The 72,089-nt window shown below is 37.7% G+C and overlaps 3 protein-coding genes and 1 non-coding gene across 5 annotated transcripts; 3 read left to right on the top strand and 1 right to left on the bottom strand.

The window, feature by feature from the left end:
* Positions 1-28,730: 28,730 nt before the first annotated feature.
* Positions 28,731-35,058, top strand: MOS14 (ARM repeat superfamily protein). The gene is made up of 27 exons (XM_079040615.1): positions 28,731-29,105; positions 29,627-29,704; positions 29,846-29,908; positions 30,001-30,048; positions 30,139-30,285; positions 30,383-30,514; positions 30,651-30,691; positions 30,783-30,874; positions 30,976-31,103; positions 31,208-31,283; positions 31,361-31,481; positions 31,558-31,657; positions 31,742-31,823; positions 31,994-32,076; positions 32,179-32,298; positions 32,370-32,421; positions 32,496-32,651; positions 32,738-32,861; positions 32,938-33,019; positions 33,113-33,201; positions 33,288-33,362; positions 33,495-33,549; positions 33,648-33,767; positions 33,852-33,944; positions 34,039-34,184; positions 34,266-34,443; positions 34,523-35,058. The coding sequence occupies exons 1-27, from the start codon at positions 28,983-28,985 to the stop codon at positions 34,802-34,804; spliced, it is 2,886 nt and encodes a 961-aa protein (XP_078896741.1). The 5' UTR covers positions 28,731-28,982; the 3' UTR covers positions 34,805-35,058.
* Positions 35,059-38,979: 3,921 nt separating this feature from the next.
* On the top strand, positions 38,980-48,250 carry LOC145103074 (P-loop containing nucleoside triphosphate hydrolases superfamily protein). Of its 2 annotated transcripts, none has more exons than XM_079040614.1 (19): positions 38,980-39,278; positions 39,810-40,194; positions 40,270-40,386; positions 40,463-40,545; positions 40,612-40,758; positions 40,888-41,036; positions 41,122-41,252; positions 41,334-41,456; positions 41,528-41,601; positions 41,690-42,274; positions 42,349-42,460; positions 42,566-42,703; positions 42,789-43,100; positions 43,206-43,476; positions 43,577-46,113; positions 46,198-46,389; positions 46,472-46,710; positions 46,782-47,662; positions 47,816-48,250. In XM_079040614.1, exons 1-19 carry the CDS (start codon positions 39,151-39,153, stop codon positions 47,818-47,820), a joined length of 6,609 nt encoding a protein of 2,202 aa, XP_078896740.1. In that variant the 5' UTR covers positions 38,980-39,150; the 3' UTR covers positions 47,821-48,250. The 2 variants fall into 2 exon arrangements, with proteins under 2 accessions (XP_078896740.1, XP_078896739.1); XM_079040613.1 differs by having other exon boundaries at positions 38,981-39,278; positions 43,574-46,113.
* A 3,993-nt stretch (positions 48,251-52,243) lies between these two features.
* On the top strand, positions 52,244-53,259 carry LOC145100482 (SAUR-like auxin-responsive protein family). Its single transcript, XM_079037742.1, has one exon. It carries the CDS (start codon positions 52,448-52,450, stop codon positions 53,141-53,143), a length of 696 nt encoding a protein of 231 aa, XP_078893868.1. The 5' UTR covers positions 52,244-52,447; the 3' UTR covers positions 53,144-53,259.
* A 4,581-nt stretch (positions 53,260-57,840) lies between these two features.
* LOC145103543 (small nucleolar RNA R71) lies at positions 57,841-57,947 on the bottom strand. Its single transcript, XR_013706628.1, has one exon. It is a non-coding gene; the product is annotated as a small nucleolar RNA R71 (small nucleolar RNA).
* Between the last annotated feature and the right edge of the window lie 14,142 nt (positions 57,948-72,089).

Raw genomic sequence — 72,089 nt, 5'->3', positions numbered from 1 at the left:
GTAAGCACAAAGCTTAGTGAGTTCCCCCATCGTACCACATACCATAAAAACACATAACATACATACTGTCAGGCTATTATGGGGTGCCTGACTACCCGGTACGGCCATTCTGGGGTACCGACTACCCGTGCGACCATTCTGGGGTGCCGTCTACCCGTGTCAAGCTATTATGGGGTGCTGACTACCCATCGATCCTGACAATCGATCCTCGGGGACCATTTCACCCCCTACTGCTACTTAAACATATATCATAACATAACAAATTATCAGACATATTTGGGGTGTCTGAACTACCCTTCGGTCCTAACAACCGAACACATCATGCTAGCATATAAAATATAGTGTAGTAGCAAATCTAGATGATATCACAAAGACATTCATCTAATATACAACTCCTACTGGTGGGCCGGCATTATGGCCGTAGACCCACCGCTACTGGAAGCTAACTCACCTCAAAGTAGCTGTTGATCTGATCGGGAACTGACTGTCTACTGCTGCTGCTGCTGCTCTGGATGTCCTCCGGCTATAATTCCCACAAAACGATCAGTCAAACACTACTAGATGTACTTAGGGTAAAATGACCCTTTTACCCTTGACCAAATCGAAATCCAAGTCAAAGTCAACTTCCAGTTGACTGGACTCGCCGAGTCCTTCCCTTACTAATCCGGTCCTACTCGCCAAGTCCCTCTCCCCACTCACTGAGTCACCCTTGACTCACCACTCGAGACTATGGGGCCGACTCGAGTCCCGACTCGCCAAGTCCGCGAGCAACTCACTGAGTTCCTCGAGTGGATCCCCTACTCGCTTCCAATCCACACCAGAACACCCCATACGAGGGTTTGGGGTTTTGGGACTACGTTACACGGTTAATTCCGCGTGCAGGTACGAAGCGTTGAACCTTCAACGCTAAAACCCCTCTTGCTCTGTGAAAGTTCATATGACTCGCCGAGTTTGAAGAACAACTCGGTGAGCTCCAGGCAATCTTCATAGGACTCGCCGAGTTGTTCATCCAACTCGCCGAGTCTAGGACCATCTTCATAGAACTCGCCGAGTTCCCCTTTGGGACTCGCCGAGTCCCTCGACCCATTCCCGAGTAGGCCAGATCTGAGACATGCAACGCTTCAAAACCATAGATCTATGGTCCTAGGGCATGTTTACCACGTAAAGTTGCAAACTTTACGTGCATGCATGGCCCTATGAGCTCAAACATGCAATTCCAAGCTCTTTAAGAGGTCCTACACTCAATAGGGACATCAATCACCTCAACCACAAAGACTTTATGCTACTAGGATGTCCAAAAGGTCCAAATCCGAAGTCCTTGCAGAACATTAACGATAAACACATAGAGATTTAGGTTCTTAGGGCTTAAAACCACTTTTTAGGGACAAAAAGGGGATTTAATGAACTAAAGATCAAGGTAGGAACTTTTCTACCTGAATAGAAGCCCTTCACAGAGTAGATTCTGGATCTTCTTCCCTTCTTGCACTCTTCAACCTTCTCCTTCTTCTCCTAAGCTCCAAACCACCTTCACAAAGCTAAAAATCACCCACAAGGACACAAAGGGGGCTAGGGTTTCGTTCTACAGATCTCTGGGAGTGCTAGGGGAAATGGAGGTTGGGTTAGATCGTTTAAATAGGGTGCAAACACCCGGGTTAGGGTTTTAGTCCAGACAGGGTCTACTCGTCGAGTCCCACGAGCCTACTCGCCGAGTAGACAGAGTAGATCCCGCGTCTAGTCCCGCTTCTACTCGGCGAGTTAATCCTTCAACTCGCCGAGTCCAAGGTTAAAATGCAATATATAGGGAAAGTTAATAACCAAGAATACATACCAGGAACCAGGTGCTACAAATCTCCCCCACTTATTTTAGACTTCGTCCTCGAAGTCTGTTGCTTGATCCAAAAATAGCTCGGGGTAATGCTCCATCATCTCTTCCACCGGCTCCCAAGTCCACTCTGATCCCTTCCGGTGCTGCCATTGCACCTTCACGAGTTCCACTCGCTTGTTCCTCAAATCCTTTGACTTCCGGTCGATTATTGCTACTGGTCTCTCAACATAATTCAGGCCGCCATCGACCTGAATGTCCTCTAACGGAACCACTGCAGAGTCGTCTACCATGCACTTCCGCAGCTGAGAAACATGGAAAGTGTTGTGTATCTGACTGAGTTCGGCTGGAAAATCTAGCCTATACGCCACCTTGCCCACCCGGGCTACAACCCTGAACGGCCCAATATACCTCGGGCCCAACTTGCCCAGCTTCCTGAATCGAATGACGCCCTTCCAAGGCGACACCTTCAGAAGAACCATATCCCCAACCTGGAACTCCAGGTCGGATCGGCGCTTGTCGGCGTAGCTTTTTTGCCGACTCTGCGCGGTCTGAAGCCTGATCCGAACCTGCTGAATCCTCTCGGTAGTCTTGATCACCACTTCGGTGCTCCCCATGACCCTCTGACCAACCTCTCCCTAGCATATCGGGGTCCTGCACCTCCATCCGTACAACATCTCAAATGGAGGGCGGTCGATACTCGCGTGGTAGCTGTTGTTGTACGAGAACTCAGCCAAGGGAAGATAAGTATCCCAGCTACCACCGAAGTCTAGCACGCACGCCCGCAACATATCCTCCAGAGTCTGGATGGTCCGTTCGCTCTGACCATCTGTCTGCGGGTGAAAGGCGGTGCTAAAATGCAAACGAGTGTCCAACTCGTCATGAAACCTCTTCCAAAACCTGGAAGTAAAACGCACATCCCTGTCCGAGATAACCGATACCGGCACCCCGTGCCTCGCCACAATCTCCCTAATATAGATGTCGGCCAATTTCTCGGCCGATATGCTCTCCTGAATCGGAATAAAATGAGCACTCTTGGTCAATCGATCCACAATGACCCAAATCGAATCTACTCCACGCGCGGTCCTGGGAAGCTTCGTGATAAAATCCATCGTGATATCTTCCCATTTCCACAAAGGGATGTCCAACGGCTGCATCTTGCCATGCGGTCTCTGATGTTCTGCCTTGACCTTCCTGCAGGTTAAGCACCGCTCGACGTACCAAGCCACATCCCGCTTCATGCAGGGCCACTAATAATCTAGACGAAGATCCCTATACATCTTCGTAGCCCTGGATGAATAGAGAATCGGGATTTATGCGCCTCCTCCATCAAGATTTGGTGCACGCCTCCGTGATACGACACCCACACCCTACGGTGTAGTGTCAATAGTCCTCGGCTATCATAATCGAAGGAGGAAACCTGACCCACCACACGCTCGCTCTTCTGATGCTCCTCCTTGATAGCCTCTTGTTGAGCCTCCCGAATTTGCTCCAACAGGGGAGTCACTACGGTCATCCTCATGCAAATATCCCTGTTCGGCGCCGCCTTGCGGCTAAGCGCATCGGCCACCACATTGGCCTTCCCCGGTGGTAGAGGATCTCGCAATCATAATCCTTCACCACGTCCAACCACCGACACTGCCTCATGTTCAGATTCGGCTGATCCATGAGGTACCTCAAACTCTTGTGGTCCGTGTAGATGGTACATCGAACCCCGTAGAGGTAATTCCGCCAAATCTTGAGGGCAAAAACCACCGCCCCCAACTCCAAATCATGCGTCGGGTAGTTCGCCTCGTAGGGCTTGAGCTGCCTCGAAGCGTAGGCAATGACATGGCCCCTCTGCATCAGTACCGCGCCCAACCCTGAAATGGACGCATCACAGTAAACCACAAAATCCTCTACGCCCTCTGGCAGGGCTAAGATTGGCGCCTCGCACAATCTCTGTCTCAGTGTCTCAAACGCAGCCTGTTGCTCGGGTCCCCACCGAAAGACTACGACTTTCTTCGTCAGCCGCGTCAGGGGTACGACTATCTTGGAGAAATCCTGAATGAATCTCCGATAGTAGCCTGCTAATCCCAGGAAGCTCCGAATCTCGGATGGAGACTTAGGAACCTCCCATCTCATCACGGCCTCGACCTTGGCCGGGTCGACTAGAATCCCGTTCTGGTTGACAAGGTGTCCGAGAAATTGCACCTCACGCAACCAAAACTCGCACTTGGAGAACTTGGCATACAAGCTCTCCCTCCTCAGGGTCTCCAAAACCTCTCTCAGATGCTCCTCATGCTCCTCCCGTGTCTTGGAATAAACCAAGATGTCGTCAATGAAAACTATCACAGACCGATCTAGCATCGGTCTGCATACGCGGTTCATGAGGTCCATGAACGCGGCAGGAGCATTGGTGAGCCCAAACGGCATCACCACGAACTCATAATGGCCATAGCGCGTCCGAAACGCGGTCTTCTGCGCATCCTCCTCTCTGAACCTCATCTGATGATAACCCGAACGCAAATCGATCTTGGAAAACCGAGACGCTCCCTGAAGCTGGTCAAAGAGATCATCAATCCTCGGGAGTGGGTAACGGTTCTTCACCGTTACCTTCTTTAGCTCCCGGTAATCTATACACATCCGATGCGACTTGTCCTTCTTTCTCACGAACAGAATCGGGGCTCCCTAGGGTGAACTACTCGGTCGAATGAATCCCTTGTCTAACAGCTCCTGCAGCTGTGTAGACAACTCCTGCATCTCTGGAGGAGCCAACCGATACGGTGCCTTGGCTATCGGAGCCGCACCAGGAACGAGGTCAATCCTGAACTCCACCTGTCGCTCCAGAGGTATCCCAGGAAGCTCCTCTAGAAAAACATCTGGAAAATCCCGCACCACCGGAACCTCGCTCACCGTCGCCTTACCTGCCTCCCGGGTATCCATCACGTACGCGACATAACCTGTGCATCCCTGCTGAAGGTATCGTCTAGCCCTCACTGCTGAACAGACTGTGGGTCCACACTGTGGCCTCTCGCCATGAATCACTAACTCTCCCCCACCTGGGGTCCTAAATCGCACTAGTTGTTGCGCACAATCTATCACCGCCCCATTAGGGCTCAACCAATCCATGCCTATAATCACCTTGTTCCCACGCAACGGAATGGGAACCAAGTCTACCAGGTAGCGCTCCTCAAACAAATGCAATACGCAATCTCGAAACACCATCGATGCTCGCACCGATTGATCATCAGCAATTTTTACCTCTAAAGGGCAATCTAACACGCCCGAAGACTCAGGAAACTTCTTGCTAAGCGCAAGGGAAACAAATGATCGGGAGGCACCCGAGTCGAACAACACCTGAACTGGGATGCCGTTCACATGGAATGATCTTAATGCATACACATACACACATAGCACATATCAATATCATAACATCATAAAAATAAAATAGAGGGAAAGAATCATACCCGTCACCACATCGGGTACGGCGCGTGCCTCCTCGGTAGTCAGCTGAAATGCCCGACTCCTTACCACTGGAGCCTCTACCTTGCCCTGCCGGCCATCAGTAATCCGCAGGGTCGTTGGTGTTGGCGCCTTCACTGACGCTGTAACTGTCAACTGGGGACAATTTGATGGGTTTTGGTCCTAAGAACATCCTATGTGCTCATACAAACCCTAATGCTTGGATCTAGGTTTCTCTATTGTACATGCAAGTTATCCAAGACTATAAACACTAATTCTAGCATTCAAGTAATCATATTAACATGAGAATAGGTTTAAGATGTTACCTTGATTGTTATGTAGCAATAACAATCCCAAATCTCCTTGTATTGACTTTGGAAGGCTTAGAGTCACAAGTGTCACTCCTTTAATGGTTCACAAACACCATAAGCAAGAGGATGAAGATGAGAGAGGATGGAGGCTGCCCTAAAACGTGTGAAACCCTAGGAGAAGTCTTGTCCACGTTTTTGAGGCATAAGGGATCTATATATAGTGAGGCTATTAGGGTTATCTAACAAGGAAACCCTAATTTGGATGCTTAAGCCCTAAGCAACCCATGGAGCCCTTTCCTTAAGGCCTTGGACGATTTCATATGGGCTTCCCCCATAGAATTCGTCCACCTTATAATAAAAGGCAATCCATGGCCCAAATTGCAATTATCTTATAATTACAATTCCAGTCCCTTAAGTTTAATTAATCTCTTTTAGTCACAAAACTAATTACCAATTAATTATTGACTAATATTAATTAAACAATATGATTTCTCCTTTAATATATTATTCCCATAATATATTAATAAATCATATTTAATCCTTTCTCTCCATAAATCATCCTATCAAGTTGCTTTGGTGAAGGCAACCCAAAAGGACCATGCACCATCGGGTCAAGTACATACCAAAATAGTTATGGACTTAGACACTAATCCAACAGTCTCCCACTTGGATAAGTCTAATAACTATTCTGCGTATGACTTCAGATCCTGATCTGCAATCGTAGCTTTCCAAAGCCGCTGTCAACTCTGATCCTATCAGATACGTGTGTCCTTAGATAAGGGATCATATATTCCTCCATTCTAGATATCTTATGAGATATGATTTCAAATCATTCTCTTTGTACTATTTCTCGACTTCCGATTCATGACGACTGACTAATTGAACAAATCAAATTAGCTCTAGCCCGGCCGAGCATTTACGTTTGTCATCACTAAATCATCGAGAGGCCCAAAGATATCGCTTTTATCCTACTTTGGATAAAAGGAACGGATAAACTTTGATACAATGCTCGCTTGCACTTACTAACCGAATCACACACAATAATATGTTTTATAACACCAAGTTACTAGTGCGTTTACATATTATCAATGTGCAACCGATTCGCAAGATACAACTCACACATCTCGGTTTCAAGAATATAAGATGTTATCGTCTCACTAATCACTTGTGATACAATTCGTGGAGCGATCCAAGTGAGTGTGGGTTTAATCTAATGCTCAAATCATATTCATAAGCACTCAAGAACATTGCAGCAAACATTTGCTTATGTCTAATACTCCTCTAGACAATCCACACACCAATTCACGACAATCTTCATTCATATCTACTTCCAACATATGAATGACTGTGGCCCGTTTGAATAATTCGATTATTCTTAATAAACTCAATTATTCTGGAAGTCAAAACATGCAAAGTGAAACACAAGAATAATATTAATCCCATATGGCCTCAAACATTTGAGTATAAATAAAACTCCTTTTATTTATCACCATACCGATTACTCATTATTTGTCGTTTCGAGTAATCAACTTCTTACTTGAATTATTACACTTGTCCCATGCTCTTAGCATGCACACAATGTTTACCTATGGTTCTTACTTTTGTGAAATAGATCAAATTGAACACATTTCCAACCATTCTCATTTCACAACTCCAAATCCTTTTTCATAAGTGTAAGAATATCAAATACTTGCCACTTATAGAATATGCTAGATTCTAACACTTTATGCAATGATCCTTTTTGTAATGTCACTGCACCAACGTCACAAAGACTATTGCCAATGATATTACAAAGTTCTCTATCAGAGATTGTTACAAGACAATTCCTTAGATATTATGTCTCTCACTCAAAGTACATTCCTTTGAACATCCTTTTGCATAAAAGTTTCTAACTAGACGTAGATTTTTCAATATTCAATTCCCAATATGGATACACTTCCATATTTTCCATATGACAACTTATTCTTAATAGAATCTTATCTATTCGTAATAATGTCGATATTGTCCATCCAATATGGAAACATTTCCATATTTTCCATATGACAACTTATTCTTAATAGAATCTTTTCTTTTCATAATAATGTCGATATGGTCCATCCAATATCATGCTTCCAACTACTCACAAGCGACCAATCCTCGTCGAACTTTGGATTGTCCTTTGATAGTTGTTTAATTATTTTAGTCAAAACCGATTCTAGTCCCTTTTCCCTCTAAATGCGCTAGACATTTGGAAAATTTTAGAATGGTCAAACATTAAAGCATTTGCAATCGATCCTATACCCGAAGCGTATGGGACACAACGCATAATGTTTTATTTGCTATGTTCTCAAAATTCGAATTGTGAAGAGGAATGTCGTAATCATAATCGAAATTTTAAGAACACACTATGTACCCTTGACTAAATTTATTGACATTTCTCAACCTAATCCTTTAGATTTGAAATGAAGCATAATATTCTCTCCCTTAATTATAGCAAAACAACTTTACAACCCTTACGACTTTGCAAGGTATAACTCTTGTTTTCTATAATTAGTATTGCCAACTTGCAATACGTGACTTAGTATACAATCATAACATTTATGCTCCCACTATCATGATGATTATTATAAACATAACACTTATGCTCCCACTAGCTTCGACATGTATTCATCAACATCTTAACTTTCAGAAAAACAATACCTATTGAATTTCTTAAGTCCATGTTTCTAATACTTAATGCTTTGATAACCTTTTATCAAGGCTTTTTGAACATATACACCTTTGCCTTAGATAGTTCATATGTGTGTCTAAACAATTAAGACTAATTGCCAAACCTCACAATTCAAATCATGGAAAGGGATATCGTAATCATAATCGAATTCGAGAATGCAATTTTACAATCATTATCTTCTTAAAATCTTTCTTAGTGAAAGCATTTCCTCACACTCATTTTCATGAAGGAGGAAATCTTATGACACTTAGATTTAAACGGTGTATGTGTTTCTATCCATGTGAATTTGTCAAAACCAAAGTTCACGACAAATTCAAACTCATATGGATCGAACTTTCTTAATCTCGATTTCTTGCCTTATGGTAGCACAGCTGCCCACCACGTCTTCCAAGTAGTTAAGCAACTTCACCTTTTCTTATCAATGTACTTTTCATTGATTAAGGTCATTGCCTTTTATGCATTCAATTGGGAACTCATAGGACTCACATGCATAATTAACTCAATTGGAATGGCACAGAAACAAAATAATGTCAACACAATTGGTTGTAAACCTCAACTCGTGTGCTAGTGATGATCGATAAGATTTATTTGATTTGTTCTTGAAACTTTTCAATACCATTAAGACTCCCACTGACTCTTTGACATATAAGATTCTTTTGTCAATAAACATTTCTTGACAACCAAATATTCAAGAGTTAGTGTAGCTTTTATCAAAACACTTCATAAATTGGTCCTAGTTGGTCTTTGTCTTATTCAAGACATCACAACTTTCCACATTTGATGAATGTTATAAACCTTCTTAATATTTATCCACTCAATGTCACAAAATTAACTCGAAGACTTGTTTTGGAACGAAGTATGATTGACTTCTTGATTTAACCATTTCTTCAATTCTTGATTCCTCTTCTTAGACATACAATTGTACTAAGACTCACTTAGAGGATCAATTGAGATATGGTTCTTAATCATTAAGACCTATCATAAAGCATAAAAGGTACTCTCCCTTCTTCTTAGAATGGAGAAACTTTTATCTTTTTGCCTACTTGATTCTTCTTATTCGTTTTGCTATTGATTTAAACCTTTTAAATCAATTCCGACTTACACTTAATCTTATAAGTATAATCATATTTACTAAACCTTTAGTAAATCATTACGAATATCATTGTTACTCTTATGGTGGACTTGATCAACACGCAACTTTGTGTACTCGATCTCCTAGTCCTTCACTTGACACTTTGTCAATGAATTAGTCTAATTTTCAAATATGAAATTTCTCATTCATCGTGCAACCAAGTTGCATGATTCCAAGTTTCTGTCAAATTGAAACTTGGGTGATGAGAAACTCTCTCTATTTGGTAAATTCTCGACTTTCCATAAATAACATAATAAGAACCAAATCCATTATTGCTAATAATAGAAACATTCAAACATCAATTTTTCATATACGCCATTGTAAGGATAAATAAATAATATAAAATCAAAATTTATTTTAGTGCGGAAAAATTTGTCCTTACAATGCAATTCATTGAAAAACTATGCTAATACATCTTTCTTAGCAATCTAATTCTAACTCTAAGTAGTAGCTCAAGAATCTAATCTTCGAGAAATGCGATCGAAATCCATTCCTTCACGGTTAGATTCTGCTCACTTCTTCCCTTAAGCTTCCTTTCTTTTCTTCGATCCTACAAAACATCAATTGTAATCTTATCACATTATGTATTAAGAATCTAGAATGGGAGCTTAAAAGAGTTAGTCAATGGATTTAACCTATATTAGAGCCATACGTTTCGACTCTCCCATCTCTTAGATCTCTTAGGTAAATGGGGCAGCTTCGTCTCCAATGCCCTTTCTCTTGGCAATAAAATCAAATTGACTATTTTGGAACATGACATGGAACTACTTCAGACATTGCCTTTCTCTTATGATCAAACTTTTCGATCATAGCATGTCTTTCGTTGCCATTGTCTATATCCATAGAGGTCTTGAAGGCAGATTCACCAATCAACTTTGCTTTTCTATTGCGCCAAACCATTGTTGATTCAGCAACAATAAGCATATAGGTGAGATCTATAAGGGTCACGTCGCGGTTCATCATATAGTACTCTCTTACGAACTCACTATATGAGTTAGGAAGTGACTGAAGAACCCAATCAACAGCCATTTCCTCACAGACAACGGATCCCAACATTCTTAACCTATCAATGTGTGACTTCATCCCTAAGACGTGTGCACACACCGGCTTTCCTTCTTTATGTTTACTTGCCAAAAGGGCTTGAGTGATCTTGAACTTTTCAAGCCTTTGAACTTGTGGGTTAGGGAGAATAATTGAAGGAGGTGGAGGAAGTGAAGCATGATCTCTTGTTCCTCGATCGAATCGTGGAATATCATCTTCATGTGAAAAGCTTGTTCCACGGGATTTGGGAGGACCATAGTTGTCGAACTTTGACATCTATAAAACGGGAGAAAACGAATTCAAGTTAGTTGATTGATTGAGTCCTTAGTAAATCACCCAAATGAGATACTAAGGCTAGGACCCAACATAATATTCTACAACTCGGGAGAGGGATGCCGTAACCCAAATTGTAGAACATTTGAAGGTAAGTGAATGATGATTCACTAATTTCCACCATGAAAAACGGAAAAGAAATTTAAGTTTTAAATCTATGAAAACTCCTAGATCCTATGAGATTCATTGAACATTTCAATGGCATGTTTAAATCTCGATATGCTCCTCTTGTTTGTGACTGGGATGCCGAGGATCACAAAGCGGGTGTGAATCACCATGCAAACTTACATGGTGCCCTCACATGTTACAGTCACCTATTCGATGTGCCGATAAACCACACACGCTCCACCGAACTATGACAAACATTGAGTCACCCTTTGCTACCTTTGCTTAGACCCATTTAGTGTGCCGGTAAACCACACACGCTCCACTAACGTCTTCGCAAGGGCACAAAGTGTAATTTCATGGAATTGCATCAATTCACTTTGAAAAACATTTAGTTACTTTAGTAATTCATTATACTTATAATGGAAGGTTTCGTCCTATCCTACCCGTTCGGCTAACGACCCTCCACTAGTCAAGAGTGCGGTGGGTAAGAGTGGATACCCATTCAATCGCCATTTTATAGGCAATTTCCTTAAACACCCCTTATAGACTAGCTTCGTGAATGAGGCCTACTAACGGTAAGACTGACTTTTACTCATACATATTGTAACGCCTGTGTTTTCGGGCTTGCCATATTTAGCAATATAATAGTCTAGGTTAACCTTTGTAACCCATTTTGAAATAATAAGAATGTATTATTTGAGTATTATGTGTTTTGTGCTTAATTGCTTAATTATGTGGTCTGATTAATTAAGAATAAAAAAATAAGCATCAAAAATTAAGTGTAAAATAAACTTAATATCTTTGGTTAATGTTGTAGTAGTCGAAACGAGGTTTCCGAATATATATAGAACGCCCAAATCTGACTTCGTATGAGGAAGTTATGATTTATCGAAGTTCCGGCTTAGCGGTATACAGCCTGAAATACTCGAATTGAGATCGAGCGGTTGTTAGCCGAAGCAATCTAAATGAGAATCGAAGATCTCATTGTTGGTATCGAAGCGATAAAAAGTTAGGCGAGAACGGACGTCAAACGAAGAAGTTATGAATTTATAACGAAAGTTTCTGTCGCGGCCTATTAAAAATAATTAATAAAAATAAAGTCAAAATTAGCCGACGGAGTCTAAACGAAAGTCGTAGAGCGTGGTCTCACCTTTCCGTGGATATAAAGAACGTCGAAAACGGAGTTCGTATGAAGAAGTTATGAATTTCCAAAGTTTATTAATCATTTTGTATTTTTATTTAATTCAAAATCGGAGGCATTATCCGAAGCCGTGTCACCGGTGTAATCCGGAGTACGCCCCGCGTACGAGGTTACGCTATCGCGTAACTCCGATAGTGTCGACACTTCGGATGACGCATGCAATGACGATTTCGGACGCGTACGCGCTGCGTACGCCTGTACGCCCCGCGTACTCCGAGGCTCCAGCCTCTATATAAAGGATCCGAAGACAGCCTCATTTCTTGTTCATTTTCTTCTCTTCTCTCTAGTCTTTTGCATCGTTTTTCGTGCCGAAGCTACCCCAAAGTCCCGGTATCATACTCTAGCCCCGAGGCAAGTCCCGAGATCCCGAAGATCCCGAGAAGCGCGGTTCCCGAGTCGAAGCTCTGCCCGCGAGAAGTTCGATTTTCGAGGAGATCTTCCAGATCTGCTGAGGATTACTACTTCTGCAAGTCGTAGTGCTGTCCGATCATCTTCTGATCAAGTGAGTGTATACTACCTTTCATAAACACGATAATAATACAAGTGCGGTTTGAGTGTATTAAGTAAATTGTGGTTTATATGTGTGTGGGTGCAGTTACTTTCTTCTAACAAGTAACTATGAAGTATTTTATGCGATATACTTGCTATGTGTATATTTTGTGATTGTATGCGTGAATGGATATTCACTTTATTCCATCTCATAGATCTGAATTGCTTTCTATGAAATACGTGTTATGTGGTATGCCTCATCTGTTATATGGAATATATATTGAATGAAAATGATATATAGGTTTTAAACTATGTATGAAAATATATTCTTATCTACTAATATGTTGGGTAGAACGTGGGTAGATAGTTGGTGTGTAATAAACAGACGATAGGCCTCGATGTTGTTGTTGTTGTTGATCTAGTTATTCAGCGGAGTATGGATAACGACCACGGACTCTTTCTAGACAGTCCAGTGGAACGCTAGCAGGTTCATAACCTGTAGGTGTTGTGAACGATGTGTTCACCGGTGTACTCTATCCCCCTCATGGTTGCCTTTAGGATATCTATTGTTGAGGAAACCCCTTAGCAGTGATGTCCGTCCCGATGAAAATCCTAGATTAGGTCCCTTGAGATAGTTGTTTTAGGGACGTAAAGTGAGGATAACGGGAATGGGTAATCGGGATAGTGATTGGTTGGTGAAATTAAATATAACTTATTTATTGTGGGTTGAAAACCCTATATGCTCACCAGGCTCCCAAGCCTGACCCACTCAGTTTTATTTGTATTACAGGAAGTGGCACAAGGGCGTAAGATGGATGGATCATCTTGTTGTTTTGTTTACAAGTCTGTATACGTATATATTTGTTGAATGACTTGTAATGTTTATCGTTTATGCTTTATGGTCTGTAGCGGAACATGACATCCCGAGTTTTGATTATATAATGAAATGCATCTCTTGATGAAATGCTTTGATAAATATTATTTTATCATGTTTTGTTTGGGGAACAAATTCCGCAACTCTTTCAAATCAAAAGGATTTACTCTGAAAATATTTAAAAGCATAAATGAAAATCGGTCTTTTCTGGTCGAGATAATGGGGATGTCACAGTTGGTATCAGAGCATTAGTTTAAGCGAACTAGGAATTTGTAGGATTTCTAGACTTAAACTTAGAATGCTAAATGGAATTTTGAGATGTGTGTCTGTTAGATTTTAGACACGAGCACTAGTTTATTTTAGGAAAGTTGCCTAAAATGCTTTTATGTGCTAAATGTTATATGTTGCCATATATGATATTATTTGTTCGGATCTATGGTCTGTTGCCGACCGGATCTGGAAACCTTATGTGTGTAGGATTCTAAGCGTATGCCTACGTTATTAAAACTAGCATGTAAACGTTTCGGAGTGATAAGGATGATTTGAATATCTATCGTGAATAAGGATCTAATTTCACCTTATTCGGTGTGTAGATCAAAATGGTGAGAACAAGGAGTGGCGTTGGAAACGCGGATGAAAACAGGAATCAACCGCTAGTGATTGAGCAGATACCTGTTGTAGCAGCAACACCATAACCAATAACAATGGCTGCGGTGCAAGCCATGATTCGGGCTATGCTAGCCGAACAAAGGGAGGAGATGCGACAAATATTGCATAATAATAGGGATGAACCTATCATACCTATTGAGGAACCCGAATTAATTCCCGAGCAATCGGAGGAAGGGAACAATAGTCGCATGATGAGTCAAGTTGGGACTCAAGGGGAACGAAGGAACGATCCGGAAAGGAGAAACAACAAGGATGGGCGAATGTACAAGAACTTCTTGGGCGCCAAGCCGCCAAGTCTTTCTGGGAGCCCAAAGCCTGTTGAGATAATGGATTGGATCTCCGAAATGGAGATGGTATTTGAAAGTTGCGACTGTAGCAACAAGCAGAAGACCGTCTTTGCAGTTAGACAACTGAAGACTGGAGTCTTGAGTTGGTGGAAGTTGTTGGCAGATACTATGCCACGAGGAGAAGCCCTGAAAATGTCATGGGAGGAGTTATTGGAACAACTAAGGGTGCAATATTGTTCAGAGATAGATCTGATTGATCTGAACAATGAGTTCCAAAACTTGAAGAAGGGGAAGATGAGCATAGACGACTATGCTACTGCATTTACTGAGAAGATGAAGTTGTTTCCGTACCTAGTGCCAACGGAACTCTCCAAGATTGAGAGGTTTGCTAATGGACTACCTGCCGACTTTGGTCCGACAGTCAAAATGGCAACCACTCTGAAAACGGTTGTTCGTGCAGCTAAGAATGTGGAGGCCCAGCAGAAGGAAAGGGGTCTAGAAAGAATAGATGTTGGAGAAAAGAGAAAGTTCGATGGAACTTCAGGGTCCAACAAGAAAAACAAGTTCTCGAAGTCTGGTTCGAGGGGAGGTGGAGGTGAAGCGAAATGGTGCGACAAATGTAAGAAGAAGCATCATGGAAAATGTGAGGTGGCGAACACATGCTACAAGTGTGGAAAGCCAGGGCACTATGCCAATGAGTGTACCCTCACAAAGAAAGTTTCCTATGGTTGTGGTGAGGAGGGTCATATGTCGAGAGACTGCCAGAAGAAGAAGGAGGCAGCTAGACCCAACATTCCGCCAAAGCCAAAGGCGAGAGCATTCCAGATGACACTGGAAGCTGCTAAAGATGAAGCTGATGTCGCTTCAGGTACCTTTCTCGTTAACGAATTGTCTGCCCAAATTTTATTTGATTCTGGAGCCAACTACTCCTTTATATCGCATGAATTTGGTAGAAAGCTAGCTTTGTCTGTTGTTAGACTAGATAATGCCTTATTAGTCGAAGTTGCTAGTGGCAAGTTTGTACCTGTTAGCTATCGCATGAAAAACATCTTAATTGATCTGAATGGGAATAAGTTCCACGAGGAATTATTGCCTATCAAACTTAATGGTTTCGACATCGTATTGGGAATGGATTGGCTTAGCGCCAACGACGCCGGAATTTTATGCAAGAAGAAAATAGTCAAAGTAAACCCGCCTGGGAAAGATTCGTTTATGGTGTATGGAGATAAACGCAGAGTGAATTCTGGAATCATTTCATTGATGAAAGCCAGAAAATGTTTGACCAAGGGGTGTACATCATATTTAGCATTCGTGATTGATGCTAAGAAGGAAAAGAAGGTGATGCAGAATATTCCAGTGGTGTGTGATTATCCGGAAGTATTTCCCGAAGATCTTCCTGGATTACCACCTGATAGACAAGTAGAGTTCAGAATAGACTTGTTACCAAGAACCACGCCAATAGCAAAAGCACCTTATCGATTAGCACCGACGGAGATGAAGGAGCTAATGATGCAACTTCAGGAGTTATTGGACAACGGTTTCATTAGACCTAGTTCGTCACCCTAGGGAGCTCCGGTGTTATTCGTGAAGAAGAAAGATGGAAGTATGAGAATGTGCATTGATTACCGAGAGCTGAACAAGGCAACAATAAAGAATAGATATCTGTTGCCGAGGATTAATGACATGTTTGATCAATTGCAAGGTTCGAGCTATTTCTCGAAGATCGATTTAAGGTCAGGATATCATCAGCTAAAAGTAAGAGAGCAAGATATCGAGAAGATTGCATTCAGAACTCGATATGGACACTACGAGTTCTTGGTTATGTCGTTTGGACTAACCAATGCTCCGGCAGCGTTCATGGATTTGATGAATAGGGTTTGTAATCCGTTCCTTGATAAATCTGTGATAGTGTTCATAGACGACATTCTGATTTACTCGAAAAGCCAGGAGGAGCATGGCAGACACTTGCGAGAAGTGTTGGAAGTTTTGAAGAAGGAGAAGCTGTATGCAAAGTTCTCCAAATGTGATTTTTGGATTCGTGAAGTCCAATTCTTGGGTCACGTGGTCAACCAAGAAGGGATAATGGTTGATCCAGCAAAGATTGAAGCTGTAACGAAGTGGGAACAACCGAAAAGTCCCACGGAGATCCGAAGCTTTTTGGGATTAGCTGGATATTACCGAAGGTTTATCCAAGGCTTTTCTTCGATCGCTAGTCCATTGTCAGCTTTGACCCACAAAGGACCTATTTATGCTTGGAGTGAGAAGCATAAAGAAGCATTCGAGAAGCTAAAGAAGAAACTATGCGAGGCACCGATACTTTCTCTACCCGATGGAGTTGAAGACTTCGCTGTCTATAGCGATGCGTCTGGGGTTGGATTGGGTTGTGTTTTGACCCAAAGAGAAAAGGTGATAGCATATGCGTCTCGACAGCTGAAAGAGCATGAAAAGAATTACCCGACTCATGATTTGGAGTTGGCAGCGGTAGTTTTCGCTCTGAAAATATGGAGGCATTACCTCTATGGCACGAAGTGCAACCTTTTCACTGATCATAAGACTCTCCAATATCTCTTTAATCAGAAGGAATTGAATATGAGGCAACGACGCTGGCTAGAATTACTTAAAGACTACGACTGCGAGATACTTTACCACCCCGGTAAGGCTAATGTTGTTGCTGATGCTCTCAGTCGGAAAGTCAATCTTGAAAGGAAAAGGCCAAGAGCGTTGAGAATTGAAGTTGTCTCGACTATTTTGGAAAGTATAAAGAAAGCTCAGAGCGAAGCTTCTGAGAAGAATGACAGAAAGGAGGAACGTTTGGGCAAAACGTTGGTGTTCGGTGTAAACAGTCATGGACTGAAGGTGTTCCAAGATCGGATTTGGATACCTAAGACAGGAGGAGTCAGAGATCTTCTGATGGAAGAAGCTCACAAGACCATGTACTCGATTCATCCGGGTAGCACTAAAATGTATAGGGACCCGAAACCCTACTACTGGTGGCCGACGATGAAGCTTGATGTTGCAAAGTATGTGGCCGAGTGTGTGACTTGTGCGAGAGTCAAGACACAACATCAGAAACCGTACGGGAGTTTAGAACCTTTGTCTGTGCCTATGGGTAAGTGGGAAGACATTGCTATGGATTTTGTCACTAAACTGCCCAGAACAAAGAATGGTCACGACATGATTTGGGTGGTCGTTGATCGATTCACTAAGAGTGCGCATTTCATAGCGGCCAGGGAGAAATGGTCTATGGAGAAGCTTGCGAATTCTTACGTGAAGGAAATTGTGAGGCTTCACGGTGTTCCGTTGACGATTGTGTCGGATCGTGATAGCCGTTTCACATCGAGGTTTTGGAAAAGTCTACAAGAGGAATTGGGTACCAAGTTATGTTTAAGCACAACTTACCATCCGCAGACTGATGGTCAGAGTGAAAGAACGATACAAACACTTGAAGATATGCTGAGAGCATGTACTCTGGAATTCCTAGGTAATTGGGATGAACATTTACCGTTGGTAGAATTTTCCTATAATAATAGTTTCCACTCGAGCATTAAGATGGCACCTTACCAAGCTTTGTATGGACAGAAGTGTCGTATGCCGTCTTGTTGGCTTGAGGCTGGGGAAAAGCAGTTTATGGGACCGGAGTTGGTTCATCAAACTGCTGAAAAGTTGAAAATAATTAGGGAAAGAATGTTAGCGGCTCAGGATCGTCAAAAGAGCTATGCTGACAAGAAGCGAAGACCGATGACTTTTGAGGTTGGGGATTCGGTTTTGCTTAAGGTCTCGCCGTGGAAGGGACTTATAAGATTTGGTAAAAGGGGAAAGTTGAGTCCAAGGTTTATTGGACCGTTTAAAGTTCTTCAGAGGATTGGGAACCAAGCTTACAAGCTCGAACTACCAGAAGAACTGAATGGAATTCATAACACTTTTCATGTGTGTTATTTGAGGAAGTTCACAGGAGAAGTTCCCGACATAATTCCAATTTCTGAATTGAGAATTGATGAGAACAAAAGGTTGATCGAAGAACCAGAGGCAATTGTTGACTGAAAGACTAAGAAATTGCGACGCAAGATGGTTGGGTTAGTGCTTGTCCGATGGAAACACACGAATGGGCCGAATCTCACCTGGGAGACGGAGAGTGGCATGATGGGTCGCTATCCGCATTTGTTTGTTGATGTGTGATTCCGGGGACGGAATCATTCTAAGGTGGAGAGAATTGTAACGCCTGTGTTTCCGGGCTTGCCATATTTAGCAATATAATAGTCTAGGTTAACCTTTGTAACCCATTTTGAAATAATAAGAATGTATTATTTGAGTATTATGTGTTTTGTGCTTAATTGCTTAATTATGTGGTCTGATTAATTAAGAATAAAAAAATAAGCGTCAAAAATTAAGTGTAAAATAAACTTAATATCTTTGGTTAATGTTGTAGTAGTCGAAACGAGGTTTCCGAATATATATAGAACGCCCAAATCTGACTTCGTATGAGGAAGTTATGATTTATCGAAGTTCCGGCTTAGCGGTATACAGCCTGAAATACTTGAATTGAGATCGAGCGGTTGTTAGCCGAAGCAATCTAAATGAGAATCGAAGATCTCATTGTTGGTATCGAAGCGATAAAAAGTTAGGCGAGAACGGACGTCAAACGAAGAAGTTATGAATTTATAACGAAAGTTTCTGTCGCGGCCTATTAAAAATAATTAATAAAAATAAAGTCAAAATTAGCCGACGGAGTCTAAACGAAAGTCGTAGAGCGTGGTCTCACCTTTCCGTGGATATAAAGAACGTCGAAAACGGAGTTCGTATGAAGAAGTTATGAATTTCCGAAGTTTATTAATCATTTTGTATTTTTATTTAATTCAAAATCGGAGGCATTATCCGAAGCCGTGTCACCGGTGTAATCCGGAGTACGCCCCGCGTACGAGGTTACGCTATTGCGTTACTCCGATAGTGTCGACACTTCGGATGACGCATGCAATGACGATTTCGGACGCGTACGCGCTGCGTACGCCTGTACGCCCCGCGTACTCCGAGGCTCCAGCCTCTATATAAAGGATCCGAAGACAGCCTCATTTCTTGTTCATTTTCTTCTCTTCTCTCTAGTCTTTTGCATCGTTTTTCGTGCCGAAGCTACCCCGAAGTCCCGGTATCATACTCTAGCCCCGAGGCAAGTCCCGAGATCCCGAAGATCCCGAGAAGCGCGGTTCCCGAGTCGAAGCTCTGCCCGCGAGAAGTTCGATTTTCGAGGAGATCTTCCAGATCTGCTGAGGATTACTACTTCTGCAAGTCGTAGTGCTGTCCGATCATCTTCTGATCAAGTGAGTGTATACTACCTTTCATAAACACGATAATAATACAAGTGCGGTTTGAGTGTATTAAGTAAATTGTGGTTTATATGTGTGTGGGTGCAGTTACTTTCTTCTAACAAGTAACTATGAAGTATTTTATGCGATATACTTGCTATGTGTATATTTTGTGATTGTATGCGTGAATGGATATTCACTTTATTCCATCTCATAGATCTGAATTGCTTTCTATGAAATACGTGTTATGTGGTATGCCTCATCTGTTATATGGAATATATATTGAATGAAAATGATATATAGGTTTTAAACTATGTATGAAAATATATTCTTATCTACTAATATGTTGGGTAGAACGTGGGTAGATAGTTGGTGTGTAATAAACAGACGAGAGGCCTCGATGTTGTTGTTGTTGTTGATCTAGTTATTCAGCGGAGTATGGATAACGACCACGGACTCTTTCTAGACAGTCCAGTGGAACGCTAGCAGGTTCATAACCTGTAGGTGTTGTGAACGATGTGTTCACCAGTGTACTCTATCCCCCTCATGGTTGCCTTTAGGATATCTATTGTTGAGGAAACCCCTTAGCAGTGATGTCCGTCCCGATGAAAATCCTAGATTAGGTCCCTTGAGATAGTTGTTTTAGGGACGTAAAGTGAGGATAACGGGAATGGGTAATCGGGATAGTGATTGGTTGGTGAAATTAAATATAACTTATTTATTGTGGGTTGAAAACCCTATATGCTCACCAGGCTCCCAAGCCTGACCCACTCAGTTTTATTTGTATTACAGGAAGTGGCACAAGGGCGTAAGATGGATGGATCATCCTGTTGTTTTGTTTACAAGTCTGTATACGCATATATTTGTTGAATGACTTGTAATGTTTATCGTTTATGCTTTATGGTCTGTAGCGGAACATGACATCCCGAGTTTTGATTATATAATGAAATGCATCTCTTGATGAAATGCTTTGATAAATATTATTTTATCATGTTTTGTTTTGGGAACAAATTCCGCAACTCTTTCAAATCAAAAGGATTTACTCTGAAAATATTTAAAAGCATAAATGAAAATCGGTCTTTTCTGGTCGAGATAATGGGGATGTCACACATATATATAATGTTAGACTTTTAATGTTATATATAGTATAGGATGTATTTTACACTTTTATAATATTAGGTGGTCAAATTTAACAATTATACTTTTAATTCAATTAAATTTTAAACCAAAAACTTTATGGATTTATTAAACCTCTTTTAATTATACACCTTAATTAATTAATAAAACCATAAGGGTGTGATTTGAACTTTTTCAAAACAATACTAGGGTTTTAGAATTTAACAGTCCTAATTAAACTTTTAATCAACTTTTAAATTCCAAAACTTGAGGGCAAGTTTTGAAACATTTCAAAACATTAAGGTTTAGAATTTAAATATACATCAAAATTAAACAATTAATCAAAATTTAAATTCCAAAACTTGAGGGCAAGTTTTGAAACCTTTTTCAAAACATTAGGGTTTAACTATTTAAATTTCAAAACAACAAAACTTTTGGGTTCAAATTTAAACTATAAAACCTAAAGGGGAAAATATGAAACTTTTCAAAGCACAAGTATCAAATAACAAATAATCTAAATTAATATTTAATCACATAATTATCCATATTTGATTTATTTAATGATTTCTTGCAAAACAATTTATCAATTTAATCAAAATAATTAATCAATTATCACATAAGGAAACAAATATTTTATTAATTGATAAATATCTTCAATTAGATCAAGAATATAGTCAAATATATCATAAAATCGGATTTATATTGATCTAATATGATAAGGTAACTATCCATAAGCAAAAACAGCAAGAAATCGTGAAATATGCTCCATCTGACGAGTTGACTCGTCGAGTCAAGCTTAGACTCGTCGAGTCTGCATGCACTCGGTGAGTTCAGCTATGGACTCGGCGAGTCCAGCCTCCAGAAACCAAAAAATCAAAATTTTCAAACATATCAAGCATCAATACAATAGAAACCAGTCTAGGCTCTGATACCACTGATGGGTTTTGGTCCTAAGAACATCCTATGTGCTCATACAAACCCTAATGCTTTGATCTAGGTTTCTCTATTGTACATGCAAGTTATCCAAGACTATAAACACTAATTCTAGCATTCAAGTAATCATATTAACATGAGAATAGGTTTACGATGTTACCTTGATTGTTATGTAGCAATAACAATCCCAAATCTCCTTGTATTGACTTTGGAAGGCTTAGAGTCACAAGTGTCACTCCTTTAATGGTTCACAAACACCATAAGCAAGAGGATGAAGAGGAGAGAGGATGGAGGCTGCCCTAAAATGTGTGAAACCCTAGGAGAAGTCTTGTCCACGTTTTTGAGGCATAAGGGATCTATATATAGTGAGGCTATTAGGGTTATCTAACAAGGAAACCCTAATTTGGATGCTTAAGCCCTAAGCAACCCATGGAGCCCTTTCCTTAAGGCCTTGGACGATTTCATATGGGCTTCCCCCATAGAATTCGTCCACCTTATAATAAAAGGCAATCCATGGCCCAAATTGCAATTGTCTTATAATTACAATTCCAGTCCCTTAAGTTTAATTAATCTCTTTTAGTCACAAAACTAATTACCAATTAATTATTGACTAATATTAATTAAACAATATGATTTCTCCTTTAATATATTATTCCCATAATATATTAATAAATCATATTTAATCCTTTTTCTCCATAATTCATCCTATCAAGTTGCTTTGGTGAAGGCAACCCAAAAGGACCATGCACCATCGGGTCAAGTACATACCAAAATAGTTATGGACTTAGACACTAATCCAACACAATTGGCCTTCTTGTGACCTCTCTGGTTGCAGTGGAAACACATCAACTCCGCTGTCTGTAACACAGGTGCAGGGGCGGTACAATCCCTGCTAAAATGCCCCGTCTTGCCGCACTTATAGCAGCCTGACGATCCCAGTCTACATGCCCCCTCATGAGGCCTGCTGCATTTCCTGCAGCGGCCCGATCCTGACTGGCCTTTCGACCTACCATCTGATCCCTTGGGCTTCTTCCCCGAAGCCCCTCTCGTCTGTCCCTCCTCTGACTTCCGTTTCCGGATATGCTCCAAATCTATCTCCCTCTCCCCCGCCCTGGAAATCATAGAGTCCAAGGTAGGGCAAGCTGAAAAACTAACGTGCTCCCGAATGTCAGCTCGGAGCATGTCATGATAGCGGGTCCTCCTCATGTCCTCATCACCCGCGTACTGGGGCACCAACAGTGCCCTCTCCCGTAACTTGGCGGTGATCTCCGCCACAGTCTCCGTCGTCTGTCTCATATCCAAAAACTCCCTGGCCAGCTGCTGAAGCTCGACAGCCGGCGCAAACTCCGCCCTGAATTTGATCACAAAGTCTAATCAGGTCATAGTCTCGACCGCTGAGGCTCCCAACGAGTCACCGACTGACTCCCACCAATCTCATGCTCGATCTCGTAAACACCCTGCTGCATACCTCACCTTCGACCCCTCGGGGCAGAAGCTGTCAACTGTGCAGACTCGATGTCTGCAATCCATCGCCTGGCAGCAATGGGGTCTTTCACCCCGTGGAAATCTGGCGCACCACTACCCCTGAAGTCCTTGAAGGACAGTGTGCGAGATCCCGACTGGCCAGATGCCATGTCGCTCCTGAACGCCCTGAGGCGATCCTCCATCAGCTCGACTATCCCTTCCTTGATTGACCCGAAGATGATGGGGGTCGACTCAAGGATACCCCTGGTGATCTCTGACGCGATGAACTCGCGTAGTCCCTCATCTACCGGCTCGGAACCTGATCCCGAACCTGACCTCTCTCCTGAACCGCCATCTATCGGCCTCGATCGAAGTACCACCATTCTGCAATACATAAATAACAATTATTAGTGATACTGCTACTTCTTGAGGGATCACAACTACTACAAGTTCCCCGGTCTTATCTCAGCCTTCCTTAGTTCGGGTACGGATACTCTGCTTTCAGTAGTACGGGCCCATACTACATTCCACATTTATCCGTACCTTCTTCAAGGACTGCCTTGACTCCACCGGACCCCTTTCACTATTGTTGTTCACTGCTATACTCATCCTAGGCTCGCCCTAGGGAAATCTCTGACTCTACTCTACCCAATCCTCAGCTGCTGCAGGCCTCCTTGTAATGCCAATTAGCCATCACCTGAATGCCATCACATGTGATGAAGCTCAGATAATCCTTCGAGTAACAGACTCGTCCCTACCACGGTTGGACTCAAACAAGAGCTGTACAATAGGATCAAATCCAACACTCTAAGATTATTCAACCCTGATCACATGTGACGTGACGTATTCACCTAATGGCTAACTCCCATTATTCAGAGTCCCACAAAGCACGAAGCAAGCAACATTCAGACAAGGGTAACAATCTCAATCAACTCTATCTGCTTACAGGAACTATACTAGCATACAATGCTAAGTTCATACTATCAGGCATAACCTAATCAGACTATCCTACTTGCTGTCCACTCAATACTAGCATGCAATTCTCATACAGCTGAAACATATAAAGCAAGCACATAAGGCATCACTCCTAGATCCTTAGTCCTATTCTAGCATGCTGTTCTACAAAAGCTGATAAACATAACATAAACTTGTATGGGTACTTTGGGAAATACTTACTTGAGCTCGGCTGGTCGCACACATCACACACTTTGTTCTTTCTCAAAACTCTTTTCTCAACTTTTAGAAAACATTTTCTTTTTGGAAAATCTTTTAATCCCTCGATTTGAGTTCAGACACCCCCGAAGGTGTGTCCAAATCCCTCAAACCAGGGCTCTGATACCAACTTGTAACGTCCCAAAAATACCGGTTAAAAATTTCATTTTTAATTTAGGTTAATACATAGAAACATCATTACAAAACATTCATAACAATAATCCATGTCTGAAAACCGGTAATATCATAGTAATAATTCAGAGTACATCCCAGAAATCCATAGTGCGGAAAACAAGAGTGTGTGTGTGACATGCCGCTACCGTGCCGGCTCCTTTCCCCTAGCTGAAGAGGTACCTGAAACAACAACTAAAAACGTAAGCACAAAACTTAGTGAGTTCCCCCATCGTACCACATACCATACAAACACATAACATACATACTGTCAGGCTATTATGGGGTGCCTGACTACCCGGTACGGCTATTCTGGGGTGCCGACTACCCGTGCGACCATTCTGGGGTGCCGTCTACCCGTGTCAAGCTATTCTGGGGTGCTGACTACCCATCGGTCCTGACAACCTATCCTCGGGGACTATTTCACCCCCTACTGCTACTCACACATATATCATAACATAACAAATTATCAGACATATCTGGGGTGTCTGAACTACCCTTCGGTCCTAACAACCGAACACATCATGCTAGCATATAACATATAGTGTAGTAGCAAACCTAGATGATATCACAAAGACATTCATCTAACGTACAACTCCTACTGGTGGGCCGGCATTGTGGCCGTAGACCCACCGCTACTGGAAGCTAACTGACCTCAAAGTAGCTGTTGATCTGATCGGGAACTGACTGTCTACTACTGCTGCTGCTGCTCCGGACGTCCCCCGACTATAATTCCCACAAAACGATCAGTCAAACACTGCTAGATGTACTTAGGGTAAAATGACCCTTTTACCCTTGACCAAGTCGAAATCCAAGTCAAAGTCAACTTCCAGTTGACTGGACTCGCCGAGTCCGCGAGCAACTCGCCGAGTCCTTCCCTTACTAATCCGGTCCTACTCGCCAAGTCCCTCTCCCCACTCACTGAGTCACCCTTGACTCACCACTCGGGACTATGGGGCCGACTCGAGTCCTGACTCGCCGAGTTCCTCGAGCGGATCCCCTACTCGCTTCCAATCCACACTAGAACACCCCATAAGAGGGTTTGGGGTTTTGGGACTACGTTACACAGTTAATTCCGCGTGCAGGTACGAAGGGTTGAACCTTCAACGCTAAAACCCCTCTTGCTCTGTGAAAGTTCATATGACTCGCTGAGTTTGAAGAACAACTCGGCGAGCTCCAGGCAATCTTTATATGACTCGCCGAGTTGTTCATCCAACTTGTCGAGTCTAGGACCATCTTCATAGAACTCGCTGAGTCCCTCGACCCATTTCCCGAGTAGGCCAGATCTGAGACATGCAACGCTTCAAAACCATAGATCTATGGTCCTAGGGCATGTTTACCACGTAAAGTTGCAAACTTTACGTGCATGCATGGCCCTATGAGCTCAAACATGCAATTCCAAGCTCTTTAAGAGGTCCTACACTCAATAGGGACCTCAATCACCTCAACCACAAAGACTTTATGCTACTAGGATGTCCAAAAGGTCCAAACCCAAAGTCCTTGCAGAATATTAACCATAAACACATAGAGATTTAGGTTCTCAGGGCTTAAAACCACTTTTTAGGGACAAAAGGGGATTTAATGAACTAAAGATCAAGGTAGGAACTTTTCTACCTGAATAGAAGCCCTTCACAGAGTAGATTTCGGATCTTCTTCCCTTCTTGCACTCTTCAACCTTCTCCTTCTTCTCCCAAGCTCCAAACCACCTTCACAAAGCTAAAAATCACCCACAAGGACACAAAGGGGGCTAGGGTTTCGTTCTACTGATCTCTGGGAGTGCTAGGGGAAATGGAGGCTGGGTTAGATCATTTAAATAGGGTGCAAACACCCGGGTTAGGGTTTTAGTCCAGACAAGGTCTACTCGCCGAGTCCCACGAGCCTACTCGCCGAGTAGACAGAGTAGATCCCGCGTCTAGTCCCGCTTCTACTCGGCGAGTTAATCCTTCAACTCGCCGAGTCCAAGGTTAAAATGCAATATATAGGGAGAGTTAATAACTAAGAATACATACCAGGAACCAGGTGCTACACAAATGTAGTCTGTTGTCAGTCGTCATAAATCGGAAACCGAGAAACAACACATAGACAAAGAGAATGATTTAAATCCATGTCTCAGTCTATACGATATCTAGAATGGAGGAATATATGATCCCTTATCTAAAAGACGCAGATCTGATAAGATCAGAGTTGACAGCAGCTTTTGAAAGCTACGATTGCAGATCAGGATCTGAAGTCATATGCAGAATAGTTATTAGACTTAAGTGGGAGACTGTTGGATTAGTGTCTAAGTCCATAACTATTTTTGGTATGTACTTGACCCGATGGTGCATGGTCCTTTTGGGTTGCCTTCACCAAAGCAACTTGATGGGATGAATTATGGAGAGAGAAGATTAATTATGATTTATTAATATATTATGAGAATAATATATTAAAGAAGAAATCATATTGTTTATTTAATATTAGTCAAGAATTAATTGATAATTAATTTTGTGACTAAAAGAGATTAATTAAACTTAAGTGACTGGAACTGTAATTATAAGATAATTGCATTTGGGCTATGGATCACCTTGGGATAATAGGTTGGATGAATTCTATGGGGAAACCCATTAGAAATCGTCCAAGGGATATTCTAAAAGGGTCCATGGGCTGCTTAGGGCTTAAGCAGTCAAATTAGGGTTTCCTAGTTGAAAACCCTAATAGCCTACATGCATATATAGTACCCTTAAGCCCCAAAAACATAGCTAAGGGTTCCACTAGGGTTTCCACACGTTTTGGGCAGCCTTCTCTCTCCTTATTCTTCATCCTTTTGCTCTTGGTGTTTGTGAACCATTAGAGGAGTGACAATTGTGACACTAAGCTTTCTAAAGTCATTACAAGGAGGATTTGAGATTGTTATTGCTGCATAACAATCAAGGTACGATCTAACAACCCTTTCACATGTTAATATGATTAATTGTATGCTAGAACTAGGGTTTAAAGTCCTGGATGAATTGCATGTAAAATAGAGAAACCTAGATCCAAACATTAGGGTTGCATGAGCACATAAGATGTTCTTATGGCTAAAACCCATCAACCTCACATAGTGATCGATAAATCTCAACCTTGGAATCCTAATCCCCCCCCCCCCCCCCCCTCAATTGGAATTGCATGATATGGTTTGGAGTGTAAAAGCTATACATGACCTCGTACCTTCACATCCAATGAATGCTTCAAATAATGATACATAAATTTGCATTTGATGATAGTATTTTTTGAATCTTATATCAACAAAACACTTTATAAAAAACAAGAAATAGTTAAATATTTGATTTTGAAAAGATGGAATGAATCCTTTTTAGTTTATATATATGTGCTAAAAAATAATAAATATATATCATGATATACCAAAGCACAATCGGAATTATGGCTCATTTGGTTTACTATATACGAAGGACGTAATTGTTGGAAATAGATGTGGTCGTGTTGACGATGTAGGTGACATAAAAGTTGGTCCTAATGATAGTGAAGGATGACGAGTAGTACATTAGGGTTTTGGGGTAAATTAAAGAGGATGTGAGAAATAGATCGATGGGACTAGGGCTTATAAGACTTATTTCTATTTTTTCAAAAATCATCCCTAAAAGATAGAGTAGTCATAATACCTGATAACAAGGGTATTTTTGTCATTTTACAAATGTTTAACAAAAAATGATTGACAATAATAACTCCAAAAACAACGTGTGAAATTTTGGAAACCATAAAGATAAATCATGTTAAAAATTAAAAAGTTATATTAAAAGTGCATATATGTAAATCCTAGGACTAACTTTATAGTTTACTCTATTAAAAACTAAAACACAATTTTTTTTTAAAATTAATGCAAGTTAAAAACTATAGAATCCAAATCTATAATTATTTGTATTTATTTGTATTTACTGCAAATTAAAAGGGATACATCATAACATTAATTTACAAAGACCATAACTCAAAGTCATAAAAAATCAATTTACATTTATTTAAGGATTTGGGTTAGTTTTAAGGTTGGTTTTTTTTTTTTTTCCAAATTCTTATGGAAAGGAAGGACCGGAAGTGTAAGAAAATTTGAACTTGACGATTGACCGATTGTCAAAGACGGAATGAAAGAAACACAGAGATGATGAGATCTATCAGACGGCTGATAATTACTCATTTCTTCCAATACGAACCACCCCAAATCGCAAGAACCCTTGAAAGCTCGACCCACGGGCGCCAAAAACCTCCAAAACATCATCACAAAAATATACATTACACACGCATACACATCTCCAAATCATTACTATTAAGATACACAAATAAAACCCTGCATCTGGATTTCAATTTCTTGGAACGCCCACACCCTCGATTTCGCGATTCATGGCCCTCGAAAATATTGTCAAAGAAGCATTGAACGCACTCTATCATCACCCAGATGATGCCGTTCGCTCTCAAGCCGATCAATGGCTTCAAGAGTTCCAACGGACAATCGATGCTTGGCAGGTTCGTTATTTAACTACTGATTGAGTTCAAATCATTTTACTTCAATCCGTACTTATATAGTCCGCGTAATCAGTTCGATATTTGAACTCCCTAAATCGGTAGTAAATTGTATTGGGTAATCAGTTTTTGCTCTTTCTAAATAATCATGTAGGTTTTGTTCATCCATCGGAGTGAAAGTGTAGTTAATTTGCAAGTTTCTCGATTTAATTGTGAATAGGTTTTGATTCGCCTAGGATTCTAGACAAATCATCCAGCATAACCAAATATGGGTGCTAGAACTTGGCAATTCCTTATCTTTATGGAATTCAACCCATATAAAGGAGAATCTGTAACTTGCAAGCTTTATGCTGTTGCTAAAAAAATTTATGTCTATGGAATCAGCTATCTCATACTATCAATAAATGAGGATTGATTAGCGTACATCACCCACTTGGGCTGTTATCAAAATTTGTTTTTATCTGATTCTAATGTATTTATTAAAGATCAATTAAATAAGTTAACATATGTTAAATTTTCTCTAGGTGTCTGATAATTTGCTTCACGATGCTAGTAGCAATGTGGAGACTCTAATTTTCTGCTCACAAACTCTCAGAAGCAAGGTAATTTCATTCATCCTTCTTTACCTTTCAATCAAGCAAGGTATTCTTTAAACTTTGTGCTTCACAACATATCAGTTTCAGTTAACTTAACAATAACATCATATGACATAGTTATTTACTTTAATCCATATCATGTAACAGGTGCAAAGAGATTTTGAAGAGTTGCCTTCTGAAGCATTTCGTTCCCTACGCGATTCTTTAAATGTGAGTGAATATCATCAAACACTTGTACTCTTTTATATCTATCGAATCTGGTGTTTGAGTTTGACAGCTGGAGTTTTAACTTTTAACTGCAGAACTTGTTGAAAACATTTCACAAGGGCCCACCAAAAGTTAGAACTCAGGTACTATCTAAAACTTGTTTGATAAACAGATGTGTTTAAGTTGTAAACAAATGGATTTTGTGAATATGAAAAGGATTTTGTTATATATAGATTAGTCTTGCTGTTGCTGCATTGGCTGTTCAAGTTCCTGCTGAAGATTGGGGAGATGGTGGCATAATGAATTGGCTTAGAGATGAGATGAATTCAAATCCTGATATTGTTCCAAGTTTCCTAGAGCTACTCAGAGTCTTACCTGAGGTTTTAAAATTCACCATTATTGTTATTATTATTATTATTAAATTGGTATTTGGAGTTGTTAATGTGTATATAAATAATCTATTATGCTCCAAAACAGGAAGTTTTTAATTACAAAATAGCTGCACGTCCTGAAAGGCGAAGAAAATTTGAAAATGAACTTGCCTCTACCATGGATGTTGCTCTTGGGATTTTGACCGCATGTTTAAATATTCCAGAATTAAAAGAACAGGTGAGTTTTTTTCTTTTTCTTTTTCTTTTTCTTTTTCTTTTTCTTTTTAGCAATAACAAATTAATTCTGTTTTGTTATAAGATATAAAGTTTTCTTCTCAATATTCCACTTTCTTCTATGACTTTCCAACATTCAGGCTCTTGAGGCTTTTGCATCTTGGCTTCGACTAAGACATAGGTATATTTCCTTATCTATTTTCTTTTTTCTTTTTTTTAAATCTTTGGTGCTATTGAATGAATTACTACATGATATTTTTTGTTGCTTATAGGATACCTGCATCTGTTCTTGCTACACATCCATTGGTGTTAACAGCTCTCTCTAGCTTAACTTCTGATGTGCTTTCAGAGGCAGCTGTAAATGGTAATATACTAATATATATTATATATTATTTATTGTGAATTGTGATCAGTTATTAATTTAGTATGTAATAAATATCATTGTTCACTGTTGCCTATATGCAGTGATTTCTGAATTGATACATTACACATCTGCAAGAAACATAGAGGGGTTTTCTGTTCATATGCCCTTAATTCAAGTTATTGTGCCACAAGTTATGAATCTGAAGCCACAACTTAGAGATTCTTCAAAGGTAATTTTTTCCAAACCCTTTTCAGTTTCAATTTAAGACACAAGTTGATGGATCTTTTCAAAGCTTCCTGCTTTTATAATCAAAAGAGATACATCTGATTTCAGGATGAGGAAGATGTTAAGGCCATTGCTCGATTATTTGCTGATATGGGTGATTCCTATGTTGAATTAATAGCAACTGGTATGCAAATTCACAGTTTTTTTGTTGCAAAAAATATTAAATAATTTTCTACTTCTAAACTATTAGTTTTTCTACAGGTTCTGATGAATCAATGATGATTGTTCATGCATTACTTGAAGTTGCTGCACATCCAGAATATGATATTGCTTCCATGACATTTAACTTTTGGCACAATCTTCAAATTTGCTTGATAGAGAGGTGAGTGTTTTAGTTCTTTTAGTTTATATTTTATAAAAATCAATTATTTGATACAATAATTGTTATTATTTTGCAGAGAATCCTATTTATCACTTGGCAATGAATCATTAATTGAAGCAGAGAGAAATAGACGTGTGCAGGTTTTTCGTTCATCATATGAATCACTTGTATCCATGGTGAGTTATTGGAGTAAAATCTTTGTTTTTGATGCATTTACACAACCAAGGACATAAATCTCATTTATATTTTGTTGCTCACAGGTTAGTTGCAAAGTTCAGTATCCTCAGGATTATTCTCAGCTTTCAAAAGAAGACCAAAAGGATTTCAAACAGACAAGATATGGTATTTAGTTTCCTTCTAATTATTTGTTCTTTCTTTCCATATCATCATTTATAATACACTCTAACTTATTATAATACTTTTGCCTTTTTAGAAAAAAAAAGAACTTTTGAAGAATACCCTTTTAAATTTTTGTTATTGTAATGTGCTGACATACTATATTATATTTCTAGCTGTTGCGGATGTCTTAATTGATGCAGCATTAGTTTTAGGAGGTGAAGCCACACTTAGAATTCTATACATGAAGCTTGTTGAGGTACATAATTACTTCATTTTATCAACTTTATCATGTTATATTATTTATAAAAATAAGTTATATTAAATCATTAAATCTGTCATTTCATTTCACAAATTTCAGGCTCTAAGTGGACACCAAAATGGTGATATGATGGATTGGAGGCCTTCAGAGGCTGCATTATATTGCATCAGAGCCATATCAGATCTTGTCCCCTTCATTGAAGCAGAAGTTATGCCTCAGGTATAAGTTACAGCTTCTTTGACCTTCCGTTGACTTTGACTTTGACCTTTTAATTTTATTGGTTTAAACAGATTATGTCATTGCTTCCGAAGCTTCCTCATCAATCACTATTACTTCAAACAGGTTATATACATTTTCTTTTTTCATAAATTAATATTTCATTATTTTTAAAAATAAAACAACCCTTTGTTTTCCAGTATGTTTGACAGTTGGAGCTTATTCTAAGTGGATTGATGCTTCACCAAATGGATTGTCTTTTTTGCCCTCAGTCATTGATATTCTTGTCAGTGGCATGAGTATGTCTGAAGAGTCTGCAGCAGCTGCTGCATTGGCTTTCAGACACATATGTGATGGTATTGTAAATTTGTAATCTTTCTTCATTTTATAGGAATGTCGTTTTAAATTAAAGATTTAAAAGATTCATATCATTATTTTTTAGATTGTGGGAAAAAGCTGTGTGGATCTTTAGATGGTCTTTTCCAGATATACCAAAGGGCAATGACTGGTGAAGGATCTTTTAAAGTTGCAGCTCAAGATTCATTGCATTTGGTTGAAGCCTTAAGGTCTCACTACAATACAAAATCTTAATTAATTTAAATGGAAAAGAAAAAAAAAATTCTCATAAATCTTTAATTGCAGTATAGTTATTACAGAGCTTCCTCCTGATCAGGCTAAGAAAGCCCTTGAGGCTCTTTGCATACCTGCAGTTGCATCTTTACAGGTTTGACTAGTCAATGGCTAATTAATGAACATAAAAAGAAAAGAAAGATAATTACGATTATGCCATTGCTGAATTATTTTGTATGATGAGTAGGAAGTGATCAATCAGGGTCCTCTGGTTTTGGGTCAAAAACCTGCTCGTGAAATCACTGTTCATATTGATCGGCTTGCAAATATATTTAGGTATCAAAAACATTTTTTTATTTTATTCCTTTTATGATTAAAGTTTATCTTTTTTTTTTTTTTTTAAATAATGAATTTATGTGCAGATATGTAAATAATCCGGAAGCTGTTGCGGATGCAATTCAAAGACTTTGGCCACTTTTCAAAGCCATCTTTGATATGTAAGTATAAAGCAAATTTCATTGCTATAAATTTATAATTGAGTAAATTTTTTAAAGTATACCAATAAATAAATAAATAAAAGTAGGTTGCTATTTCTGCATCTAAGTCTTTTTATCTGAAATATAATGCAGTCGTGCTTGGGATATGAGGACAATGGAATCACTCTGCAGGGCATGTAAACATGCTGTAAGCTCAAAGCCTATATGTTTTTTTTATAAATTATATATACTTTTGTTGTGTTGCTAATTAATTATTTGCAAAATTAAATGTTTGTTTTTTTTAAGGTGAGAACATCAAAGAGGTTTATGGGAGTGACAATTGGAGCAATGCTTGAGGAAATACAAGGGCTATACAAACAACACCACCAACCCTGTTTCTTATATCTCTCTAGTGAAGTTATAAAGGTCAAAAAAAAAAAAGTTTCAACCTTTATCAATCAATGAAAAGAACAAATTATTTGAGATTCATTCATATTATTTAAGATGCAGATATTTGGATCTGATCCTTCTTGTGCGGATTACTTAAAAGTTTTGATTGAATCTCTGTTTAGCAATACAGCTTGTTTGCTTACAAAAATTCAGGTTCGGTTTCTCCTCTTCTAAAATTAAATCTTTAATTTCCTTTTCATTAAATATTTGTTTTTACTTTGTAATAACAAGTATTGAATCTGTGTAGGATTTCACATCCAGACCAGATATAGCCGATGATTGTTTCTTGTTGGCTTCAAGATGCATTCGCTATTGCCCTCATTTGCTGTTTCCATCTCCTGTATTCCCATCATTGGTGGAATGCTCCATGATCGGAATCACAGTTCAACACAGGTTAAATACAAAAAACACCAACCACCTTTCATTTCCTTCTATTACAACTTTAAACTTTCAATATTTACAATATTTTTTCAGGGAGGCATCAAATTCTATACTAAGCTTCTTATCGGACATATTTGACCTTGGAAAATCAAGTCAAGGGCAACAATTTGTTCCCATGAGGGACAATGTGATTGTCCCACGAGGTGCCAGCATTACAAGAATCTTGGTTGCTGCTGCAACCGGGGCCCTCCCAAGTTCAAGATTGGAAACTGTAAGACACTATTTATTTTGATTAACCCTTCAAGGGATATTAATATTACCATTAATGCCCTTGGTTTGGTTTGTGACAGGTGGCATATGCTCTGCTGGCGTTATCGAGGGCATATGGGTCAAAAGCTTTGGAGTGGGCTAAAGAGAGTGTGTGTTTGATTCCGGTTTCTGCTGCAACAGATATGGAAAAGTCAAGATTTGTGCAGGCGTTGTCTGATGCTGCATCGGGTGTTGACATCAAGGGATTGACGATTCCGATTGAAGAGTTGTCTGAGGTTTGCAGACGGAATCGCACAGTGCAAGAGATTGTTCAAGAAGCTTTGAGGCCACTTGAGTTGAATCTGGCTTATGTGTCATCATAGGATACAGATATCATGGGAATTGGGAAAAAGGTCATTTTTTGTGCCTAAATTTTATGAGTTATAGGGATTGGATTGGGGGTGTGATGTATAATTGTTGTAAGTTGTGATTAAGATATGCAGGAAAAAAGGTTTGTTGGAATTGTTTTCCCTGAAATTTTGGTTGAGGTGTTATCGCTTGCAATTTTCTTTGTATGAAAAATCAATCCATATATCTTTTGAGAATGTCATGGAAATTTGAATCGTTTTGGTGTTTATTTCAATGTTTTTGTTCTAAAAGTTATGTCAATAGTTGTTGAGATTATGCTTCAAGGCATTCTTTTGTATGATTTATCATCATTGATGATGAAACTTGTCGCTATGACTCAAAGGTTTTATAGGTGGAAAGTGCAAGAATATTGTTGGTATTGGTAAAAAAAATATATTACCTTTTTAGTTTGGGTTTGGACTAAGGGCAAAAGCCATGAAAGCCCTAAGTTTGCAATTTCTTGTTGGTTTTACCGTAGGTTGTTTTTTATGTCCATTAATGCCTTACATTTGCACTGGCTTTTTCATTTAAATCTTTATCCGATTTTGCTTTATTTAGTTGGTTATCATGTAACGCCCGTTTTACTGATTCGATCGATTAAAAACTTAAGGATTCCAAAGATAAGGTTTTGGGAAAAACATTATGCCACGATGTGGCAGGTTGTTGGCCACGGCATAACCATGTCACTTAAATGAGAATTGTGTCTGGTTGGTGACTATTACGTGGTGAAGAAGTAACCATGGCGTGGTGGTTGTTGTAGCCCAAGCTTATGAAGTTTAGGGTTTCTTCTATATTTAAAGGCATTAAATCCAAGTTTAGATCATTCTCTTCAGCCTCCATCCATCGTTGTGAGCTTGTTTGCTTAGTTTTGGAGCTTATTCTTTGGCATTGGTGAACCTTGAGGAAGTAGGGACTCCACATTGGTCCAGGTTTAGGTCATTCTCTTCGGCCTCCATCCATGGTTGTGAGATTGTTTGCTTAGATTTAGAGCTTATTCTTTGGATTTGGTGAACCTTGAGGAATAAGGGACTCCACATTGGTGCGTGGAAGCAATGAGCTAACTTAGATCCATCATCTCCTTCAGATTTATGTGTCTTTTGAGGTATAAAGCTTGTACATTGACCTTTGTTCTTTTTAGATCCAAGTGTATGCTCTTTTGGTTGGTTTTGGACCCTTTCATGGATGATCTTGGAGTTTGAGGAACTCTAGAGCTTAATGTGACACTTTTGTGGTCAATGGACTTCTAAGTGATAAAAAGATCCATGCTTTGGTGTTCTTGATCCCATGCATAAATACTTATCCTTTAGAGAGCTTTTTGGACTTAGGGTTTAAGATATTGCTTTGTAGTGATGTCTTATTGGATAAAGTTGAAAACTTTATCCATTAAGTCATTAAGAACAACTAGATCTGAAGTTATGATCTTTGATATATAAGGATTAAGCTCTTAATAAAGAAGATGACTTGTGATCGAAACCACGACGCGACCAAGGAATGGTGATGCCCTGCAACACGATTGTTTTGGATGGACTTGGTCATGACGTGGCCAAGGACTCGCCATAACGTGGTGACCGTTAGGGATGAAAGTGGGTTTAAACCTGACCCGTTTGGACTCGGATCTAGAAAACCCGAAAACCGAAATTGACGAATTATAAGACACGATAACCACACCGGTATAATAAACCGGTTCAGGTTCGGCTCTGGGTATCAAACTGTTTAAAGTGGGTATGAAACCGGTTGGAACCAGAAATTGATAATTGGAACCGGTTTCAGGTTTTAGACCCAGATGGACCCGAAAACCTGAGAATATAAAACATTCTATTTTATTGAGCATGGAACAAGAATGCAAGACATTCAAGTATAAACATGCATTTGGTTATGGAAATCTTTGTATCTATAGTTATTGCATGATTAATATATTGAGAGAAAACTTTGAAGTCTTAATTTGCTTGTGTTTTAGATATTATTGTTTTTCATATCCATATATATAGTCATTATAAAGAACACAAACCACTTTCATTATGTGTATCTGAGGAAACAAAATTAAAAGCTATGATTGGATAGCGATATTTTTTAATTAGCGAGCCTTCTTGCTTAAAATGATATGTACGCAAACAGAAAAAGTGTCGACTGGTGTAAATAATTTAAGTTCAAGAATTATTGTCTTAGTTTTTCAAGTGTTTAATGATGTCAGTTGGTAACAAATGGGAAAAACGAAAAAAATGATTGTGAGCATGTCGACGTCGATCACAAAGAGAAAAGAAAAGTTTTTTTTAGTAGCTCTGTTAGTTGATGGGAGATGAGGTTTTTTTATTGAGTAGTCGATGGGAAATGAGGTTCTAAAACCCAGAATACCGACCTATACCCGAAATATTCGAAACCCAGATAAGGCTATTTTCTATACCCAAAACACGTACCGATTTAACATATTCCAGTTATACTAGTTCTAGTTCATGTACGGTTTTCCGATTTTAAATCTCATCTCTGGTGGTCGTTGACCTGGTTGATTGTTCACTTTTGTTGACCGTTGAATTTTGACCAGTTTGACCTTGGGTCAAACTTGAAGGATTTGGGTTGTTGAATTAGGTTTGGTCTTTACTTGGTGATAGTCGGTTCGCAGGTTTGATTAGTGCGAGGAATTGAGAGTGTAGTTATGTTTCTACGATTTTGCGATTTAGGCAAGTCTTCTCACTATGCCATGTATGGCATTATATATCCTTTGTATGTTAGGATAATGGTATTGTTAGAGTACGTGTATGCTAGTTGGTTAGGATAACTCCTTGTCATGTATGTGCAACATAGGACACTAGGTGTCATGCTATGATAAGCTGGTAGGGTCTTGTTTGTTGAGTGTATGATATTGTTAGGTGTCATGAATGGTTAAGGTAATGATAGTATTGGTTGATCATTAAGTGGATACCTTAGGGGTGGTATGTAGTTTAAATTAGATAACTTGAGAATTCTTGGTCTAAAGCCTTATTTCATGGTTCCTGTTTGATTTATTGCTCTCGGGTAGGATCATCTGTTCGAATGTCTATCTGACCCTCGACTACATATGACTATGTATTTGTTGGCGTATATCACCGGAAGAAACGTCAAAGGATAACGGAGTTGTCAACTCAGTAACGACCCAACAAAAGCTCATTACTTGACAAGAGCCGGGAGCGGGACAAAGTCTATAAGCCTCTGCGTATTAGCGTTGGTAATCTGGCCTCGAGATTGGCCTCCTTCTAGGAGAGAAACTCCCATTCCAAATAAGACAAAGGAGTACAATTACTCTAGAGTCGCAGGTGTATTGCTCCTTGATATGTCAACTGCCCGTTCTGCACCAATAACAGACATCAACCCGCGGGGCACGATCTACCAATCAAATGCCGCCTCGTCCAACCATGCCTGAAAAAGTAGAAGATACTGTCGGGGATCTGTTACCCTGACTACGAGTATAAAAAGGTCGCTTCTCCCCTAAGAGAAGGGATTGACTCTTGAATCCCAATCTCTTTCTTTCCATCATAGACTTCACCTCAAAGGAACTCGCTAACTTGACCGTTGGAGCCTCGTTCTGGGATCACCTCCCGGACGACGTCTAATGATCTCGTTTTCTTTGTTGTGATCCTCAAACTTATCTTTTTTAACCCTCAAGGAAACTTATCTTTGAGATTCAACTCAAGTCTTAAAACACTAAAACATATCTTGTTTATTCCATACGGGCAAATGCCCTATTTATAGGCTCAAGAGAGCCGTTTACATAATTGAATTGCTATCATATGATTGCAAGACGACAAACATATTTACAATATAGCCCTCTATACTATTGAGAGTTACATATTTTATATTACATCTTACAAGCTTTATGTCATATTTTAGATATCTAATGACACAGGATGGAGGATCATTGATAATAATACAAAATATATACATTGAGGAGGGAGGGGTCCACAGGCCCACTACCTTAATGGGCTAAATACTAAATAGGAATTTTTTTTTTTGTAAAAACATTTTTTCTTTCAAAATTAAGAAAAAGTCACTACCTCCTCATGAACCCGCGGTTCGACCGGGAAAGAGATTGGCTGGTTCGACACTCCAAAGCAGTAAACCGGTCTACGCTTGTTTAGGGAATGTTGAGCGGAAAACGAAGATATATAAACAACCTCCGACTTCGTATTTGCCTTCTTGGCCACTTCTGCTCTTCCAGGGTTTTGGCCTCTTCCCCTTGGGTTCCACAGACCACAGGGCTCGCTAGTTTTGTTTCATTTCTCATAACATAATACATTGAACTAGGGTTAAATGCTTGTAGATTAGTACTCTTAATTATTACACTTGAAAAATGACGAAGAAAATTGTCACGAGAAGAGAGCTTTTGGACCGATGGAGGACCATTGAAGAAGAAGACGATGAAGAAAACGTATTCGATCACTCAAAACAACGTCACATCCAACATCTCAAAGAAATATGGTGCTTTCTTCTAAAATAAATTACCGCCAATAATTTTATTCTATTGCGATTTTAATACTCACATATAGTCTCCAATCTATCAAATTTGTTGACTATTCTGTTTTTGTGTTCTTGATCACTCTATAGCAGGCAAGCAATTGCCCCCTTCCAATATGCTTGATAGGCTGATTACTTGTTAATGATCAATACGAATAAGGATATGTCCATGTACAATCAATATAAGGGTTACTGATAAATAAACTGTTTGGGGCTGGCTTTTGAGTTTTGACATTTACCAGCTTTTGCATCATCATTGCAATAACATTACCTTACTCCTCTGTACATTTCCATCATATCTCATTTCTATACGTAGTTTGTAAAAATGATCAATGTTTTTCTTAATGGAAGAACAGATAATGAAATTGTTTATATGCTGCTGCTTTAATGTTCCTTTTAATTGCTTCAATCCATCTTTTGAACGCTAATTAAGTACTTACTATCTACAGATTTACTTATGAAGAACGCAATATCTTTTTGTTGCTCTATATTCAGGTTCTCGGATGCATTCAACTTCTTGATATATCTTTCTAAAGACAATCATATTTGGTGTGGCAACTGGGATATAATGGGGCCACTTCTAGAAACATTCTACAATTACTTTAAAGATGATCGGCAGGATTCTCCTCTCAAGCTTCTGTGGAAAAGAATTTCTGAAGAATTACAAGATTGCATGCAATGCATCTGTCAGCATCATCAAGCCAAGGACACATATGCCATGGAGTATGAGTTGAGCTCAATTGGGCCTCTTCTTGATGTTCTATGCAGGCTTGATGAAGAAAGGGTGACTAATCAATTGAAAGAGATGAACACAAGAATAGGAAGCGGGAAATATGATGCTGTGAAAGACAGTGCAAAAGTTATCACTGTCATGTATGAGGTAACCTAATCAAATGTGTCTATCAAATATCTGCAGCAGTTTATATTAATATTAATATTTATTATTGTGTTATAGGTGTTGATGTTTCCTGTCTTGTTGGATGATCAATCTTTGGTCAATGAGTTTCAAACATTCATTGAAGCAGTTGATGATTCTCATGAACTTACTTTGGCTGGTCATCAACAATACCCGGTAGACCTTCAACAATATACAGTTTCTTACTTACCCTTTTTGACTCATAACAGTTGCTTTTCAATGATTTATGTAGGGAGTTTATGCCTTACTTTTCCTCAAAACTAGGAGGTGTCGCTCTATAGGTTTTCGTTTAGCTGGATACATGGGCAAATTGAGGTATCATTTCTTTTTTGCTTCTTGTTAGATTCACAAAGTTTGTTTAAATCTTATATTTTCTCACAGGAATGCAGCAGATTTGGAACCTCTGCAGCCTTTACTCAAGAAATGCATCTCATTTCTAGAAACAGAAGCCATTCCTGTTAACTCTGAGAGCTCAAGGCCAAGGATGCAGCTGGATCGAATAACTGTATGGCTTGGAATCAAGGCACTGTAGGGAGGGGTTTTTACCTATTTTTGAAACTATCCCCTTCTCCTTTTGTTAATAACATTCTTGATGCGAATGTATTTCTATGACTATGTCTTAACTCTTAAGTCTTAACTCATTTGCTTGTTATGAAGGCTTGGGTTTTTAGACCCTCATGCATTTGAAGAAGGGATTTTGGAGCGTCATCCGAGCTTTCTGAATATTGTGCTTAACCATATCTGTGATGATTCCCTTGAATTTTCTTATGCAATCAATTGCCTTAGACTACTTTTCGATATGCTTGGTATGTTTTCCTTGTTTTTTTATTGCCTATTTGCATGCTCATTTGCTAGTTAATGTCTTCTAAAGTAGTGTTTTTGTGTTTCAAGGATGTAAACTTTGGTTAAGGGCAACATTGTCACCAAGTGTAATGCGTGACACACTACTTGGTCAGTGTTTTCATACTAAAGATGAAAAGAGCCACAAGGAAATATTTGATCTTTTCCCACCTTTTCTTCAGGCATGCTTTTCTGTTTTTGTACATTATTTACTTTGAAAATTATATGATGATACTTTATGATCTTATAGCCTGTTTATGCAGTCTCTTGAAGCTTTGCAAGATGAAGAACACAAAAAACAACGCAGACATTTTCTCTACTTTCTTCTACATCAAGTCACTGTTAGTAGCAACTTCAGCAATCTAATGAGAAAAAAAGCCTGCCAGGTGTCTTATTTGAACACTCTATAATTGATAACTCTCATGTGTGATCTTTGATTCCAAAATTTTGTTCACAGATAGCTCTTCTCATTATCCACCGAGGCTACAAGATGAATCCTTCTTGTCCACCTTTTGAATGTGCACACATGTGGTATGAAATTCTCTGTCTTATTTCTTCACACAGTAATTGTAAAACTAAAATCATTACTACTTTGTATTTGATAATGTTTATGGGACAGGGGTCCTTCTCTATTGGCATCTCTCAAGGATTCATCACTCTACAGTTCTCTAAGGCAACCTGCTTTGGATTTGATCCAAACTATCATAGTCTCTGATGCATCTGCATTAGTGTCTTCAATTCTACACTGTCAAATACACAAAACTGTTGATAGGAATATCATTGACTTCAAAGATGAAGATGAGAATGAAGGGTTATTTGCAGATGATACTGAAGAAAAGGACACCAGTTGTTGGAATGGATTTAGTCAACAGAGTCAAACTACATCATCAGAATACGGGGGATGGATGTGCATTCCAATGCTATGGTTTGATGTTTTAGTCGAAATTGATCCCGTGATTCTACCAATATCATTTTCTAAAGCAGTTTTATGGGGTTTATCTCGTTTTTCTATGGTTGAACCTGAAACTATCGCTGACATGGCACTTCCAGTTGGAAATTGGTTAACTACACGTGCACCTGAAGTATCATGTCTATTTGGGTGGAAAGCACCATCTGGTTCTGATGATGGTGGGGATGGAAAAGAGTCAAAAAATTCAGTCAAAGTCTCAACAATGTGCATCCCATTAATCAGAACATTCAGAAGGTTACTTTTTTTGCATTTCCTAAATCTTTGTTTAAATACTGTATTATAATGAAATGTTGGATAATGTTAATCAGGTTTACATCCTATTTTATTACAAGAATGGAGCAAGGTGAGCTTCAAAAGCAATGGAGTTGGGAACCAAGGATGGCTGAAAGCTTAATCCTTTTGCTTGTTGATCCTGATGATGTAAATACTAAATACTAAATACTAAATACTTCCCTTCAAAGTCATTAATTATGTAATATTATTATATGAATTGGTTTTGAGAATTTTATCATTTTCTTTTTGCAGAATGCAAGACAAGTTGGTAGGCGTATTCTTGAACAGGTTTCAAACACACGTGGCCTTCTTTCCTGTTTGCAGTTTTTGTGTTCATGTTCAGCTTCAATATCAGCTGTATTTCTAGGGCTCAGACATGCTCGCGAATTGGTATTGTTCTTTCTATTAGTCATTTAATTATTTGAACATGTCACTCAAATTTGTGAATTGTCTTTTGTTTTGGTGTTCTTTTCAGCTTCTGTTGGATTCGGTGCTACAAAGATTTCAAAGTCTGCATCATTTCTTTTTTGTACTATGCAAGATACTTACAGAAGGGGTACAATCTGGCAAAAGTGATGGTAATAGTAATTTAAAGTTTTCATCTCAAGGGGGGTTTTTACAGCAGCCTACATTTGAATCCATGGATGCTAATATTGATGGAAACCTGTCAAAGTTCAATTCTGAACATTGGAAAAAGTTTGGTTGCTTATTATCAGAAGTTGCTTGGCCATCTTTTTGCATATGTTTGTCTGAAGGGAAGACATTCATTGACTACAAGATCTCCCAGGTATGATTAAGCTATCTTTCTGAATTCCTTCAGTAATTTCATTTGTATTCATAGCATGAGTGCATGACCAATGGAGTTCAACATTTTTTTTTACTGTTGTTTCAGATGACATGTGTCAGAATACTTGAATGCTTACCTGTCATTCTCCAAAGGCTCCAGCAATCTATGAACAGAATACCTGGAGATCCAGACATTTTGGTATCAAAATCAGTTGGATATAAATGGCTTCATGATTTGATGTATTGGGGAAAGTCTACACTTGCTGTTGTAATTCGGTATTGGAAACAAGCAGTGCTTTCTTTACTTGATCTACTTAAGGAGTCATGTAATGATAAAACATCTGATATCATGGCCATTGAGAAACTTATTCAATCTGGTATGTTTCCATTGATATATTCTTTTCTAATTTTTATGTTTTGCTATTAGTTTTTGCGTTAACGAATTCAAGTTCATGTTTTACATTTTGCTTGCAGAAGACATTCCGGTTGATGAATTAACCAGTCAGATATCATGCCTTTCCGTTTCATTGAAGAATGCATATGGGGAAACAAACTTCAATTCCACATTGTTGAATAGAAGGAATTCATCCTCTGAAAAAGTCGAAGCTTTAGATCTGGAGATTTTGGATTCAGATTTTAGTGCCAAAACAGAGAGAGAAAGTGTGATAATTCTTTCAGATGACGAGATCGATGTAAAAGATTCCATCGACACTGTGAGTGTTTCAAGTCATTCATCATTAGATGTAGAAGAAGCTATGGGCTCAAAAACTGCTGAAAAAGCTTCACAACTTAATGCAGCTAAGAATATTTCTTTTAAGGTTCCAACTTCAACAACACAGGTGGAGGCTGAGAATAATGTGGATGTGGAAAGAGTAAGATCATCTTCTATTTCTATAGAGAAGTCTGTACAAGGCACAAGTAAAGGAAAAGGAAAAGGAAAATCATCTGATGTGCAGAAAAAACCTTGTTTGACAAAATCATCTTCAGAAAATCTTACTTCTAAAATGGAAAATTCAGTTCCATATCAGCGTGCATCAAGTTTGAAGAATGTATCTGATGAAACAAGGGTTAACCAAGGTATCAAAAAGATTCCACCAAAAAGTGACAATAGAGCAATCAAGGAGTTGGTATTTGATGCTAAAGATGATCCATGGGAATTTGCATTAAAATCCGCAAGGCATCATCAATCACACCTTGCAAAATTAAGTGGCCCAAAACGCCAGGTCATCCAACTAAACATGCCATTTGAAAACCGAGCTTCCCAAAATAGAATGCGTGTTGGACAACAGAGGTTTAAACCTCTAAGACTAGACGATTGGTTCAGACCTATATTAGAGATGGATTATTTTGCTACAGTAGGGTTAGTTTCGTCAACTGTAGAAAAGAATCAAACAGGGAAACTAAAAGAGGTTCCTGTTTCTTTCCAATCTCCAGATGATTACGTGGCAGTTTTCCGTCCTTTGGTGTTGGAAGAGTTAAAAGCACAGCTACACAGTTCATTCATGGAGTTGACTTCTTCAGATGAGATGTCATGTGGAAGTCTCTCCGTGATGTCTGTTGAAAGAGTCGATGACTTTCATGTTGTTCGTTGTGTCCATGATGACAAAGATCTAGAAGGTTCTAGAAGCTGTGTCGAAAACGACCTTGTATTGTTTACCAGACATCCTTTTCAAAAATCCTCTAATGATGTCCACATGGTTGGAAAGGTGGAAAGATGCGAGAAAGATTATAAAAGAAGATCAAGCATTTTAATGATCAAATTCTATCTTCAAACCGGATCTTCGCGTCTAAATCGTGCTAAAAAGCTCTTAATGGAAAGAAGCAAGTGGTACATTCATCGCATCATGAGTATCACTTCACAACTTAGAGAATTTCAAGCACTTTCATCAATACACAGTATTCCTCTCATTTCCACCATCTTAAACCCTAACAACCAGCCTAATGTTGTTAAATCAAGAACAAATTTGAGCAAGCTCTCCCCACCTTTACAGAAAGTTCTAGAATCATCATTTAACGACTCTCAACTTCAAGCCATAAGCAGTGTCACAAGATCTGTAGGGTTGAAAAGTGATGATGTTCATGATCTATCTCTTATACAAGGTCCTCCAGGTACTGGAAAAACACGTACAATTGTAGCCATTGTCAGTGCTTTGCTTTCGTTGACCAAAGTCAACAACACTGGAACAAGAACTGAAAGTGGTGTAAATGTTTCAAGACCTAAAGGGCAAATGAGTCAATCTGTTGCGATTGCACGGGCCTGGCAGGATGCAGCCTTGGCCAAACAACTGAAGGATGTAGAGGATAAAAACTCCAGACCTACTAATGGTGGAGGAGGTAGAGTTCTGATTTGTGCACAATCAAATGCTGCTGTTGATGAACTCGTGTCAAGAATTTCATGTCATGGATTATACGCAAGTGATGGAACAATGTACAAGCCGTATCTTGTTAGGGTTGGGAACTCAAAAACAGTTCATCAAAATTCTCTTCCTTTCTTCATCGACACCCTCGTTGACCAACGTTTGACTGAGGAGAGTAATGCTGGAGGTGATGTGAAAAGTGATGATGCGGATTCTCATTCTTCTAATGCTCTTCGTTTGAAGCTAGAAAAGTTGGTTGATCGGATTAAGTTTCTTGAAGCCAAACGGGCTAACTTAAGCAATGGAAACCCCGACTCAAAACAAGTTCTTGAAGGAGATGATGACGTGGACGTGAAGGAAATGTCTGATGTGGAAATTGGGGTGAAATTAAGATCACTATACAGTGAAAAGAAATCAGTCTACATCGATCTCGCTGCTGCTCAGTCACGTGAGAAGAAATCTTACGAAAAAACAAAAGCTTTAAAACTTAAATTGCGTAAATCGATACTAAAAGAAGCTGAAATTGTGATAACAACATTGAGTGGATGTGGTGGAGATCTTTATTCGGTGTGCTCTGAATCCATGTCAACTCATAAGTTCAGCACTTCATCTGAATCTTCATTGTTTGATGCTGTTGTAATCGATGAAGCCGCTCAAGTACGTTCCTATTTTGATTTTCTTTCCTTTTTTATTTTGTTTGACCTGGTTTGACTTGACTCAAGATTATATTGTTCTTGTCAGGCTTTGGAACCTGCTACTTTGATTCCACTTCAGCTGTTGAAATCAAAGGGTAGCAAGAGTATTATGGTTGGTGATCCAAAGCAACTACCTGCAACTGTTCTCTCTGATGTTGCAAGTAAATATCGGTATCAATGTAGTATGTTTGAACGCTTACAAAAAGCTGGACACCCTGTTACTATGCTTACAAAGCAGGTAGACTTGTATATATATAAACTTTGCTTCCACTGTAAGTTTTTTTTAGAATTTACTAATTATTAGTTTTTACTTGTTACAGTATAGGATGCATCCAGAGATATGTCGGTTTCCTTCTTTGCATTTTTACGATGGCAACTTACTGAATGGAGATGAAATGTCCACCAAAGAAAAACCATTTCACAAAACAAAAGGTCTCGGGCCTTATTTATTCTTTGATGTTGTAGATGGACAAGAGCTTCATGGTAAAAACTCTGGGTCTCTTTACAATGAGTGTGAAGCTGATGCTGCAGTTGAACTTTTAAGGTTTTTCAGGAGAAGGTATATTTTTCTTTGGGTAAATTTTGCTCTTCATCAATAAATAGTTTTAAAGTTTTTGTTGGTTTTGACAGTTATCCATTGGAGTTTGTTGGAGGAAGGATTGGGATCATAACACCTTATAGATCTCAGCTTTCACTTTTACGCACACGTTTTTTGAATGCATTTGGGTCTGAAATAATGGAAGAAATGGAACTCAACACTGTTGATGGTTTTCAAGGGCGTGAGGTGGACATACTTGTAGTATCAACAGTTAGGGCAGCAGGCCCACCTTCCGGAACAAAGGAAACAAACTCAAAAAGCATCGGGTTTGTTGCTGATGTCAGACGAATGAATGTAGCTTTGACTAGGGCAAAACACTCGTTATGGATTTTGGGAAACGTGAGAACGTTACAGACAAATAAAAATTGGGGTGCACTTGTTAACGATGCTCATGAGAGAAATTTGGTTTTATCAGTTAAAAAACCGTATGTTTCTGTGTTTAACTCACTAAAGAGTAGTAGTAATTATGTTCCCGATAGTAAACATGATGTTTCGAGACAGGTTACTAAAAATGGGAAGAAGTCTAACAGACATGATGAACAGAGGAAAAGGTTTAGTAATGATGGTAATTTCAGTTTAGGTGTAGATAAAGAAAAGAAAAAAGCAAAAAAACAATATGATTCATCATCATCAGCAGAAAAGAAACGCAATGATGAAGATGGAGTGACACGTGAAAAAGGTGGAAATATGGGTGTGGATAAAAAAAGGAAAGGAGGGTGTAGTGAAGTAGAAAAAAAGCGTGTTAGTGTTGAGGCTGTTTCTAAAAGGAAACACCAAAGGGAAGCTGTAGAAGCTCTTCTTCCATCAGGCTTCATATCCACCACCACAAAGAAGCCCAAGCCCATGAAAACGGTCCCCCAATCAGATAGAAGGTCTACTCCACCTGTCATTAAACCCACCAAGACAAGAAAAGGTCTTGTTCTCTTTTCTTAAATTACGAATTTGGTCCCTGTCGTTTTATGTTTTTTTGCATCAAGTCCACTTTTTATTACCATTATATTTTGAATTTAGGGTAAATGTTGAAAATACTGACAGTGTGCCGCTGGTTTATGTTGTTCTTGTTTAGGTTAAAGTTAAAGAAAGCAGGTTTCGTTTGGAATGGAAGGTAATGTATGTAATTAGGGTGGATCCCAATTTTGTAAAGGTAATCCTTTTTTTGGCATGTTATATATTTTGGAATTTTGACTTTTGGGAAAGAAAGTTTGTTCCAAAGAAAGAGGCAAAAGCTGTTGACAGTTAGTTGTGGTTGTTTTGGGAGATTTATTATGTGGATTGATGGCGATGGATTAGCAAATCTGTTTTTATCAATGATTGGAGGGGTGTGGGGGTGTGGAGAGGGAGGCCCACTAGCCTTTACCACTATCTTGTTTGTTTATTCTTTTCGTTCTGTCTTGAGTAAGTCAATTTGCATTCAAACATGTTTATTTTGTACAGAGTGAGTAGTCTACTAAGATTTATGATAGATGAATCATTGATTACGTAATGGGCAGAAAGTTTGTCATTTTTATGGTTTCCACTTGCATTGGCTACACTTGTAATAAACAAAACAAAGTGGTGTCAGAAAGCAGACTATTTAATCGTTATTTGTTAAATGTTAATTATAACTAAGAACTGGGAAATTTGGGCCACCGACACGTGCATGGTGATGGTGGTTAACCAGAAAGTTGACAGGTGAATTATGGAAGAGTTATGGTAGTAGAGATCCAAAAAAAAGAATAATGATGTTAAAAACAAATAAAACCAGCTGAAAAATGGATATCTTATGCCAATTTGGAAAAAAAAAAATCCCACAATCTTTTCCGTTAACTTGCTGAGGCATGCCTTCGGCAAGTTGAATATTCAAATTCACATGTCCAATTTTTGTCCATGTCCAATAATGCATAACTTTAAGAACTAATTGTTGTTGGCTATAGAACTAGTAACCTTTTTCAAGATTTTCCCATTTATGACTTCTAAAATCGAACTCTTGTAAACTTTTAAAGTCCATGTAGTCAGCTCCATACAGCCAATGATTACTGTTACCGTTGAAGGAAACAATACACACAATGGCGACTATTGTTACTGTTTAAGGGAAATAATGCCTACACAATGATATGAATATTATAATAGCTTTTATGAATATGAATATAGACCTACAAATCTACGTATGAGGGCTTGGACCTATTTACAAATGGCATTAAATTTACAACATACAAACTAATCCATAAAATGGATGGGAATAACTGCCCACCTTTAGCCGGGAAGTTGAGTATTTAGTAGGTAAAAGACTCCACATAGTTATATGTTGTTGACATTTGACAAAGGGGAACATTTTAACAAACATCGATGCATTTTATTATATCTTCCAGTTTAATACTTATAAGATTATTACACGAGTTTCTAGCCAACCACGTGAAACAAGAGAGTTATGGATCATCCAAAAACCGAGGACCCAAAGTTACCCCATATGATAAAATGGGGTGTCTTTTTAGCCAACCCCATATTCAAATCTATATACAAAAGAAAGGGTTGTTGCATCCCTTTTATTGTTCGGAGCAAATATTTTTTCATACCACAATGCATGGATCATAAAGCGTGATTTTAAATAGGCTACTGCCTACGAGGCGTCTATCACGCTTTAGTTTGATTCATAATTTTTGGTGTCATGTACGTAGGCCCTTATCGACAACGGATCCATCCTAAATAAAAATAAAGTAAAATGATTGATTGCTAAAAAAATTAAATATTTCTTAAACAAAATACCTTCTTTACTTATTTTTCTACGTCCCCCTCGTGATCCTCTTTACTCTCTTCTTTCTCATTCAATCCACCTTGTATGCCAATATAATAAAATTATTAATTATTTAAGGGTTTTCTTTTGGCATCTTCATAAATCACAACCTTTTTATATGCATTCTCATACATGACACCTCTTCTTATTTATTTATTTATTTATTTTTTTCATATTCCTTATTCATCCTAGGTGGATGCCAAAAAACTAACATCATAAAGTGACTTATAACAATATAATAAAGAGTTATACATTTAATATATTGTCTCCTCGACTGATCAACATTCAACAAACATATCGGGATAATTATCTATCACCCATTGAATATCATCCTTGGTCTTACTCTCATAAAAGCCAATTCATATCTAATATACACGAAATCGTCCAGCATATCTTTTATGACGAGACTTGAACCTCAACCTTCAGGAAGACCAGATACCACTGGGCTAGAAACACTTTGGTATTATAAAAAAAAGTTAGTTAAATTATATCGAAAGTATCTCATATGTATGAACGATGACAAATGTGACTCACAATTAATACGGACCACCCTATGCTGCCATAGGACCTATAGGATGACCTCTTTATGCAATCCAACAAACTCAACAAGTATGCTGCAAAACGTCTCCCATATCCAAATAAATAAAGTTATATAATGACAAACATTTACCAACCGATCAACATTTTAATGAACCCCTAATATAAGTTTGTTTACCTTGAAAACATAATCTAATCCATGGAAAATACGACTAAAATAGATTGAGGCCTGTTTACCTTGAAACCATAAACTAGTTCATGGACATTGTACACTATCACACCTTTCTTTTCTCTTTTTGGCTTGCTTGGTCTTTAGTTTATCTTTAGGCTTCTCTAAGCTAGCAACCGTCCTACATATCTATTATATATAAACATATAAACAAGACCGGTCCTGAGGGAGTGAAGGGTGTGCGACTACACATGGTCTAGGAAAAAATTGGGTCCGATTTTAAGCGAAATTAACTAATTAATATATAATTATATACTAATGTTTTCAAATAAATTCATCAGAGCTGTGTAGTTTAGTTGGTTAAAGTGCCATTTTAACTGCCAACCGGACCGTGTTCGAATCATGCCATTTATATTTTAATTTAAAATCACAAATATTCTACTACAATTGTTAGATGTGTTAAAATATTCTATTATCTATTAGAATTGTTATAATATTTTAATATTATATTAAAATTGTTTGAATATTTATATTTTAATAGAATATTTGAATATTCTAACAGTTTTGTTTTAATATTTATAATCTAATAATCTATTAGAATATTTCATGTATATTAAAAAAAACGGCATTTTTTTTTAATTTTTGATAAATTAAATGACAAAAATAATATTTAAAAAAAATTTCAAAAAATTTCATTTATTTTGCATTTTAAAAATATTTTTTTTAATCTTTAAAATAAGTGACTAGGTTGAGTCCTTACATCTCATATGGTCTCAAATTAACCTATCTCTCTCTCTCTCTCTCTCTCTCTCTCTATATATATATATATATATATATATATATATATATATATATATATATATATATATATATATATATATATATATATATATATATATATATCAATGCATTATCCTGTTTACTAATAGTCGATCTTTATTGCAATAAGTCAGAAAGCCTTATCAATTTGTTTTTTTTTAAGCGGCTACTGACATTTTCTAATCTAAAACTAAGTAACAATTTAAACCTTCAACCATTTAATTTGGGCCGAAAGTCACTTTCTCAACATCGGATGCCACTCGGCTATAAACCCGAATAATGCCCGATCAATTTGTTAATATCTTACCTTTATATATTTGTAATTAGCCGGTGAATTAAACTAAACTGCAGACATAGACTTAATTAGTTACTGAAGCCACATGCATTTCTTGGAACTTAAACCCCTTGTCACATTACCATTAAATGCCCTTCATAATATTATGCAACATTATGCAACTTGTCTCATCATTTGCTTACTATTTCCACTTTTTTCATACCCTAAGCAATCCTTAGATCACATGTTCCATTTCATTTTTTCAAATCCGATCCTAATTCCTAAGCAACTCCTTTGAGATTTACGACATTAAAACTAGATTTATGCGTCTTTAATTGTTGGCATTTCGTACATGCTTTTTGACTTTTTAACAAGAACGATCGATTGACTTATTTATTTGTATACCCTTTTTTGTCCTTATAACAAAGTATTACAAATAAGAATATTTATCATTAAGGCATTGATTAGTTGTACGTTAAATACGGGGTACCCATTTGACCAACCATGTGTTTGTGTGCAGAACATTTGCTTCTAAATAAAGTAAACAAACCCATCAATAAATATTGCTTAATTCAACATTTTTTTTCATTTTTTTTTTTAATTTACAAGGATTTAATTTTATTAATTTAATTAAATAAATACATATAGATCGGTTAGATATCGAGGGCAGTTGAATTCCACCACTCATTAGCCAATCAATGCATCCATGATTGAACCCTACCCTCCCCACCCTCTTCAACCCTAATCATCATTCTCGTTTGTTTACAATATTAACATAAACCCAATTAAAAACACTTTATTAATCAACCTGTACCTTTTCGTATTTATTTTATTATTTATAAATATTTTATAACATCGATAGAGATATTAGTTACTAATATAAATAGCCGCGAGCACCTACTTACAGGTTATACATGACAACCACCTTTCCAATTCCAAATCTCCATTTCACACACATATATACGTATACATATACATTTACATGTATATATAGATCACATCTTCCATCTTTTTCACTCACAAGACGTATTACGTACACATAACATCTCTTTCTCTCTGGGTATATATATAGCTGGAGATCGAAGAATTTAAGGGAGGCATAATCATTAATTAACATATAGAAGAAATCATGGCCGAGTCCTCGCATCTACCACCCCCACTACCACCAAAGAAGTCTAACAAAATTCGAGACATTGTTAGGCTTCAGCAGATGCTTAAGAAATGGAAGAAGACTGCAACCTCCAAGAACAACAACAACGACGACAATGGTGGTGTACCCATTAAGACGACAACAACGAAAGGTCTTAACAAGTTCCTCAAGAAAACCCTATCTTTTTCAGATATCAGCAGCAGTAGTACAGGTCAAGAAGATGTGGTGCGAAAAGGATACTTAGCTGTTTGGGTGGGGAGAGATGAAGATGCCATGAAGAAGTTTGTAATCCCTACAGATTACTTAACCCATCAAGCTTTCAGTCTACTCTTAAGAGATGCAGAAGAAGAGTTTGGATTTCAGCAAGAGGGTATCCTCAAGATCCCCTGCGATGTTCCTCTCTTTGAGAATATCTTGAAGACGATGACAGACAACAAGAAAAACCATCAACAGCAGCAAAGATCTACCCTCAAATCTTCATCTTCAACATCTTCATTCTTCTTGTATGATGATGATCAGCAAGAGCAACAACAAACGGAACAGCTTAACTGCTGCACCTCTTCTGCTACTCCGCCACCTCATCATCAACGTCATCGGAGCTCCACTTTTGATTCCCAGCTGCTAAAGACACCTCCAACCACTCCAACTCACAACCTTCCATTATACTGTCGATGAATTCATTATAATTAATCTATCTATTCATCATCTGTCTTTTTGGTCGTTTTATTACTATTATTGTTCCATCTTTTCTTTTGTTCTCATGATATTTAAGAGATGAACACTTTTGTTAACTTCTTGTTCTTGCTGTAGCTACTTAATTACTGATTAAGAACGCATGGCCTTGATTAAGATAATAAGATTGAAATATTTATATATCTTCGGATTTGATCTCCTTTAGCTTCCATGATCAGTTTTCCTGCTTTAATCATAAGCGTATAACATTCTTTAACTATTAGCTAGCTAGCCAGCTATGTAATCATAAGCTATACGATGATCGATAAACATTTTTATATAGATTTGTACGTACTTTAATTTGTTGCAAACTAATTTTGATACAAGACAAAAGAACCCACTAAATTCTGCTAGACTGAGTCGTCGTTTTACACAAATTCCAATGGTTTGCAACCAAACTAGAGGCGTGATAGTTAAAATTAAAATATCTGTCATAGGGTATTGTACATGTTCCTTTCCTTTTTTTGTACATTTGAGATATGCAATTAATATGAAGGTTGTTTTGGAAGAAAAACTTTATTATTAAATTAAAGGAGAAGAAGACCCTTTTACATTGGAGATGGTATATTTTAGTATTTATATGAAATAAAAGGTTGTGACAATTAATTGTTTGGAGTATTAATTAATTAGGATGCATGCAACAAAGTGGAATATATTATAAGGGGGGTGGAAAGGACAGATTACATGTACGAACTAACCAAGTGGTTTTAGTAAAAACCTCTATATACGTACAGCTTCCCAAGTCCTACGGTGGAATTCACATGCCGATCCAATTCCTTCTCTTCATCCATGTGGCCTCCCATGTGATTGCAACTTCTACATCTTTCTCTTCTGCATTCCTTTTATTTAATACCAAAAGATTTCTCAACTTGTGAATGTATCATCTCATATTTAATTATATGTAACTAATTAATTATGTATCTATGCATGTATGTATTTACTTTAATGGTAGCAAAATAAATTGGCGCCTTCCCTGTAATGTAAATAAAGTCTGTAAATAGCAATTAAAATAAATGCATTTTGACTCATAAGACATGGTTACCAGCAATTAATGGCAAAACTAAGTCCAAAATATAATGTTCCAAATAGTATTTGCTGGTCGCGAATGATACAAAGTTATTACTAAGTATACGATGCCAGACAAAATAATTGTAGAATTAAAGGATTGACCATGAGTACAATCATGGAAGTTTAAAGAGTATTTTTCATTATTCTCATAAACATTGTACAACTAATTGTGAATGAATAGCAACTTAACATGGGCTATGCTTTTGTTTAAAGTTGACTTTGACAAAGCATTTGATTCAATAAATTAAGAATATCTTGACTTGTTGCTCATGCAAATGGGGTACGGCGATAGATAAAGGTGGATACAAGGTTGTCTTAAATCGGCTAGAGCTTTGGTTCTTATAAATGGACCCCCCACGGAAGAGCTTGAAATGGGAAGGGGGGGGGGGTGGGGGGAGGGGTTCGTCAAGGTGATCCACTGTCGCCATCTCATTATTATAGCTATGGAGGGACTCAACATTGCAATGAAAACATGTGAGAAAGGCATATTCTCGGGTATCAAGATTCCACACGATGACTTATCTATGTCTCAACTCTTCTAAACGGACAACGTGCTCTTCTTGGGGGAATGGAGCAAGGAGAATATTAAAAACCTTGCAAGAATACTTAGATGTTTTCATGTCTCTTCGGGACTAAAAGTCAACTTCCACAAGTCTTAAGTTTTTGCCTTTTTGGCATTGATGTGGATATGCGCGGGGTTACCCGTCACACACATCAATGAAACTTGAGACTGGTGATTGATAGATTTTATTCCAAACTATAATAAAGAGATGAATCAAATGAAACATTGGAAACTGGTGATTGATAGATTTTATTCCAAACTTAACTCATGGAAAGCAAAAACACTCTCACTAGGTGGTTATCTAACCCTCACAAAATCTGTACTCGGCAGCCTCCCCTCATACTATTTCTCATTGTTGGTTACACTTATTTGGATTATCAATACACCGGAGAAAATCAGAAGATAGTTTCTATGGGGGATCAGACTCAAAGAACAAAATAAATTGGGTGGCATGGGAGAAGGTGATATCTCCTAAAGACATATGTAGCCTCAATTTGGGATCGTTGAGGGCACTTAATCTATCTCTGATAGTCAAGTGGTGGTGGCGATTGAAGACATGAACGAATGGTCTATGGGGTAGAATTATTAATGATATACATAATGTCTCCAACAAAACCTCAGACTATATGGTTAAAAAGATGATATTGTCATATTTATATACATTTTTAGGCAATATTTTAATACATTTTTATTAATATTATAGTTAAATGCATAGATATATGATACTTATGAGATCAAATTGAATTTTATGGCCAAAAAGAACACGCTTGAAGATAAATGACCAAAATTTACGAAGATTGGAACTTTGGAAGATTGAAGATTAAAAGAAGAAAAATCCCTGCTGATAAGTCAATCTCATGACGTGAGGGATAAAAGCTCACGATGTGAATATCAAGTTCTAGAAGATTAACATACGGGAAGTCAGAATTCGTGTCAAATATGGATAACTACCCAACTCACGACGTGAGCCATCAATACTCATGACATGAGTACCGTATTTACTAAAACTATAAATACTCCTTCATTGTTACGACTTAAGGAGGTTGGAAGAGACATATTATGGAGATATAACTAAGTTTGAAGGTCAGAAAAGTGTGAAAAACATATGTTTGAAGGAGAATTGCTTGAAGATCGAGAGCTTGAAGAACATATTCATTACATTGGTTTGGTATATTTTAATTATGTCAATTTCAATTCGTTTTGTGTGTGTGTTTTCAGCCATGAGTAGCTGAATTTAGTAGCTTTTGTTTATCTAGATGTAGCTTTAACTCTATGGTTTAGTTTATCAAATTATGAATTTTAATAGTTGGTTTTGAGCTTGTGTTTGATTATCTTTACCTAGCATGTTAATATTTGATACTTTGATTGCTTGAATTCAGGTCCTATGTAGCTTAGTGACCATTAAATTACATGAACTTGTTACCTAGTAGTTTAGTGACTATTAAATTGCTAGAGCTAGAACCGACCCAATCTTAGATAAGTGATAAAAGTAACTAATTTAGCTGTGCTAGAGAACATAAATTATGACCATAATTGTGTTTATTTAGATCAATCTTACATAACTTATCTACATCTTAAACTGATTATGTGTTTGCTAGTGTATGAACATGCATAGTTTTACATGAATTAGTGTAAATATTAGTAAATTTGGACTTGAATTGCTAATAACATAACATTTTATAACCAACTTTAATAATCGATAATAAGTAGCTAACCCTAGACGAAAAGTAGATTCAAACTAAACAGAAGTGTTTTTAGTAATTGATTGAAATCGTTAGTTAAGAGTTTAAGTTTGTCTGAACGTGCAAAATCAGATAAAAACCAATTTAACTTTTGCTTGTTTTTAGGTTAATTTTGAGTAATTAAATTAGATAATTAAATTTGTTCCCTGTGTTCGATACCCGACTGTTAGTGCTATATTGTTTGTGAGAAGGTACACTGCTTTAAATCGTAATAGTTAGTTAGATAGTTGGTAGAACTAATATGTGTAGTAATATTATGTATCAAGTTTTTGACACCGTTGTCAAGGAACAGATAATTTAGTTTTAGTTTTAATTGTTTTAGGTTGATAGATCATTTTGTGGGATAAAACCTACAAAAGGTTAATTTTTAGCATTAGTTTTTTTTTCCTGGGTTATTGAACTCACGATGTGAGCTCTTAAAGCTCACGATGTGAACTCAGTTATTTCGTGTTTTCTTTCGTTTTTACATTCTGTTTAGTTTTTCTGCTTCAACACGAGGTGGTATTATTACCGCATCTTGGTGAACGTTTAGTATGACTTTTTAATTGCTCTTTGTTCATTTTTACATTTTTATTTTTGTTTTTATTACAGTAATTTATCACTCGTGGATCCAATACACCTTTGATACCACCACTTAAAGATCCGAAGTCAACTTTTAGTAAAAAGACGGACAAGAAGTAGGAGAATCAAACACACCAAAGAAATCACCATTCAAGGACCTTAAATCGGTTTTTAGTAAAAAGAAGGTAAAACACGTAGGAGAATCAAGCAACCCCCGAAAGACAAAGCCACCTTTGATGTCATAGAGAACACTCCTAATAAAAAGGAAACTGGTTACGAAACAGACAAAAGTAGTGAATCCGAAAGCGAGCCAAAAGACAAGATGACGGACATTGTTGACATGGCGATGAAGGCCTACAAGAAAAGAATAAAATAGGACACCGATCCTGGACTTGTTCAACCCGTATTTCCTACTACTGCTACCTTTGAGCTTAAGGGACATATCCTTACCGTGCTAAAAGATATTCCATTTTCCAGAAAAGACCATGAATATGCATACAAGCACCTCGATGAAGTTAATGAAATAGCCGACTATTTTTAACATTCCAAATGTTCCTCGAGAGACAGTCTTGCTACGAATGCTTCTGATTACTTTTAAAAGAGCAGCTAAAGATTGGTTAAAGTCACTTGTGCTAGGGACAATCACCACTTGGGCACAGATGCGTGAAGAATTCCTCCAATAATTTTGCCCACCATTTAAAGTTTCTAAACTCAAGAAGGCCATAGCAAACTTTGAGCAACATGTGGGGGAGTCCTTATATGAAGTTTAGGAGAGATACAAAGGGTTAATCAGAAATTGTCCCCAAAATGATTTAAACGGGCAACAAGAGGTTTCGATCTTCTATGATGGAGTGAATGTCACGACAAGGCAACTCCTTGATTGGCAAGGACCTTTAACTAAGAAAAATCATGCTAAAATTAAGGAGGTACTTGAAGAATTTTCTAAGAATTCGCGTGAGTATCACAATTCCCGAAATGATAGAGCAAAAGGAATTGGGAGTGGCACTTCGGAGGACATGGCAACTGTTTTGGCTATGTTGAATTATACGACGAAGATGGATCAAACCATACATGTTATACGTGTGGGTTGTGAAAAATGTAATGTTCCACATTTGACAAAGGATTGCCAACTTGACGATAACGGGAATAGGAAGGATCAAGCTTTCTACTCGAATGGAGACCAATATGATGAAGACTGGAGGAAGACAAAGAAAGAATGGTTGCCATACGATAAATATAAGAATCAAAAAGATGAGAAATTTAGGAAAACAGGTCGAGGCTTCTACCAAAAAGAGCAACTACAACCTGAAAAGAAAGCCGATTTTGAGTCTGTGCTTACTAGATTTATGGAGGCTTCGGAAAAAATCATGATGAAACCAATGTGATAATAAGAGACCAGCAGCTCTAATGAGATCAACAAGCTCTACTTAGAAATCATCAAACATCAATCCAAAATATTGAAGCTCAACTTGGTCAACTAACTACATTGGTTAATGAACGATTATCTCCATAAATTCCGGATAAAAAACCACAACCGCATGTCATGGCCATCGACACTGAAGAAGACACTATTTCTAAGTTTCTATAAGCCTTAGAAGAAGAGCCAAATCAACCCAAACCACAGCCCAAGAACTCGAAAAAGGAAGAGAAAAATGTTGCTGAAATAGCGTCCACACGACATGGACACAGTCTGAATAGAAAATTGTTGCTGATGCTCGAGCTTTTCGTCCTCCACTACCATTTCCTTCTTGAGCCAGAGTTCACCTACTGGAGCAAGATCATATGAAGGTTATGAAGCAAGTAAAGGGTATTCCTATTAATACTCCTTTTATTGAATCCTTGGCACAAGTGCCCGAATTTGCAAAGTTTCTTCAAGATTTACTCGACACTCGTCAACAACTAGAGAAGACTTCCAAGGTTGTTCCTTAGTGAGCAGAGTTCCATGGTGATTATGGGAGAAATACCAAAGAAGATGGGAGATCCTGGACGCCTTACACTTCCATGTGAATTCGAAAATAATATGAAGACATATGCCATAGCCGATTTTGGAGCAAGCATAAATTTGATGCCTTATTCGTTCTGTCAAAAGCTAAATCTTCCAGATTTGAAGGCTACTCGAATGACAATTTATATGGCCAACTGTTCAGTGACTCATCCACAAGGCATAGTTGAGGATATTTTGGTGAAAATTGGAAATTTTATTTTTCCAATTGATTTTGTGGTGCTAGATATGAAAGAGGATAAAAGTATCCCGATTATGCTTTGACGCCCTTTGCTTAATATCACATGAGCCTTGGTAGATGTTCATGGGTCTAAACTTACATTGTGAGTAGGAGATGAAGAAATGATTTTTGGAGTTTAAGATGGATTCAAGAATGACTATGCTCAAAATGAAGTATTCAATATACATGAAGAAAACTAGCTTGAAGAGTTGGAGAAGTTAATGGAAGAAATCAAAGAAGTCAAGCGTAATAAGCCTAGAGCATCGATTCCAATGGTTTTTGAAGTCCTTGCTTCCAAAACTCCAAATTCTTTAGTTAGTGAGGAGAGGGAAGAAAGTTTGGTGTCAAGTGATGATGAAGAAGAAGTTACCCAAGTTTTGAGACAACCAACTTTTTACAAGGAGAATGTTGAAGCTAAGGAGCTACAAAGAGAAGAAAGGAAACTTGAACTTACTGTGAAAGATAAATGGGTGAAACGAAAGCATTAAGAAGGCGGTTCTAAGGTAAAAAAGGAAAATTCTAAAAAAGCGTATTTTAGGAGAGTGCAAGCGTATAAGAAAAAAATGGAAGGAACGGAATGTGCAATTGGTGATTGAAACTCCAAACGATTCAATGTAGGGTGGCACGGAGTCCGACTCATGACTCCAACAAAAAGAAACGCTTCTTGGGAGGCAACCCGAGCTTAGTTTGCATTTTTCTTTTCGTTTTTTACATTTTAAATTTTTTGCATTTCTGATTGAGTTTTAGGGATAAATAATCATCAAGTCATCTTAATTTTTAGAAAATAGCAAAAATCAAGTGTGGGTTCGCAATTATAGAGTGGTTAAAATTTTTAAAAAGAAAATGGAATTTTTGGTCAAAATCCTCGAGAACATGACGTGGTGATAGACCCACTTCGTGATCCAATTAATTTTCCCATTTCCTTTAGTCCATTTTCAACCTCATGATGTGAGCTATAAAAATACCGAGGGTGGGGGGGACCAGTTTAAACCAAGAACATTGACTTTTGACCCATTTGTTTAAGCTACTCATACAAACAGCAAGAACTAGCCCCCACACTCGATTTTGGCTGAGATTTTCCGTCGTTTTTCTTTTAACTCCTCCCAATCTCGTGTTTATTATTCACTTTTGGTATGATTATTATACTTTAAACTTCTTAATGTTTCTAATGTTAGGCATTTTAGGCTAGGGTTTGTTCATATATGAAATATGCCGAAATTGAAGCTAATTTTTAGTATATTAGCTACTTAATGTATGATTTAGGAGCATCAGAATGTCATTGTCGAAAACCCTTGGCAAATTTTTTGGTTAGTGATGCCTGATTATATATGACTATGGCTTGCGAAATCACGACGTGATTCACGAGCTCAGAACGTGAGCTCAGTTGACACGATTTTTTATGATTTTTTTGCTATTATTTGATCTCTGTTTCTTCCTTTTGGTTTGTTTCCTATCTATTTTGCAGGAAATGGATTCAAAGAGAACCCATGAGCAGTTTCACGGAAATGTTTTTGACCGCCACCCATTATATCAACTTCCTGTCAACATGCCCCAAAGTGTGGTGATGATTTTTACAAACAAGTTGGGGTGGTTACATAACTGAGAATTCGCTATTTCTCCTCGGATTGATTGGGTCGACTTAGGAGAACTAGGAGTTACTACAAGGATGGCCCCATATTTAACGAAGAAATTTACGGGGGATGAGTTTTCTTTCACTCGTAACGGGTGGAAGAATGTCTTTGCTATTAGCGAGCCTGTTTTTCAAGAGTTATGTGTGGAATTTTTCGCATCGGTATCATTTAAGGACGCCATTGTGGATCCATATTTGGCACGAGCCTTAGTTTTTCGCCTCGGGGGCGAATATACGGAATGCAGTTTAGCCAAGATTTCTTAGAGGATGGGTATTTATGATCAAGATCTCCCATTTTTGATATCTTTTTTGGGTCAGCTGTTCGAGAGTATTTACCAGGGGTGAGTGGTTATGATTTCTAGACTACCATTGCAAACGGGGCATTCCATTCGGGTGTCACGCAAGAAAGCCACATCTAGTTACCGATTCATCGACTCCTCCATTGATTGGCTACTTTTTTCCATCAACCATAAGAAGCATGGGGACAAAGTTACAAGTTTTAAATTTATTCTTATTGTGGTCTATTATTGCACCGGAAGCTTTTATGCAACATCCCATACCATCTTGCTAGTTACTTGGGTAGCAAGGCGACCATATCATGAGCCGGGAGCCCTATCACTGGAGGACATTTTGTTAATCGCTTGGTGAGATCTTATGGTCTGTTGACACCCTGTTTAACTCGTACATTAACATTGAAGGCGGGGGACGATCTTTCTATAGGATATTTGGAGTCCATGTATGTTATTGTTAATATGGGCTCGCATTCCTGGCGATAATGATGGGGAGCAATTTGGGCAACTTGAGAAGCAACCGCGCCCGAGAGGTAGAAAAAATGTGTGGGGGCATGGTGAAAAATGCCAACCGGTGCAACAAAATGCACCCATGGGAGGAGGACCATTACACGATGAGATGATGGCTGGTTATTTTGATCGAATGAGCTTGAGTATGAAATGGATAGGTGATACAATGGAAAATATGATTCAAAATTTTAATATTAATCAACCACCTAACTTGGGAAATCAATACACAATTTGCCCTTCTTGGAGTGAGTACTAGTCAAGACAAGGAGACGAAGCAGGTACTAGCAGAGCACGGGATGATGAAGATGAAGAATGACTATCTATCCTTTTTATTTTTAGTATTTTTTATTTTCTTAGTTATTTTTAGTGTGTTTTGCTCTTATTATTTAAATTTTTTTGTTTGTTTAAAACATGTAACCAACTATGTGATGGATGTTTTTCTTCTTTCCACAATTTGTTTGCTTTGTTGCATATTTGGTAGGCTATCGTGAGAGAAAATTAAGAGAATAGAGATAAGAGTGTATGAGTAAATCCGTGTCATTTAGAGTTATGAGTCAAAGCCCATAATTTTTTAATAAGCGTGAGGTTAATTTCATGAGAGAAAATAGACTAGAGAAGAGGAAAAAGTCAACCGGAATAGAGTCTTAAAAGGGTCTTAATGCATTCATACATTCAGTTGCATTTTACTTGGATAAAAGAATTATTGCACAAATGCAATCTGTGAAGACCTAGTTCTCACGACGTGAGCCTTCACTGCTCACATCGTGAGCTGGATGTTATCAAGTTTCAGAATACGATTTAATACAAAACCACGACATGATTTCTATTACCACGTCGTGAGTAGTACAAAATGGAATTTTTATTTTCCTCTTCCAACTTTGCAATGTGACATATGCTTTCCCACATTGAGAAGTTATGTTTTGAATATCTTATGCACCACACTTGTTGAAGATGCAAGTTTCTAATTCACATTTTTCCGGCACATTCACATATCTCAGAAAATCCAAGTTCCAATCACATAATCAAGATGTTCAAGTTTTCACACGAGATCTATAATTGATCTCGCCACTACTACCCTATGGGAGTCTATTCATTTTTCTTCCTTTTATTTCTTTTAAAATATTTTATGCATACAATGAGGGCATTGTATGAAATAAGTGCGGGGTAGGGAGTTGAAAAAGTAAATTGCTAGAAAATTTAAACTTTTAAAAATATATTTGAAATAATAATCTAAAAGTTGAATATAGTAATAGTTAAAACTTAAGTTGCTAGTGTTGCGTGGGATAATCCAATGTGAGCTCAAATGTTTAATTGAGCCAACCTATGTAAGTATATTTGTGGCTTCCCAAGTCCTATTGAAAAACTATGAGATATGAAATGTGACAACCCGAAATTTATTCCGTCGCTGTAACACATTTCCATTAATAAAATTTATTCTTATTGAAATTTTCCGTTAATTTTTGGGTTAGGCAAATCAATTAAGATATTTATTATGATTTGATAAGGGTCGGAACGAAATAAAAACACGTGTAACACCCTCGAATTCATTTGGAAAGTTTTTAGTTTACAACCAAGTCGGGTTACAGCCATTTAATCGGGTACAACCATAAACTCCATTTAACGTCGGGATTGGGTGGATCCCCACCTGGACGCAAACTCAAACCCTATATAAGGGTTGAGTGGCCTTCATTTGAGCCTTTTGCACACTTTCAAAGCTTTCTCTCTCTACTCTCTCTCTACAACTCGGGTTTTGATCGAAAAACGCCTCATTCAAGCTCCAAAATCGTAAGTAATCCTTCCTAGCTTGTTGTTTATCTTTGTATTCATACAAATTCGTGGTTGAATCATCAAAATACCCCAAAAACCATGTGTTTACGGTTGGGGAACACCTCCCAAAACCGTAAACACCCATAAGTGGGTTTTGAAGCCCCAAAACCCCTCCAAAGCCCTCCCAATGCTTAGCTATGACTTAGAAACTTGCATGCATGAACTTAGAACCCCAAAATAATGAATTTAGGGGAGTAAACATGAGTTTACGGTTGAAGAACATTCAAGAACCGTAAACACCTTTTTAAGGTGTTAAAATGCCCTTAAACACCTCCAAAAGCTTGCATAAGTGCCGAGAACCTAGTATCCCTTCATTTGAAACCCAAAATCATGCAAGAATGGGCCAAACATGAGTTTACGGCCGTAAAATCATGTGTTTACGGCAGTAAACTCACCAAGAACACATTCATAAACCGTAAACTCCATTCTAGGGCTATTTCAAGTTCCAATCACTTCCAAAGCCTTTGATTCCACCCTAGGACCTTCCCTTGTGCATCATGTGACCATTGAACACCCAAAAACACCCCACCCATGAGTTTACGGCCGTAAACTCATGGGGATATGGTCTTTGGGCCATGAACTCCCCTAAGGATTTACACTCGAAGAGTAAACTCCTTATCGAGGCCATACACCCCTTAGATGCAACCCGTGTAGCTTCCAACACTTGAATTAAAGTGTTTTCTCTCATCAGAGTGTATTTACTTGCTTAATTAGTGGTTTAATGTCTAATTAAATACAATTATGTATCACTTCATGTTACATAGGATCCTCGCGCGTGTTCAAGCCCTAAATTGACACCTAGAGTCCTACCCGACACATCCTTGTCTGGGGAGTTCATACCCATACACCTTTTTCCGTGTTTTTCATGTTTTCAGGGGGGGGATACAAGCAAAAGTACAAGGGAATTTGTACTCAGAAACTTATTTTTTGTATGAAATGTTTACATGTTCAGCATGCTTTTAACACAGAAAAAAAAACCGTTTTACCAACCAACTATGAAATTAACTGTTGAGTTTGTTTTCAAAACTAAACAAGGAAACTTGTGAAACTCATTATAAAATTTTATATTTTATATTTCTCAAGGGATTCATGTCATTCATAAAACGGGATTTTCCATATTATTACTTGTAAATTCGTTATTCTTAAGGTTGGAGACACGTCCTTGGTAACACTCCACAGAGATACGCGAGTGTAGGACTAACCCTATAACCAGAATCTCCTGGAGGGAGAACGTGACTTCTATGTATAAATCTATACGGGACTGACTACCCCGCACCTTGCTGCTAGCTACAGTGGGACCGACAGGTCTACGGGTGACAAAGTCATAAATCGATACTGGCCCCGTTACGTGCCGTATCTAGTTTATCGTATGGTTATAGAACTCGCAACTTAGATAATGGAGATTTACTTTTAGTAATAATGAACCTAGTGAACTAACCTCAAAGTAATAACTGTTTTGATTACTAGAGGGTATCGGTAATACCCTTAGGTGTTAGTTCACAACCTACTGATTGGTTTTATATACGTGTTAAAACTAATGTACCTTTCAAGGATAACCAAGCTTTCTGGGAAACTTCACTTAACGATACAAGTATGGTAGATACTTGTACACTTCATTCCGGATCGATAACCAACCACCAACTTTTAAGGAAAATAAGGGTTTTTCCTGGGATAACTTTACTTTTCATAAACAGGCTGTCTAACAAATGGTTAACTAAACTTCTCTTATAAGAAAATATGGGATTTTCTTGGGAAACAACTTTTCATGAAATCAAAGGAAGATTTTCTTTCACTAGAAACAAACCGCTTATGAACTCACCAGCTTTATGCTGATATTTCTAAAACTGCTTGTATTCTCAGGTTCTCGTTAGACAGGTATCCCGCATACTTTTGGAGAAGATGGAGCGTATAGAAGTCTCGTCTGTTCTTTTGTTTATACTGATGTATATGTATAAAATATGTATTACTTTGTTTTCAAACAAATGTAAATATTCTTATGTAATGTAATGGTTGTGTTTACTATGCTTACTATGTGCAATGGTTGTGATACTTGACATGACGTCCCCGCCCCCGGATGTTTCCGCCGTTGTTTTCCTGACGATCCGGGGGTGTGACATGAAAGCTAATCTGGTAGTTTATATGATATAAAAAGTATTGCAGCCTGCACCTCAAATCTATCCATGAGAGCTTATGTAGTCATTGCACTTAGACTAATACCTCTAACCAATAAAGGTTGAAGTTAAGCGACTTTGCTTAAGCATGTAGGATATGAGTGGAGAAAAAGTGAGATAATTAAATAAAAAGAGAGAGAAATTACCAAAAGGTTGTAAGAATTTTAGAGCTATCAAGTATGAAGATCAAAAGATCAAAAATTCTGAAGAATCAAAAAGTTGAAGTTACCAAAAATCAAACAATAAAGGTGGTGAATCCAAATAAATCAAATATCAATTATTCAAAGAAGTGAAGAATTCCAAAGAGCTCTAGTATGGTATAAAAAGTTGTATGTTTTCTTGATTATGTATGCTTGGGTGCTTAACCAAAAATACCTTGAGGTTAAGAAAGATTTTTGAGGATGAATTTAAAGGTTGCAGAAATGAGTGTCGTATAAATTAAAAGGTGAAGGTTCATAAGGATTGTGAGTATTTAGGATTGGAAAGTTGTTAGGATCATTAGACATAAGTATACACATTGAGGTATTGGTATAATGGCTGATTTCAAAATGGATTGTCTTATGCGAAGTTAGTGATGAAAGTTTGACTTAAAATAAGTTAGGTTTGATTGAGGGCAAGGAAATGATAAGTGTGGGTTATTTTATATTGACATACTTATAAACATTTTTAGGCAATATTTTAATATATTTTTATTAATATTTTGGTTAAATGCTTAGATATATAATAATTATAAGATTAAATTAAATTTTGCAGCCAAAAGGAACACTCTTGAAGATAAAGGACCAAAATTGATGAAGATTTGAACTTTGGTGGCTTGAAGATTAAAAGAAGAAAATTTCCTGTTGAAAAGTCAATCTAACGACGTGAGGGATCAAAGCTCACGGCGTGAGTATCAAGTTCTAGAAGATTAACATACGGGAAGTCAGAATCCGTGTCCAATACGGATAACTACCCAACTCACGACGTGAGCCATCAATACTCACAACGCGAGCAATGTATTTACCAAAACTATAAATACTCCTCCATTCTTACGGCTCGAGGAGGTTGGCAGAGACATATTCTAGAGAGATAATCGAGTTTGAAGGTTAGAAAAGTGCGAAAAACATCTGTTTGAAGGAGAATTGCTTGAAGATCGAGAGGTTGAAGAACATATTCATTACATTGGTTTGGTATATTTTAATTATGTCAATTTCAATTGGTTTTGTGTGTGAGTTTTCTGCCATGAGTAGCTGAATTTAGTAGCTTTCGTTTAGCAAGATGAAGCTTTAACTCTATGGTTTAGTTTATCAAATTATGGATCTTAATAGTTGGTTTTGAGCTTGTGTTTGATTATCTTTACCTAGGATGTTAATATTTGATACTTTGATTGCTTGAATTTAGGTCATGTGTAGCTTAGTAACCATTAAATTACATGAACTTGTTATATAGTAGTTTAGTGACTATTAAATTGTTTGAGCTAGGATCGACTCAATCTTAGATAAGTGATAAAAGTAACTAATTTAGTTGTGCTAGAGAACATAAATAATGACCATAATTATGTTTATTTAGATCAATCTTACATAGCTTATCTACATCTTAAACTGATTATGTGTTTGCTAGTGTATGAACATGCATAGTTTTACATGAATTAGTGTAAACATTAGTAAATTTTGACTTGAATTGCTAATAACATAACTTTTTATAACCAACTTTAATAATCTATAATTAGTAGCTAACCATAGAGGAAAAGTAGATTCAAACTAAACGGAAGTGTTTTTAGTAATTGATTGAAAATGTTAGTTAAGAGTATAGGTTTGTATGAACTAGCAAAATCAGATAAAAACCAATTAAGCTTTTGCTTGTTTTTAGGTTAATTTTGAGTAATTAAATTAGATAATGAAATCAGTTCTCTGTGTTCGATACCCGACTGTTAGTGCTATATTATTTGCGATAAGGTACACTACCTTAAATCATAATAGTTAGTTAGATAGTTGGTAGAACTAATAGATGTAGTAATATTACTTATCAAAAGACATACACGTGAGTGTGGAGAAACATTACTAGGGTGAAAGATGATCTCGATCCTTTGGGGATGCACCCCTAAAAATTACGCTCCTAGAACTATATAAACTAGTGCGGAAAAAACATTACAAAATCAGTGACAAAATAAAAATTGGTGAAGTAAATTGGGATTGTAAATATGTACTATCATCAGCCGCCCAATTTAGAGAAATCCATTTGTCTTCCTCCAGAATTGGTGCCTTTCAACCATCGATGAGATCGAATTACTGGTATTGTAGTATTTCCAATGTTGGTACTTACCATGTAGACATTATGAAAGAAAAAATAGACATGCCAATCATGACACCAGGAGAAGTGATCATCCAGTGGGTACACAAGCTTTCAATCAAATGCACTACTTTATCTGGAGGGCAAACCTTGATCGCATTCCAATTGCTCGTGCCCTCCAAAAAAAATGGTATAAACATTGATCCTTTAATATCCAGATAATGTAACATTAAATACGAAGATTCCTCCCACATCCTAACTCGATGTCTGGTGGTTGTAGAGGTGTGGGACTGGATTTTCAGATGGTGCAACATCGATAAACCCCATTTAAATAACATTGGTGAATTGGTGGCATTTTGTTCACAATGGGGAAAATCCTTAGAATGGAGGAAAAACATCATCAATATATGTTACGGTGCTTCCTGGATGATTTGGAAAACTCGATGTGATATGGTTTTCAAAAAGGTGCGTATATCCCCCATAAAGGTAGATGACATCATTAAGTCTCTCTAGTTTTCACTTGGATTAAACATAGGCGAAAAGATTATTTTATACATGGAGTGATTGATGTATTAACCATCTTCTGTGTATGTAAATAATTGTATTTACTCATTTTGTTGATCTCTTGTAGTTACTTGCTAGGATTTTGGTGTTTTTTATTTAATAATATTTGTCGGTTCAAAGAAAAAGTTTTACTCTAGGCACTATACACAAGTAAAGAAGCAACAGGGGCGATAAAGGGCACCACTAGTCTTAATATATGTCGGCATTCTTCTCTTATTGATATGTCATCGATAATAATGTCACTACTATTTCCTTTTATCGCCTCTATTGTGATGTCACTATTGCTTTATTATTATTATTATTATTATTATTATTATATTTTGTTATTAAATGTAGATAAAGTGTACATATAAATGTAGAAACCCTGCTACTAAATGCCAAAAAGACCAAAAAAATTCATATTATATAAAATACGCATAAATTATTGCATAAATCATAATATATGTTTTAAGTTGTCTGTTACACAAAAACGTCTAAGAAGCCAAAGTTTTTAGACTTGCCTCTTTGCGGTAGTATAATGCAATTACAATTATAATTAATTTATGATAAATAAATAAATATAGTAATTAAATAAATAAATAAATAATAAAACTTAATTACCATCTATCTCATGTTGAACACAACATCTATTAAATAGGTATGGTGGAATCCTCACGACAATCTCTATCATGGCCCCAACCTATCACGCCAACCATTAAGTATTACAGAACAATCTAGATAAACGCCACAGCGTGAAAAATTATAAGATTTAGATTACATAAATACATACATACAACATAATAAACAACAAATATAAATCCTTCTATTACAACAAGTTAAATATGATTACAACAAACATAAAGCTTTTTATTACAACGAGTCAAATATGATTACATATAAAGTGTTTTAATCCTTCTCGCCCTCAGACACACGAGTGTTGCCTTTAGATATTTCACTATCATAATAAGTCTCTCATTAACACACTTCACTGATATTGTTTCATACTAACTTCAATTTCACCAAACGATTGCATACTTTCAAAGTACTGGTTGAAGTCGATTATAAGTTTTCAATTAGAAGAACCATTATTATGAACGGTATCGACCTTTTCAGCGAAGCCATTTTCAACATTTTTTACGCGACCATTGCTGACATTGTTCATTGGTAGATCCTAATTTTTTCTATGATTAACATTTTCAACAACCCAACGATGGTTATTATTTTAGTCTCCTCAAGAAGATTCTCGATGTAGATTACTTGTTTGATATTTGTAACAAATATGACTTGATCTTCTTTATCACATTCATGTTGTGTGTCGATACTAATGATATTATTTTCATATATATAAATCCCCTTCAATCATCGAACTAATTAAACCAAAATAGTACAGTAGAATAATCATGTGGATATTGCAACTCAATTTTCTGTTCTAGCCGAACATAACATTTCTCTTAATTCTCTCTTTCCGCTAAACCCTAGATGTTTGTGTTGTGTATTGTGCATCATAGATAGTACCATAAATCTAACACCATTGAATATGCAAGCGACATAATTAAATATATTTACTCGCACACCCACTGAAAGAGCCAAAAACTGTTTATGAAATTTTGGAGAGGTTTGTGTTTACATATGATAGACCTACAGATATAAACTACTATTGTTATTATTTATTTGTCATTTGAAATACATGTTTGTTATGTTGTATTACCTTGTCAAAGAAACATTTTGTAACATCCGTGTTCCGGATTGGTTAAGTTTACTTTTATCAAGAACTAAAGATTAATTTTTGGGAGGAAATCATGTGCCACAATGTGGCCATGGAGGGCTAAGACATGGCAATTGTTTAATGGATCGCATGTGTTATTTGATTGCCACGACGTGGCCAAAGGTTGTCATGTCGTGCCAGCTTTCTTGGCCCAAGCCCATGATTCTTTTAGGGTTTTCTTCATATTTAAACCCCTCTAAGTGATTTTTAGGGTTCCTTATCAGCCTCCATCACCCTCAAGTTTCAAAAACCCTAACTTTAATTCCTCATTGAGAGTTGTGAGTCCATTTTGGTGACCTTGGTTTCTTAGGAAGAAAGAAGAGGTATTGGAAAGGATTATGGCGCTTCTTGGTTGAATTGAAGGTCTCTTTTGGGAATCTTTGGACCTTTATAACTGTCCAAGTTTCTTGCTTTATGGCATAAAATGGTTAGATCTTGAATATTGTACCATGTTCTTCATGCTTGAGCAAGTTTGGAAGGAAGGAACTCATAAAGTTGGCAACTTTATGACTCTCCTGAGTCCCATGAGCAACATATATTGTAGATCTAGGTTTTGGTTGAGGGTTCATGATCTTACAAGAGTTTTGGTAATTTTTAGCCCATTTTGACCTAAAATGGATTCTATACATGTATTGCTATGCATGTCCATAAAGCTTCCACCTTTATGATAGATCTTTTATTAGAAAATCCTCCTAGGATGGTTGGGTTAAGGAATTTTCAGATTAAGGGCTTAATGGTTAAGACATTGTGGTAGGTGGATTTAGTTGGACCTAGGATTGGAGATCTTAATCTCTTTGGGTGTCTTAATGACTAAAGCTGGAAACTTTATCCATTTAGACCATAGAATGGACCAAATCTGAGCTTTGGATCTCTTAGAATCGAATAAAACAACTTAATCCATTAAGGTGTTGGAATCTCAACTCCCATGGCGAGGTCACCATGGTGTGGTGACTGGGAATTTCCCATCTGTTTGATCACTTGAGGGTCACGACATGTCCAAGGAAAGGCCGCGACATGGAGGTTGACTAAACTCAACTTTGGTTGTTAACTTTTAGTATGGGTTGAATTTTGGTCAAATTTCTATTTTCAAAAGGTAGACTTAGGATTTACCTTGTGTGGATTGTTAGGAGGTGTATAATACCCATCATTGGTAGAGAAAGTTGTTAGTTATGGTTGGCACAACATTGAACTGGGTTTTAGTTGACTTTGTGATTCAGGTGAGTCTTCTCACTATACTTGCTTGTGTGGTAGTATATACATGTTGGCCAGTTGGGTCTTATTTTTTGTTGCTGTTATATGTGTTACTATGTGTGTTGAGACTTCGGTTAGTCTCCAGGGTTGCTGATAATCCACCCGGCATGTTGTTTGCCCACTGAGATTTCAAGTAGTCTCCAGTGTTGTTCATAACCCATACCTATTTATTTTTGTTGTGTTGTATGTGGTATTTTAGGGAACTCACTGAATTTTGTGCTTACAGTTGTTGATTAAATGTGTTTCAGGTACTTCTAATGATCGTGGGAAGGCGAAGGCTTGATTATACACTTTCTCCTACAGTTTATGATTTCGAACATTTTGGGACACTTTGATATTTTGATGATGATTTGTATTTGATACTGGTGATTTTCTTGAGATTGGTTTTATGAACAATGTTTTTAGTTAACTAAAAATAAAAATTTTGGTTTGAAATTTTGGATGTTACAAATTGGTATTAGAGCCCTGGTTTGAGGGAT

This window comes from Lactuca serriola, chromosome 4 (assembly GCF_051521515.1).
Source record: "Lactuca serriola cultivar US96UC23 chromosome 4, Lser_US96UC23_V15, whole genome shotgun sequence".
Lineage (NCBI taxonomy): Eukaryota > Viridiplantae > Streptophyta > Magnoliopsida > Asterales > Asteraceae > Lactuca > Lactuca serriola.
Note: the sequence above shows the minus strand (reverse complement) of the source record. Positions and strands in the feature narration are given on the sequence as shown.

Bases quoted from the DNA above. Each gene is read 5' to 3' on its own strand.
- MOS14 (XM_079040615.1), top strand. From the start codon at position 28,983: ATGGCCCTCGAAAATATTGTCAAAGAAGCATTGAACGCACTCTATCAT. The intron at 29,705-29,845 runs GTAATTTCATTC...ATCATGTAACAG, and splicing joins CACAAACTCTCAGAAGCAAG to GTGCAAAGAGATTTTGAAGA. The intron at 30,286-30,382 runs GTTTTAAAATTC...GCTCCAAAACAG, and splicing joins TACTCAGAGTCTTACCTGAG to GAAGTTTTTAATTACAAAAT.
- LOC145103074 (XM_079040613.1), top strand. From the start codon at position 39,151: ATGACGAAGAAAATTGTCACGAGAAGAGAGCTTTTGGACCGATGGAGG. The intron at 40,759-40,887 runs GTAGGGAGGGGT...CTTGTTATGAAG, and splicing joins TGGCTTGGAATCAAGGCACT to GCTTGGGTTTTTAGACCCTC. The intron at 46,114-46,197 runs GTACGTTCCTAT...TGTTCTTGTCAG, and splicing joins TAATCGATGAAGCCGCTCAA to GCTTTGGAACCTGCTACTTT.
- LOC145100482 (XM_079037742.1), top strand. From the start codon at position 52,448: ATGGCCGAGTCCTCGCATCTACCACCCCCACTACCACCAAAGAAGTCT.